We start from the raw sequence: 72,089 nt of genomic DNA on the forward strand, positions 1-72,089 counted from the left end.
ATCGGCAATAAAGTTACCCCTTACATTCCCCGTTGGAAAGGGAAAGCCAAGATACCCAAAGACTTGGAGGCCACAAAGAGTGTGCTCCAGACCCCACTCCTGCCTGATGAACTAAGGCTTGATGGACAGCCGCTGGGATGGGTACCGAACATGAAGTTCGAAGACTGGGGCCTCGCAGACAGCGAGAAGTTCCCACAGTTGGCCCCGAAGAAATTACTGCAGCAGAAATGGTTACGCGGTGTGGAGAAGGCTGGGTTACTCCATCTGCGGTGGATACCCCACTACCACCACGCGCCCATCACAATTTTTGTTATCCGACAGTTGTTGTTTCTAGTACACGATGGGTACCTCTGTTTGGAGGAGCCGATTCCCATCAAGCCTGATTTAATTCATTGGATTTCTCGACTAGCCATCAAAGGAAACAACCCCGCAGCCATAACAGGAAAGAGCAGCGACTTGGCCCTCGCAGAAGCTATGAAGGTCAAATATAAGCTGGAGAAGAGGAAGCGAGGGTATGTGATAGCAAGCATTAAGGACCAAGGGGTTCGCGTAGCCACCCAGCTACTGGCTGGAAAGCTCATGTGGAAATGCCGCTCAGGCGAGGTTCCAGCATTTGTAATTGCATTGACAGAGCAGTGTGCAGAGGGGTTCCAATTCAACTGGGTGCAGTTTCTCTGCGATGAGTTTTTGACGAATTATAGGGAGGCCCAAGAGAAGGGTAAGACCTTCCATTGCGCGTGGTTGCTCTTATCTATCCTGTTAGTTGCAAGGGAGCTGTCAGTGGACAGCCAGTTTCCCACCATTGAAAGGAACCTACTCGAAGCCGCAAGGTACACCTCGCTATGGGCAACGAAAGACGCAATGAGGGTTCGCGAGATCAAGGTATTTTGGGTATTCATCGAGGCGAGCATCTGCACATGGATCAACTGGAGGCCATGCTTGTCCCCGACAGTATATAACAGTCTGGAAAGCATGGTAGAATTTAAGGTGGATATGCATAATCTGTATATTCAGGCATGAAAGGATCCTGACCGAACATAGGTGAAGCTTCTGTTTATTGCAACAGACGATGCAATTTTTGATGTAATGGCAGCATGGTCTTCGGAGTGACGTGCTCTAGACTTGGCAGAACTGGAAAAGATCATAGCATAGTAGCGGAAGAAGGAAACTAAGCTACGCATTACAAAGTTGGTGGAGAGGAAGTGCCAGGAATAGGAAGCAGCCATGTAGCAGAAGGCGACTGAGGCAGCAACGATAGCATAGATAGCACAAACCACAACCGCACCCACCGAAGAGACTAAGGAAGACAGGGAAATGTCCATGGAGTGGGACATACAGGGGGAGGCTAAGATAGAGGAACGCATGGACCCTACAACAAAATCGACCCAAATCAAGAGGCCACGTGTCCAAGAGAAGCCAACCACATAGAAAAAGTCAAAGTCAACAAAGACCTCTGAGGGAGCTCGCGATGTCACTAAGGATGCTCTTGAAGCATTAATGACGGAGCAGAAAACTATGTTGGGGGCACTCAGAGCATAGTTGCAAGCATTACAGGTGCGACCCATGGGAATGATGACACCACACCTTGTAGAAGGTGCATCTGAAGCTGAGCAGATGTTGCGCAGCCGAACAACAAACACTTTGGTATTACTAGAAGGCGCGGTCTTAGCAGAAGCCGAAGGTAATGTGAAGGGCTGGGGGTTGAATTTGGCCACCCTTCCCAGGGAAACCATATACCAGCTGCAATATGGGGTAACTACTGAGCTTCGTGCTAGAGAGGGTCGTGCCCTCCAAGTCTTGAGTGAGCAGAAGTTAAATTTGGAATAGCTCAGCCTACAGCGCAACAACCTGGTCACACAAAATGAGGGATTAGAATAAGCCGTGGAGGATTCCTGTAGCAGCATACCAGAACTGGTCGTGCCGGCGGCACTCCCCACCATGGAAAGCATTCACCAATTAGCAGCTGGAGTCCGCAAGACCCAAGAGGAGGCTGTGAAGGTTCATTTGGATCTGAACTTACAGATCGCGGAGCTGCAACTGAAGGCACAACCCTCCACACCCATGGAAGTCAGAGAAAAACGTTGTTGCACCATTTAATTAGGGTTGGAAGCGATAGAGCACATTGTACAGGATTGCATGAGATTGTTGGATCAGTCCCTCTTCACACTCAAATCATAGCAAGAGGACCCAACACTACAGAATTTAAAGAGACAGAAGTGAGAGAGCTGCAACAGGCCTATGATAATGTCTTAGGGACCGCGCAGACAGTCACCCTTACGTAGTAATTGGCCAAGATGAGGGAGGCCCAGGCTTTGAAGGAATAGGTGGACGTTGCCCGCCAGAAAGAAGCAAGGCTCAAAGCACACATCCAGCCTTGGCTTGAGGAAGCGTTCATGGTCACTGCCACGATCGAGGGGAAGCTAGCCCAGATGCAGGATACATATGCACTCAGGCAAGAAGGTGCCTCTGACAATGATGCATCAGAAAGTTGCACACAATTGGTACAGCGGAAAGCGGAGGAATGTGTGGTAGACGTCAGCGAAGTGCAGAAGTTGCTAGATGGACTCCGAGCAAATATCACTACACCAACTAAGTGACTCGGGATGAGTCATATTGATTGTGTTGGGGGCTTGTTGCGAAGCGGAGCCCCCAAAGTGATTTTTTGGGCTTGAAGCCTGAGTTTTGGTCCATGTAGAGTAAATAACCCGCGAAATGTGGGCATGGAGTGGAAGAGTCTAGGGTAGTCCACCCTAGAATATTGTAAATTTAATATAGAGTGTGTTGGCCTACCCATGGTCCACGGACCATGGGATTGTATAAATAGAGCGAGGCTCTAAGGGTAGAAAGTCAATTTTAGTTTTGAAGCCTTATGATAGTTTTGGGATGATGAAACAACTCCGATTCTATAAGTCTGAGTCGTGGGTTGTGGTAGGAAATAAAGGCTCTACAGCTTAGTGCACAAAGGCCTAGTAGAGCCTGCAGTTAAGTGCACAAACCCCTGCAGCTGACTGTGCAGGAAAGAGTTGAGTCTGTACTGATCCAAGCTTTGAAGACATTAATAATAAGGATAAGTTGATGGTGATATTATGCTTCTAATTTATAGATCTGCAATTGAATGTTATGTATTGATACTACTTGTTTCTTTATCTGTGCATACTTATATACGTCTATGAGTAATGATTGTCTTTAATTAACGAATAAACTTTAACTATGGAAGGACTGGGTAATTAATTGGGATGACACTACGGTTAAGGCTGCGCTGATCCACAGAACACTAGAAACTGTTAAGTACACGTAATCTAGTAACTGTGAAGGCTGGATCAGGCCCCGATATTCCACATCAAGACATCCCTAGGGTGCAGAAACCTGGTTCCAGCACCCTCCCATACTACCTCGGGTGAGACCTCAGTCCGCACTCCGCGGACTGTTGCCGAAAGGGCCGGTAGTACCAGGATTTGCTTGGCTAAACACACTGATGAACCTAGGTCAGGCCCCAAGTAGTCAACATCGTTCTAAGAAAAGAAAAATTATAGAATGTGTAAATGACGATGAATTAGTCCTTAGCTCATCTGGAGTGGTGCTAGAGGTTATGAAAGGGGGGAATTCTTTTACAGGATTATGAGGGATCTAGTGGAACAACTGTATAGACGTACTATCCACTTACAATACAAAATCAATCCAATGATTCTAAGAACCAAATTATATCTAAACTATAGGAAGTGTTTCCACATAAATGGTTAATGAGATATGTCAGACTTGCAATAGAGAAAATATACAACAAAAAAAGGAGGGAATATTCCTAATTATATAAAATGATTTTCTAGAATTATATGTATATATTTCTACAATCCATTCATTTATTAATATCATTTTTGTTATATTTAGTTTTCATATATAATTATAAAAATAGTTTATTACCTTTTTGAGGAAGATTATGAAAATCCCAAATGATCAACGCACTGATATGTGAAACATGCCAATAGGAATGTCCAAAAATGCGTATAAGAAGATGGTCAAAGAAATGGGCATAATTGGATCATAGTAGGAGCCATCTCAACAACATGCTTAAAATATATGTAATCATGATTAACTTTGTACATATAAAAAAATAATTTAACATTAAATATTAATTTTCAAGTATTTTCTTGCAAAAAATAAAACAAGATGGAACTCATTCAACACATAAAATAGGATGACAAGGAAGAAAAGGGTTAATTTCAAAGTTTGTGAGTAATTGTTAATATTCCTTATAACAACTCAAGGTTTTGTTTTTGTATATTTTATGTTGTTTTACAACAACCATCCTTGAATGTCTTCAAATAAGAGCTAGTACAAAGAAAAGCCATCGGAAGAATTGATTGACATTGGGTTAAATAAGAGTTGTGAGTATATGCTGGCATATCAAAAATAAATTGTGGAATTTGAAAGTATATATGATGTTTTACTTCTCTGAGTTTATCATTAATAGAACAAAAAGATCCTTTATATTAAATGTATAATTTATAATGGAGTAAAACATGCAGGGAAAAAAGTAAGGAACTACGCCAGTGAAAGACTTGTTGAAACAAGGCATGGGAGCTGGTTTTGAAACCATGTGCACATTTTATGAGTCACTTATTGCTATGGTACATTTCTATTTGATTTACATTGATTTATATTATTTATTTCAATTTTCATCATTCTCACCAATGTAGATACACTCATTACACTTTATTTTAATGGTTGCAAATGGAAAAATATCAAGAAGATGAAAATAATCGATGCAATCAATAAAACATTCCTCCAAATAACCCAATCATGGAAATATTTCTAGAATTGATAGCAGTTGCAGTGAAGAATGATGATCTATTTGGATATGAATGTAATTTCTTGAATTTTTTGAAATAATTGTCTGTGAAAATCAAACATTTCATTTAATGCAATGAACATAATGCCCCAATTGAAAGAGAAGGGGTTACCAATAACAATCTCATTTTGTATGAAAAAGAGCCTCTTATTGATATGTAATAAAATACATTTTAATTTATTCTATTATGTTATCTAATGTCATTGTGAAATGTTACACCACTTATTAAATATATGGATGACAAAATATTATAATGAAGAGATACAAAATATGATAAATAACAAATTAATCCAAACATCATATAAAAAAGAAATAATAAAATTTTAATTTATATGAATATTTTTATAATATATATGTTGATTTTTTGATAAATATCAGATTTACAAAATGAAAATAATTGCACTATCACAGGATGATGTTTCCGAAAAAGAGAAAATTTCATTCAAAAAATGAGTGTGTTTATAACATAAAAACACATTGGTGCATTATTTTATATAAAGGAACCATGACGACATATTTTTGCATGACCGGTGATTTCTGGAAAACGATCGCACCAGGGTTTTTAATTATTCAAGCATCGGTATTGTTTGAGATTAACTCCCCGATGCATTGTAATTCTCACATACCAATTCTTTCATAGAACTAGAATCTTGGTGCTACAAAATATTACCTCCATCCCGGTGCATTATGAAAACAAACAACACCGATAATCTTTTATAACTAACGCACTGGTTGTTTGTACAAATAATACGCATCAACTCTACAAGTTAAAAAAACAATAGGTACAATAATTATTTTTTGTGTGTCCTGGTGTCATTCCTTATAAGAACACGTCGGGAATTTTTGATATACTAGCACCAATGTAGTATATATTATGCATTAGTGTTATTTGCATTCAACGCCTCGATGCTTTTCGTTATGTATTCTGTTTGATTCTTTTATATATGTAGTGCACCTGTGATACTTATTCCATGAAGCACATCACAAAAAAAATCATCTAAAACCTCCAGATACCTAGATTTTTTTAGTTGAGATAAATTTTTGTCAAAACTTTCGCTAAAACATCCTCTATCACAAACATATATTTTAGCAGATGTTTTTTTCACAATTTTTTGCCAATTTTGTAATACTAAAAACATCCATTATAACCTTCACTAGAAGGTATTTTCCTTATAGTTCCTTCACTTGGTGGCATCTCTTGAATAATAAAATACAAAATACAACCTAAAAAATAACAATAAATCCTTCTCTTGAAATATTCCAAGAACTTGGATATATTCTACCTGCAAAAAGGAAGAAGAAAGTGGATTTCTCCCCCTAATTGTTCTCTTCCACATAACTATGTAGTTCCTTAATGCTAAAGGATGTTAATCTGTTATCAAACTAGCTCACAAAATACAAGAAAAGATAGATCAATGACTTCAAAACAACCTCTTCAAGGGGGCAACCTCCTTTACATTACACAAATGAAAAATTTTTGGATGATACAAATGACAAAATCTCCTTTCTAAATATATGAGTCTAAGAGGTCACACTATAATCAATGCTGACATAACAATAATAATATAAGGGAAAAACAATAACAATAGTGGGCTTCTATGGGGCACAATAATAAGAATATGGAGACAATAGGGGCACAACAATAACAATAAGGGCTACAATGACAATAGTAATTGGGGAATCACTAGTATTATAGGGACCTAACATGCCCCTCCCCTTCAAAAAAGTGTTTTCCTTAATGCTTGAGTAGTTTTGGATGCTTCTGTATAAAATTCTCATCCTCCCATGTGGAATCTTCAGTGGGTAAGTTCTTCCACTTGATGAGATACTCCGAAATTGATCGATTTCATAGCTATCGAGTTCTTGTTTCTGTGACTACTTTAGGTTCCAATATGATTTTTCCTTCCTCGTCAAGTTTTGGAAATATTGTTTGAACTGGGAGGTTGTCACCTATAACCTTCTTTAAGAATGAAACATGGAAAACTGGGTGCACTCAGGAAGCTGCAGGAAGGTCCAATTTTTATGCCATAGTACCAATATTTTGTAACACCTTGTATGAACCATAATACTTTGGTGATAATTTATTATCCTTCTTAGCTTTCTTGAGGGAAATTTTTTTATATGGTGGTAGCCGTAGAAATACCTAGTCACCTACATCAAAAATTCTCTCGTTGTGATGTTGATATGCCTGTTGTTTCATTCTATTATGCGCCAAACTGAGGTTATCCTTTAAGAGTTGGAGAACTTGTTGTTGATGCTCGATGTGATCTTCCACTGCTTTAACCTTAGAATTTTCTCTTAAATATGATGTGATGGAAGGCGGATGATATCCATAAAGTGCCATAAATGGGGTCATTTTTGCTGTAGTATGGAAGGAAGTGTTATACCACCATTCGTCTAGAGGCAACCATTTGACCCATTGTATTTGTTTATCATATACAAAGCAACGAAGATATCCTTCAAAACATTTGTTTGCTATCTCAGTTTTCCCATTAGATTGAGGATGATAAGATGAGCTATGAGCTAACTGATTACCAAGACAAGAAGATAATTTTGTCCAAAAATTCCAGTGAAAATGGGATCTATGTCGCTTATAATAATCTTTGGGTTTCCATGTAGCCTTTGAATTGTTTCCATAAATGTAGTAGAAAATGTCCATTTAAATGGATGAGAAAATGCACAAAAGTGTGCATACTTGGTAAGTTTTTCAGCTACCACCATGATGAAACTCTTTCCTTCGAACTTGGGTAAACCTATGATAAAATCCATTGGAACCTCCTCCCAACGTTGTCTTGGAATGGATAAAGGTTGTAATATACATGTGTCTTAATTGTTTCAACTTTATTTTGTTGACAAACCAAACATTCCGCCACAAACTTTTGAATATTAGATTTAAGGCCATCCCAAAAAAATTCCTTCTTAACCTTGTAGTAAGTTTTTAAAAATCCTAAGTTCCCTCCTAAGAGATAGGTGTGCAATTCCATAAGAATATTTTGTTTGAGTTGGGAATCCTTACGTAGGTATAAGCGATCTTTTTACCATGATGAATCATTTTTCCAGCTAAATGTATCAGATGTACTGGGATCTTGTTGTAACTTTTGAATGAGTGCCCACACTTCTTCATCATTATTCCATTCATCCCTTGCTTTGTTTATCCAATCTAGTTGGATAATAGAAATGGCACAAAACAATGCTTCAACATCCTCATCCTTTCTTGAGAGTGCATCTGCCACAACATTTTTCTTCCATTTTTTGTAGATGATTTAAAATTCGAAACCCAACATCTTTGTGACCCATTTTTCCTACTATTCTGAAGATAATCTTTGTTCTAAAAATTATTTAAGACTATCATGATCCGTTTTTACCTTGAAGTGTCTTCCCATTAGGTAGGGTCGCCATTTCTTAAGTGCATGTAGTATTGTCAACATTTAATTCTCATAAATATCTTTGTGTAAATACTTTCCTTTGATTGGATGACTTTCAAAAGCAATGGGTCTTTCTTCTTGCATTAAAACGACACTCATTCCATTTCTTGAGGCATCACGTTCCATAATAAAGGCTTTTGTGAAGTTCAGCATAGCTAAGACCAGTGTTTGGCACATTTCCTCTTTAATATGTTCAAAGGCTTTCGTTGCTTTTGGAGTCCATGAAAATTCATATTTCTTCAATAATGTTGTTAGAGGTGTTTCTATTCTCCCATAATTCTTAACAAACTTTTGATAATACCCTGTCAACCCAAGAAATCCTCGCAAATGCTTTATGGATGTGGGAATTTTCCATTCCTTAATGGATTTAATTATGCTAGGGTCTACCTTAACACCTTCATGAGATATAATATGACCCATATACTCCATCTCTTGTACTCTGTTAGTGTCATTCTTTGCATCCTGTCACCGGTGATCAAATGTGTTTTTACATAGCTATTTTTAGGGTTTCTGGTCAAATTTTTAGTTTCAAACAAGCTTTTTAAATAAAAATTTGATCATCGGTTATGAAAGTCAGTCTCTAATATTATTTTTAGTCTCAAGGTAAAATACATTATCTTCTTCAAGAGATATCATCATTAGTAGAGTCCCATTCTCATTTTTGTTCATAATCTACTAAATAAGTCATCACTAGGTCACCACTAGGTCACTAGGTGTAATTCTAGAAAATTGTTCCTTTTACCATTCAAATTCATGTTAGAAGGAATAGTGGAAGTTATTTTGGTCACTAATATTTGAAATATATGTTTTCATTTCATTTTCTCAAATGAAATATAATCATAAAATCATAAAAAATAAAGTGTCAAGGTCCAAGTGTAAACTGTTGGTGGGTCCACTATTATTCTACAAAGGAAAATCGATTTTATTCATTTATAAAAGCTCACCATTCACTCTTGTCATTCTCAACTTGCTCATTGTTGCATCCAGGTCTCCATATCATTCCATTAAGTTTATTTTCACATGCCAAGAAGGGTTTTTTCTTCATCCAAAGCTGATCTCTGGAAACTGTGCTACGGAAAATACCCAACCTCTTCTACACATTCCCAGGTTGCAGCTCCATCCTTTCTCCAAAGGTGTGGGCCCTCTACAGTTGCTTTCTCCTTCCTGGTGACATTCCTCTACAATTGAAACAGGTTGGTGTTTATATCCTAGGGTTCATACTCCTTTTATTTTCATTACTTAAAGCTCATTTATCCCATCTCTATTTCCTAGGGTTTTGAAAGAAGTTTGTAAGATTTTCACTCTTCTCTTGTCAAATTTGTTATTAAAACTCATACCTATATGCTTCCACAACATCATATACCTTAAATACACTTACCTATGCACCTCCCATCAAGACCACTCCCAAATTTCATCATTTCTACACAAACCCTAGCCAAATTGCATTCTTTTTCACTATAGGATTGTTTTTTCTTGTTTTGGAAGCCTTCCACTCACCCAAATTCAACAATTCTAGTTTTCCTAGCTTCCTAAACTCTCCCTCTACTTCCCCAAATTTTCTCAGAATTTTCTCACATCCCCATCCCCCTCATTTTCCCCAAACTCCCTCATAGCTCTTTAAAATAACTTGTTATGGTCAAACCCTAATTTTCTATCCTAAGAGCTAAGGGCTAAGATGGAGTCTGAAACCTCAGAGAAGAAGAATCATAGAGGCAGACATGTCATTAGACATGAACCTACATCTACCCATGAGGTATTGTCCTCTCCCTTTGTCATGAAATCTTTTGAAGATGTTGGCTAACTTAAATTTTGTTAGAAGGTTGAAGAATTCAAATATCATGACCAATTGACTAATGCCTTTGCCACTAAGCTAAAAAAGGAAAAAGTGACCATAGAATGGTTCCAAATCACTGTGTCAAATCAAATTATCTCCACTGCTACAAGGATTCCATAAATTGGAGAGATTTGGTTCAAAAGGGAAGACCTTGACCTTCAAAGCTACAAAATGTACCTAAAACCACAGTACAAGGCAGCTCCAACTTACATTTTTACATTCAGACATTTGTTGGATAAGTACACTCCACTCATGAAAATTATCATGAGGTATTTCACATGTGAAGGCAAGTTTTCAAGGATTTATAAGTACGACATGAAACTTCTAATGCATTTCACCGGTGAGTAGCAAATCAACTTGTCCTATTACTTGTACACAAGTTTGGTCAAAATGGAAGAGAAGGTACAAAAGCAAGGGGAGAATCACCATTATAGCTTGTTCCATCATGGCCTAGTGAAAGTGCTTGTTTTTCATCAACTTGCACATGCAAATGTGTCTTGGGACCATTTTTCTAGTTTAGCATTTCCTCCATCTTCTCCAACTAGGTCTCATGATAAAACAATACCTACAGGCTCATCCATGCAGCAAGAGATCACTTATTCAATCAAATCAACCAAGAGAAAAGATAGGTCAAAACGGTCTCAGACCTACTCTAGAGGTGATAGGCTTGTGTTTTCTCAAGAGATGGTTGAAGGGGCCAAGTCTACAATAGGTAAAGAAGAAGTTTCCTCATAGAATGAAGAGTCCTCTCATCTGGATACACATGTCAGCTAGAGAGAAAGAACAAGCAGGAAGAATTAAAGATCAAATAATCAAGGTTAAGGAGTCTGAATTCAAGAAGTTGGAAAGAAAATTGATAAAGGAAAATTCTCTAATAGCATGCCTGCAGCAAGAGAATATGAAACTGAAGGTGAACCAGGTGATTCAAGACAAGAAAGCAACAATTTCAAGGAAAGAGGATACAAAGGGCAAAGTAGTGGTTGAAATGGGAGTGTCCAAGGGTAAAGGAAATCCAATTGCATCAGGTAGACCTAGGACTAGAGTAGACAAAAGAACTTTTGAGCTGCAAAGAGAGATTTCTCCACCAAAAGAGTAGATTATGGTAGATGACCTAATCACTAGAAACATCAATGAAGATAGGGTTTATTGGCATGACAAGGTAAATGGACACCTGGATCAGCTCGTTAAGAAGGCAAATAAGAACAACTTGTAAAGTCATATGGCTATGCACTACTACACTAGAAATAAAGTATCTCAAGTCATTATCAAGTAGTTGAAGAGAAAACTCAGGGAAAACCTAATTGGTCAAAAGGATAAGAATAGGCTTGATTTACTTTCTGAGGCCTCAATCATGGCATAAAATATCCTATTTTACCCCTACTCAGCAATTTTGAGGAAATTTGCAGAAAATTTTGTTGTTTTCAAAATTTTTGTCATTTTTTACTATTTAAAAAACACTAAAAATTCTATAAGCGTAGTGCCTTGGTGCTATGCTTTCATTTCAGAGCTCCAAATGATGAAAACTCTATATTCCTAGATAGATTTTTCCTTAAGGATTTTAGAAATCTATTTTTGGAAGCAGGAGAGCAAACTGGTGAAGAGGAAAAGTCAAAAATGGGGTGAAAAACACACATTCTGCCACCATTCTGGAACATGCGCTACACATATAGAGTCACCTCAGGTGAATGGATTTTTGGAGGCCTTCCCGTGCTCCATTTTTAAAAAATCGAGTTAATCTGGAAACTAGATGCAAAATGCCAATCGAATTTTTTCTTACTTTTCAAGTTTAACATCCAAAAGACCTCCAAAACTGCCTTCAAGTCTGCAGCACGCTTATAGCAGAATTGCACTACATTTTTTCCTGTAGCTGACCTTTTCACTGCAAATTTCGCCAGATTTTATTTTAATGATGTTATTTGGATACCTTAATGACTTTATGATGTAATTATGGAGTTAATAGACATGATAGGTTGTTTGTGTTTAATTAAAGCCTTATAAAGATAACAAAACTCAATTTGAAGTCTAAAAGAAGAGTTTGTGTTTGACCTTCTTACTTCTTATGGTTTGTAGAGAGATTCTTGCTAACTGTTCCAACACCTAAGGTTTTGACCCCTGAAGGTGAGGAAATAGTTGTTTTGATTCTATATGTATGTTTTCTCATTCAGTGAGAAGGGTTGGACTTTTGTGGAGAGGCTTGGTACCTTATGTTCTCTTACAGCTAATACTGGTGCAGTTGCAGCTATATTTCAGGAATACCTCTTCAGTGAGTCTATGGTGTTAGTTTCCTTTTAGATCAGCTTCTAATTTATGAAATAATATCTCTTTTCATGCTTTATCTTCTTCCTATAGTTTTCCTTGCAGTTATATAGACATAATTCTTAGATTTAAGCTCTGTTTATGTGGAAATCATGCTTGTGTTTCTTTTCTTCTAAGACTAATGAATTCATGTTTTCACATGCCCATTATGTTCTCTTAAACTTTCAGACATATACTGCATTGACAACACTTTAATTTAACCATAACACATTGATATCTAGCTCCTCTTTATACATGTCACTGCATACTTGAGGCCTTGACCTAATTACCTGCTCTAATCCCTATTCCATCAAACATAAAAAACCCTAAATGATAAAATACTCAAAAAAACTTGTATATCTAGCCTAAAACCTATTTCTTTTCAGTTTTTCATTGACAAATCCTTAGAGAGATCCCTCTCTAGTTTAGTAGGGATAGCTACTGAACTGAAAGTGGTTCGAGGTTACCTTTTTTGATTTCCTCCTTAGCCTCGGAAATTGTAAGGGATAGCATATTCCAAAGAAACATTTCGATATTTTTCATATAATTGTTTCTCCCCCAATAGTTTGAGCACCCTATCAACATGTTGAACATGATCCTTCCATGACTACTTGTAGATTAGTATATCATCAAAAAACACTAAACAAATTTTCTGAAGGGTTTGAAAATGGAATTCAACAAACCTTGAAATGTAGAAGGTGCATTGGTAAGGCCAAAAGGCATGACCAAAAAGTCATAATGACCCTCATGAGTTCTAAATGTTGTTTTCAGAATGTCTTCAATCTTCATTCTGATTTGATGATATCCTGAACAAAGATCCAACTTGGTGAAGTAAATTGATCCATGCAATTCATCTAATAACTCATCAATGACAGGAATGGGAAATTCATCTTTAATAGTGAGCTTGTTGAGCTCCCTATAATCCAAACATATGTGTCATGATCCATCCTTCTTATGCACAAATACTACTGGAGTAGAGAAAGAACTTTGATTAGGTTGAATTATACCAGCCTCTAACATTTCTGCAACCATATGTTCAATTTCACACTTTCATCATAGGGATATCTGTAAGGCCTGATGTTTGGAGGAACACTTCCTGGAATCGAATGAATAGCATGATCATGATTAGGAATAGGTGGGAGGCCTTTGGGAGTCTCAAATACCTTGGAATGATTGTCCAAGACTTTCTGGAGATCTGGAGAAACAGATGATTTCAATGTGGGAAGCCCTAGCCAACATAATTGCGCAATTATGCCTCGTTTTTCTTTCTTTAGAAGCTTTGTCATTCCGTTAGAGCTGATTATATTTCCCGATTTCCCTGTGATACCCCTTAATTCAACTTCCTTTCCTTCCGAAAAAAAATCATGAAAAGTTCTTGAAAATTAAAAGCTACTGTACACGTAGCCATTGGACTCCTAACACAACATCAACACCACCCATTGGAATGGAAATCATTGGGCTATTCAATACATGTTCTCCCATGGATAGTTTAATATTATGGCACTTTCCATAGAAGTTTTTGGTTCCTCCACTTGCAACCATCACTTGATACTCTGGTGCTGGATATAGGAAGCAATTCAATTCCTTGGCTATCTTACAATGAATAAAATTATGGGTACTTCCTGAATCAATCAATACTATTACCTTTTTCTTCTTGATATGTCCTTCTATATTGATGGTTTGAGGACTGGTAATTCCGTCCAATGAATCAAAAAATATGGTCAAATTCATTTCTTCTTTCTCTAAGGTTTGTTCCTAGTGTATATCCTCTTCTTTTGATGTTTCTTGCTCCTTTTCTTCCTCCTCTTCACAATCTATGTAAAATAATTTCTTCTCAGCACTTATGACCTATAGTGTATTTGCTATCACAACTGTAGCAAAGCCCTTTTTCTCTTTTTCCTTCCAATTGTTGTGGTGTCAACCTTGTAGGTAGTGGAAGGCTAGGGGAAACAACACTTCCATATTTATAGTTGTGAGTGGTATGTTTCCTTGTTGGCATAATTTTTCTTTCAGTTTTTCTTGCCAACCTGAATGCCTTCTCCAATGAATCAAGTTCCCAAAGGCGAACATCATTGTTGGATGTTATCCTTTAAAGTCCCTATGAACACATCAATCATGTGCTCCTTTGGAATATCTTTTACCTTATATTCAATTTTTGGAAGTCCTAAATGTGCTCCATCATTGAACCCTTTTGTTTGAGATTTATCAATTGGCTAAAAAAGGTGTTGCTTTTTGTATCCTCCTAATGTGTTATTATTTCTTCTATAAAAATTGCCAAAGTGACAATTTGTTTATGAGATAAAAGGTATCGATACCATACAAACTAATTTGGTTCCAAAAATAAAGTTGCAATGGGTAACTTTTGTGTGTTTTGCACATTATGGAAATCGAAATATTGCTCCATATGTAGTATCCATGCTACAAGATCCTTGCCATCAAACTTCCTCATATCGATCTTTGGAACATGGCAGGTCTTCAATCGAATGTTAGAGTCTATGAAATCATGATTAACATTTATTTTGTTCTCATTATGAGTTTCCTCTACTACCTTTTCACCATTAGGAAGCATTTGTTGTAGCAAATTTGCCAAACCTCCTTTCAAACCTTCCATGTATTTCTTCAAATCTTCAATGTTTACTTCTAAGCCATCCATATTAGCTTCCATGCCTTTCTTTAAACCATCCATCTTAGCTTCCACTACATTCTTTAAACAATCCATGTTATCTTCTGTTACTTTTTGTGAGAGTGAATTTTGTTGCACTTGGTCTCATAATTTTGATATATCATGTTGCATTTCTTCCTCTTCTTCATCAGTCATGCTAGAGATTTCTAGTTGCTTACTAGGTGTTTCCATTTTCTTTCCTCAAGGCATCAATTAATGATAATTATGCTTCACTATTCCCTTTGAATTCCTTCAAACTATTTTTTCAAACCAAACTTATGCAAAATTTTTAAAAAAATCTACACACATTTTTTCACTTTGTAGGAGCTCTTTATTGAATCTATTGTATCTCTGTAATTGCGGATCTCCAAGGTCTTAAATTTCATCCTACGGTATCCCTCTGAGTCCTCTTTCCAACCCCTCAATTATGACCAAGATTTCATTCTCCAAGGAAGAGTTATGCCGAATCTCCCATGATGACTTGATTATAGACTAGTTCAGTAGAGAAAACTTGTACGAAGTGCCACGTGCCATTGTTTCGACCTTAGGTCATGAAACAGATATAAAGGAAACTAAATTTCGTCCTCTTTCTATAACGTGTTATGAAATTTCAATATGATTCTCAGAGAGAAAGTTATGACGATTCTCCCCACGTCACTTATTTGAGATATAATTTAGGAGCCTACAAAAACCATAACTTCTTTGGATCATATATCTGAAATTATAGCGAAAAAAGATCTAAACATTGTATCCAATGTTCATCAAGATTTTGGCTCAAACGGGTTTTAATTTTAGCTTCTGAAACGTTTTAGAAATGAAGTTATAGCAAAAATTCCATGATGACCTGTTTGAAGCAATGAAACCCTAGAATCTGAAGCTCTGATACCAATTGTTATGCAACCAGCTCACAAATAGAAGAAAAGATAGATGAACGACTTCAAAACATCCTCTTTGAGGGGAAATACTCCTTTAAATTACACAAATGAATAGTTCTTGGATGATACAAATGACAAAACCTCCTTTCTATATATAGGAGTATAAGGGGTCACAATATAATCAAAGTCGACATAAAAATAATAATATAACGGCACAACAATAACAATAAGGGCTACAATGACAATAATAATGGGGGAATCACTAGTATTATAGGGACCTAACATAATCATATGATATTCTACACATTAACAATGATAATTATAATTTAATTTAAAATGTGCAATACATGTAGCAAGAAAAGGAAATAGAACAAAAATTGCTCCACCAATGCATAAGAGATTATACAAGGGGTTGTAATGAAAATGAACTCCTTATTTTCAATAAAACTTGTCTCAAATGAACAAAAAGAATTTACAAGTGAGAAGATCCTATCTGTTATAGAAAACAATTTATGTGTACGTAATGGCTAGTTTGGCAATTCTTCAATAAAATATTTACTAGTCATCCACATGTTGGAGACTTACTAAATTAATTGACAAAATATTGCAATATAATTTTTAATTCACCCACTATGGGTTTGACTTGAACAATTTTTCACAATTTAGCTCAATATTCCCTTTTCTCAAGGGCCATTTCTCAACTAATTGGTTCACTAGGTCTCCAAGAACTAGTTAGACCCTCTCCCTAGATGCGGGTGTCTAGCCAAATGGTTAATGTGATGGGACAGGGGTGGGGCGAGGTGGCACGACACCTGCCTGCCCTGTACCACATGGATTATCGCCCGACGCAGAATAAATAGTGGCATTTGGGGATCATTGGGTGCATTTGTTTCACATCAAGCGGATTTGATCCACCCATCGCCTCTGCACACTCTGGGCCTCAACTCTCTTCAATGCAGTAGTTATGGCGGGTGAAATTCAAGGTAGGACGGAGGGTGATAAATATAGGTTTAGCAATGGGTTTTCTTTGAAGCCTTTGGTGCTTTGCTGGTCTGGTTATGGTCTGTTATGGTCTGTCGCTTTGTTGGTCTGGTTATGCTTGGGAAATTCTGCGAAGCTGCCCCTGTCAACTCCCAAGCTTCTTTTGGTGGTCTCCAGCCCTTGCTCGGATGCTCATCTGAATAGCTCGAGCTCTGCGGCTGTGGTTGAACGGTCTTGTCTTCATAGTGTTGCTGCGATCTTTGTTATGCCCTGTCTTCACCATAGAATGAGGAGCCACAGGGGTACTCCTTGGCGTGTGCCCTCCAGCCCATCCTCCACTTCTCCATCCCTCTCTAGTGAACTCTGAGCCAGTCATTACCCTCGCACTCGCAATGGGAGAGGGCGTTTACATCTCCCCAACCACTACCCTCCAGACTCCACATCGTCTCCCTCTTTCGGCTCTGCGATTTTCACCTTCAATTGTTCTCTAAATCGTCCAAGAATTACTGCTCACATCTCAGTGTTCTTTCATGAAGAAGCCCAGGAGATAGGAGAGACTAGCTCTCATCAGGAGGGCCCTGCCTCTGTCTCTACACAGAATCATTTTTCTTTGTAGGTTCCGTAGGTCCCAATTCACAATGCCTTGCACGTGGTGATGGAAATAGCGGCTCCTGGTCCTTCTGAAACTGATGCTGCTTGCGCAAGGGACGAAACTAATGCTACTTGTGCAAGTGCTCTGACTGAGTTCAGTTGGTGCAGAATAGTGGAAGATCCTCTAAATGCGTATTTCTTTCTCTGTTGCCTCTGTTACTTGTCATGCAGCCCATAATAGCGGGCAAATTTTGGTTCATGCTGCAAAGTGAGTTCACATCTGCAAGATACGGTTCAATTTGCATGTTTCTTTGAATTTTTGCAAGCTCAGTAAGAAGGTCAATACTTGTTCCCCTGCGTGGGATTTGAATACTAGTTCTCGGCTAAGTTCTCTGTCATGGGCAGTGTTTCTGATATTCTCTGCCACTCCTACAGGGCAGTTGTTTTTTACTACAGTCTAGATGTAATTTTACCCCTTTAATGTTAATAGAGTAATTTTATTTAGAAAAAAAAAAACTAGTTAGACCCTCTAATGGCTAGTTTCCTTCACCAATGGCTATTTTTGACTTGCATTTCCCTTTAGTAATTTATCATAGCCACATGGAATCTAAATTTCCAATGTCCTTCGCTTTTTAAAAATTTTGACACCTAGGTATGTTGAAACTAGTCTGGCCTTAAATGAGGGAAACTTTTAAGGATACAAATTTATGTTAAACTTTAGAAACCTTGGTGAATATTAATAGTCCCTAATATGAAAATTATAAAAGACTTGACAATACGTTTGTAAGAATATTCATATTTCTAATGATTTTGTATAGTATCAATAAAATTTTGGCTATTTCTAAGGTAAAATATTCTTATACTATAAAATTTGGGGGAATCATATTCTAAAAATTTGGAAATTCACAAATATATTTTTTTTAAAGCGTGGAGCATTAGCCCACTTGCGAATATTAGCCCCTAAAATTTTCCCTAATTTAAACTAGGTATCTCTTAGAATCTTCATATATTTCTTAGCATTGCAACATCATCATCTGCCTATCATGTCATCATGCTCTACTATATATCTAACAACCATGGGAATTTTGAGAAAATGAGACATGGGTCTTGTTATTCTAATATTTTATAACAATTTTGACATATAACATGTTAACTTCTATCAATATTTTCCCTCGTTAAGCCTCCTGGAATTTTTTCCTGCCACATCATCACATAGAAATGGATAATCTATAATGTCGTGAAGGATTTACAAAATTTCAAACATGGGTTTTGTTCCTCTCATTAAGTATACCACTTTTTACATGAATGTCAAAAACAACCCAATGTTACCCATGTTCCATCCCCCTCTAGAAACTCTTATTTTATTATTGACCAAGTTTGATCATGTTGTAACTAGCCACCAAGTGCTCAGATCAAGAAAGTACACTGGCATGTAATCCTCTCATCATGCTCTACAATATGTGAATGGGTTGAACTTTTGACCACCTCAACCATATTTCATTTATAAACGTGAATTTCCTTAGGAAACATGAAAGTTGTCATATGAGATCGTTATGTTGTGAGAGCTATCATGAGGAATATTTTACAAAGTCCAAGGACACATGTAGACATGATAAGACTCTAATAATGTAGAATGACATAGGTGCACATTGATGCATTTTGGATTTACCTATACACTAGTGATCACCCCTACAAATGTAGGCTCCCATAAAACCGTGAATCCTCAAGAGAGTTCAGCCAAAACCCTTCAATTCTGTTAGGGGCAAGAGTTTTTTGTAAAGATTTCAAGGGATGGGGCATGGTCTAACCAAACAAATGAATATAGACTCAAAGACATGACACAGGTCTAGGATACCTAATATATGGCCTCACATAGTTTTTACATGGATTTTGACTTATGACCACTTACAATGATGATAAATGTTATAATGAAAAAAAATTATGTATCGCTATAGATAAAAAAAATTCTTGAAACCATTAAATCCTTTAATTTTGAGAATAGTTCTATATGTGAAGGGTAAAAATCAATGTTTTTTCCAATCGTGTTATTAAACCTACCAATACTATCGATTTTCCATGGCATTGTTAATTTTTCCTAGGCATTACAATCTCTATTTCAACCACTTCCATTAAAAGGCTTTGGAATTACAATCTCTATTTGAACCACTTCCATAAAAAGGCTTATGTTGTATTTTTTCCTTTGAAAATAAAATAATTATTGCAAAATGACAGTTACACCTAGTCTACAAAACCATGGAGAAATGTCCTTAAATTATTATATGTTATTAAGCATTACTTTAATGGCAAGTTGTGTGAATGAGCTTAGTGATCCAAACTTGATTTAGGATATTTTAGAGTGAATTTATTTGTAAAAACATTCAAGTGTGAATGATAAAACATAAACTAGTAATTAACTTCAATTAAGCATGAAATACTTGAAATGAAGCTACAATTTAAAACAAAATGTAAAATATCAAGGCAAGAAGAAAATAGACAAAAAACCAATTGATAACGGAGTTCATCCAATGTGGACCATGTCTCTAGGTGCTGCCTCAAAGGGAGTGGTATCCTTATTATTCTCCCCAAAATTGCAATTACAATAAGCCAAAATGCCTAAAAAAAACCTATAAAAAATATGAGCTCTTTGCTACCAGATTTAGCCTCGAAAACACCATCAAAACCCTCCTTTGGTTGCTGCAAAAATTAAGGTCCAACACGTTTTGTGTACAAAAATAAACACAAGCTTGATATTTTCTCAAAATCCTCTCATCATTATATTCTTTACAACCACTTAAACTGTGGCATAGTGGAATTTCATTTTGTATATAGAGTGGGGGTCGACAACCATGGGGTCGAGCCTGCGGAGGTTGTGGCCCCTCCATTATAACCAACATACATATATGGTATACCATTGGAACTATAATCAGTGACATTTAACAATAGCGTTTTTTGGTGGGCACCTTATGTAACAAACCATATTATATACTGCGTTAAACTTCGACCATGAGTATGTGTCATAACTAATCCATACCCCAACGAGCATATGGCATATATATTAAATGTTTGTTATGAATATATGGTAATGAACCATATAACATGTTGTATGTCTAAGAACTTATAACATTCCATACCATATAATAATATTCCAATCGACGTTCATATTAAATGTAGACTTATCCAAATATCTTGTTCGCTTGAAGTGGCCCAATTTCATGTGACATTGTGTAACAGTTTTTATGGAGTTTTTAAATGGTTTATTAGGCCTTGAAGTCTAAAAGAGATTCCATATTTGTTGGGCTACACCAACCCATTTTCCCCCATGAAAACATAAAAAAATTAAATATCATTTATGCATGACATAAAAACCACAAGCATGGCTTGTTGGTAAGTTGTTGGAGTGGTAGTTTAGAGGTCATGTGTTAAAACCTTATTTGTGTCAAAATTTCTCTTTTACCTAGGTGTGTGGGCTCTTTTTTCTACCACCATGGTGCCCTGTGGCACCATCGCATCGGCCCATGTTTCATGCACACATTCGTCCACCTATGCACTAAATCATCCAGTCGTGTGTTGTCATGTGTTTGTGTGTGTGCCTGTCAACTCAGCATGTAATGCCATGTCATCTGCCATGTGTCATGCTACCATGTCAGCGTTCACTTTTACTTTTTTTCCATTGTCACAAAACTTCAAACTCTGATAACTTTCACATACGAACTTGCTTTAACACATTTCAAATTGTGTTGGAATAATATCATCCATATCTTTGACATGATGATATTTCCATCAAATTTTGGAGACTTTTAAGTTTAGGCATTTTTAGGATCCTCCCAGATGTTATGAAACCAAGTCACAAAAATATAGAAAAGAGAGATAAATGCATTAGAATTCCGCCTCTTCGAGGGGGCAACCTCCTTTACATTACACAAATGAATAATTCTTCGATGATAAAAATGACAAGACCTCCTTTCTATATATAGGAGTCTAAGGGGTCATAATATAATCAGAGCCAACATAACAATAATAATGTAAGGGCACAATAATAACAATAGTGGGCTTCTATGGGGCACAATAATAACAATATGGGGACTACATGGGCACAACAATATAATAAGGGGGTTGTAATAATAACGATCAGGGGTTACACTAGTAGTATAGGGACATAACATGCCCCTCTCCTTCAAAAAGTGTTGTCCTCATTCATTTCTTAATGCTTGATGTGATCTTTCACTTCTTGAGCATTTTTCTTCTTGATATGTCCTTCTATCTTGATAGTATCAGGAGTGGTAATTCTGGACAATGCATTACAAGATATGGTTGGATTCATTACTTCTTTCTCGATGTGATCTTTCACTTCTTGAACCTTTTTCTTGTTGATATGTCCTTATATCTTGAGAGTTTGAGTGGTAATTCTTGCCAATGCTTTACAAGATATGGTCAGATTCATTTCTTCTTTATCTAGGGTTGGGTCCTGATGCATATCCTCTTCTTTTGATGTTTCTTGATCATTTTATTCCTCCTCTTCATACTCTATGTAAAATAATTTCTTCTCAACACACTTATGACCTTTAGTGCATTTGCTATCACAATTGTAACAAAGCCATTTTTTCCTTTTTTCTTCTAATTGTTGTGGTGTAACCCTTGTAGGTTGTGGAAGGCTAGGAGAAACAACACTTCCATTATTATAGTTGTGAGGGGTAGACCTCCTTGTTGCCATAATTTTACCTCTTTCCAATTGTTGTGGTGTTGCTGCTCTTTGTATCCTCATAATGTGCTATCATTTCCTCCATGAAAATTTACCACTTAACAAGTTGTTTACGAGAACAAAGCCCTTTATACCATAAAAATTGATCCGGTTCTAAATATGAAGATGCAATCCATACTTTTTGTAACAGTGGTACACCATGTAGATCCTTGCCATCAAAATATTGCTCCATCTGAAGTATCCAATTTACCGGATCCTTGCCATCAAACTTCCTCATATCACATTTTCTTGATTTTAGGAGCTCGATCTTGAAACGGCTATAACTCTATAATTTCGATTCTTCCAATTCTAAAATTTCGACTTGCAGTAGCCCTCAGCGTCCTCTTTCCAATGCCACCAGTCTGATCTAATTTAGATTCTCCAAGAAAGAGTTATGCACAATCTCCCAAGATGACCTGATTATATACATTTTCAGAAGAGCGAACTTGTATGAAGTGCCACGTGTCACTGTGTTAACCTTAGGATCTAAAAAATATATACAAGAAACTACATTCTGTCTTCTTTCTGTAAATTCTTACGAAATTTCAATTTGATGCTCAAAACAAAAGTTATGACGATTTTCCCCAGGTCACCTGTTTGGAATGTAATTCAAGAGTTTGCAAAAAGGCCAACTTTCTCAGATTATATCTCTGAAATATAGCGCGAAATGCTCTAAAATTCGGACCTGAGCTTCGGAACAATTTCAACCCAATGGGTTTTTTTTTATCATTTGAAATGGCATAAAAAAACGTTATAGCCAAAATTCCATGATGAACTATTTGGAGCAGCAAAACCCTAGAATCGAAAGCTCTGATACCAAATGTTATGAAACCAAGTCACAAAAAGATAGAAAAGAGGGATAAACACCTTAGAATTTAGCCTCTTCGAGGGGGCAACCTCCTTTACTTTACACAAATGAACAATTATTCGATGATACAAATGACAAGACCTCCTTTCTATATATAGGAGTCTAAGGGGTCATAATATAATCAGAGCCGACATAACAATAATAATGTAAGGGCACAATAATAACAATAGTGGGATTCTATGGGGCACAATAATAACAATATGGGGACTACATGCCCACAACAATATAATAAGGGGGTTGTACTAATAACAATAAGGGGTTACACTAGTAGTATAGGGTCCTAACACCAGATCAATCCTCCCCACAGAAAGGAGTTTAGACCTCCAAAAGGTTATTAATCAGAAACTATGGAATCTACCTCCCCACTTGTCTAGTCTTTGTCCACCATGTTCTATGTATTTGTCTCATAACAAAAAGTTGCATAATAATGATGAAAGCTAAAACCATACTCTTAGTCATCTACAATTTCCCACATCTCCTGCTTGTGTCGATTCAACCACTGTCCATGCACAACACATTAGAAAATTAAAAAATACAAAGATGTTAATAAAAATGAACTAATATGTTTGATCCTCTTGACAAGTTCCCATGACAAGTTCCCATGCTCTAGAAAACTTATTTTTCACTCTTGCATATATGATAAGAAGGCCTTGTTCGCATTGACAAGCCTCTTTAACTACCCTATTTTTACCACTAAAAAATCATCCTTCATTTGGTGAGCTTGGACGATATACTCTTTGTTTTCCTTGAAAATGTGATATATGTTTTCCTTCTTGTAGTAGATAACCTTTCTATCGAACAAGCAAGGGTTTCCAAGTACAATTTCACAAATATCAAATGACAACATCTAGTTAAACTTCATCCACAAATCTAGCTGTAATAGAAAATGTAAGCTTAAACTTCTCATTCACCTATAGCTTAGTGTCATTACATACCAATCCAAATAGATAAGGTTTAGGATGCGATGTTACCAAATTAAACTTATTAACAACTACCTTAGCTATCATGTTGGCCTGAGAATGGGTGTCAAACTATATATGTACTTGAACGTTCTTAGTTACCACCCTGATACGAAAGAGTTCATTTCTCTTTCTTACCGAAATCGAACATGAAATAAAAGAACTAGAACCAACATGTGAAGAAGATATACCTTTCAAACACATAGTTGTGATTTGTGCCACATTGCCACAGTCTGATCCTAGATCCTATTAGACTATCACTACCACCTTTTTCTTTCCCTTCCTATCTCAAAACTACTTAGGCCTCAAATTTGGATGTAGCTTCCAACAATTATCATCATCGCGTCCATCTTTCTTGTAATGGGTACAAGAAATTTTCTGATCGCTCTTCCTCATCTAAGTTGTTCTCTTTGGCTTCACCTTTCCTCTTCCTTTGTATTATTTTGATCAAATGTCTTCCATAGAGACTCCACCACCCTTTTTACCTGCTTTACAATATGTTTCTTATACATAGACCTCATCCACGTTAGATGGATTCAATAGAAAAATAATATTGTGAATATAACCATGAAAACTACCAATATATTTCAAAAGAGTCTCTTTCATATTAAGTGGAATATTCAAAGTCAATGACTTTTTCCCAAACTTCTATGTAAATTTTTGCACACTTTTGCCTTTATGCTGCCTCATAGATTTCCATTCTACTATTTCGTTTTGGTCATGTGTGAAAGGATAAAATTGATTTTTCATTTCCGAATTAAGATCAAACCATGGGGAAAAAGCTTTACCTTCTCCACGTGCAGTCTCCCACCATATTAGTGCAGTACCTTCCAACTGAAGTGAGGCCAACTATATTTTTACCTCATCATTGACAATCTACTATACATGACAATATACTTCCTTATGTTGAATCTAGTTGTCAATATTTTCAACATTAAGCTCTCCATCATAGACTGGCAAGTCAAATTTAATATCAAACTTCAACAATAACTTCTTTGACACAAATATTCCATGACAATATGGAGGAGTAGAATGAGGAGGAGAAGAAGAAGGAGAAGGAGGAGCCATCCTTTTCAGGTTGTCTTTATTTCATTCATCTTTAACTTCCTTATTCAATGAGCTTCACTCTCTAAATTTCTTCCATTTTCGATACATTTCGTCAACCATGGCTTTCATTTCCTTGAATGCTCCGTGAAACTCTTTCTTAGATCCAAAAGGATTCTCTTCTCTCTCATGTGATGATATCTCTCTTCTTCGAATGAAACTTCTCAATCCTATTTCTTGATTTCCTTCAATAAGTGTTCATTCAGCTTGCTTGAATTTTCTCCTAGTTATCATGCACACTCACAAACCACCATCAAACTTGCTCTGACACCACTTAATATGAAATTGATTTAGGTTCTTTTAAGGTGACTTGGCTTATAAAAATGTTCAAGTGTTAATGATAAAAAAGAAAAAATAATTAACTTAAATCAAGCATGAAATACTTTAAATGAAGTTGCAATTTAAAACAAGATATAAAAAATCATTATAATAAAAAAATTGACACAAAACCAATTGATAATGGATTTTGTCTAGTGTGGACTGTGTCTCCAAGTCTTTCCTCCAAGCGAATGTCTTGTTATTGTTCTTGTTGGAAACAATGTTAATACTGAGAGGGGGGTGAATTAGTATTAAGGCTAATTTTAACTTCTTTATGCCAATTTACTTTTCTTATTTAACTTGGCATTCATCCATATAACCAGAAATTATATATAATGTGGCAGCAGGATATATTCAACATATAAGAAAACAAACCATAATCATCATACACATTCGACACAAGGTTTTTCACGTGGAAACCCTTTTGGGAAAAACCATAAAGCTTGTTGTTGTTATTGATGTAAATTAAGAGCACCCACTCTATTGAATCAATCTATTTTGTGAGCAGCCACTCATTTGAAGCACCAACTCCCGTTGATTTGTTTGATAGCACCAACTAGCAGGAAGCACCAACTTCGTCTATTTGTAGACACATGTCCATCTTACTAGAAGCACCATATCGAGCACCGATCTCATGGATTTGTTACAAGAACCAATTTGAAGCTCATTGGATTTATGAAAGCACCAACTTGTAGGAGGCACCGACCCCCAAGCCTTCCCAAGATCCACTAGAGTTGGAAGAACAAAATTCTTGCCTATAGGCACCAACCCACATTCAAATAGGAACTGAATGTTCACTCTAGTTTGAAAGAAACTCTGCCTAATAAAAACTTAAATTTTTTCTCACTCTGTTGCACTTTGCAGCCCTTTGCAGCTCTCTTCAACAACCCTGTGATCTGCCCAAGAACAGTCACTCTCAGGCCTTTGCTCTCTGCTCTACCCACGCAACTCTGTCCTCTTCTCTTCATTAGTATACAACATCTCTTGGCGTTCAACACTCCTTAGTGGATAGTCTGCTCTCAGATTTTCTTCACACAACACAGGCTCAACTCTCTGCCTTCTTCTCACAACAGCTCATAAGCACCTTCGACCTTCAACAGAGTACACAAATTTCAACAAAGCGAATAGGCACTTAAGACTTACACATAGGGGACAGGCACTTTAACCTTTCTTACACATCACATAGGCAACTATTTACTTTGACACCAAGTGCAGGCACTTCAGGCCTTACTTAAACACATAGGTAACTATCAACCTTTACACATAGAGTACATAGGCACTTTAGCGTAACACATAGAGTGTTTCTCTTAGGGTCTTCTCCCTTATTATTCTTATGCACTCAGACTTTACACGCAAAACTAGATCTCACTTAGCCTCTCATAGAAGTGCACACGTACATAGCTCTTTCCTATTGGCTCTCACTAGAAACTATGTTTTATTACCCCACATGCTTAATCGAGCTCCTGGGTTTTGTTCCTCTACTATCTCCCTAATTGATGTTGTCACACTGTCCTATGATGACACTGCGTGTTGTACCTCACCATGGCCTTGCATTCTATTTTTTGCGTTGGACTTGGTCTCTACCACTGCATTCACTAAGAATTGGGACCTGACCTGACTGTCTTCTCCATACTGAGAATTAATTCTTATTCCACCTTCTTACTCAAGCTAGGCATAGTCCTCTCTATGGTGTATCTCTCCCATCACTGAGGCTCTCCATGCTGAGAATTTAATCCTAGTCCACCTACACACTCCATTGGGACTCTCCATGGTTCTTCATGGCTTACATTACTTTGGCATGTCTTTTCTGTTTTTCATTTATTTTTATAATGTGTGCACGAGATATCTCCAACGACAAAATCCACTACTTCTACATTTACTCTTCAGCTTCCGACCTATCTAGCCTTCAAAGTCTTATACTGTTCTATTGGAAAATTCACACCACGGTGTTATATCAAAGCTTCCACATTGCAGATTTACAGTGGTGCAATGTTACACATTACTGATTACCGATATTCGATATTCAATCCCCTTTTGATTAACACCTTGATGTATCTCAGCCATAGGACCAGGTATTGTGACCAAGCGCCAACCATATCAGAGCCCCCCTTATCATCGATTTTCATATGTTGCCCATATGTTAGCCACCACACACTCCCGATCATCAATATCTAATTTCCTAACTCCTTTCACTTGTCCCTTACTGTATACTTCTCACCATAGGGCTAAGGGTAGTGACCAGGGGCTTTTCCTTAAGGCGCTAAGTCTTTTAGCACTACATTAGGGGCCTTTCGTTCCCTTATAAAGTGTCATGCCCTTGATTTCTTGTCTTTCCTATAGACCATGCGCTTACCACATCAGAGCCCCTTATCAACAATTTCTACTTTGTGGCAATGTGTTGTCCATCAAAAATCATCGATCGTTGATTTTCGATTGGCACCTCTATTCAGCCTTGGTCCTTGGTTCCCTTAAGCCTTTTTGACCACCTACTATACCGCATTCCAAACCCTGGCGAAATTTAATTGTGGTACATGAGCCAGCCATACCAAACCTCTGATCGCTGATTCCTGAAGTGACATCATCTCATGCCACATGGCATATTCTGACCACTGACACTACTATGGGGTAAAATGCACTGGATGAAAACTACCTCAAAGGCCTTCCCAAGACCTTCGACAGAGTGTAAGATTATCTACAAAAGCTACCAGTTACACACATGTTCATCTATCAAACACAAATTGACAGGGTATGGAAAAAGGATCACCTTCAGTTCCTTCTAGATTTGCTTGGGGATTTCTATGTGGCAAGAAGAACTCCTTCAAGGCCGGCTCCAAGATGATTCCTGCACAAAGGACAAGGAAAACCAATCACATTATATGCTTCTAAAAACTAATGTAAGAATCCATAACAAACATGTATTAATGTATAACTTAATTACTCAACTCGACAAGCATCAAAATGAACAAATAAATTAAAAATATCACCGACACATTGGAGTAGGGAACAAAACTGCAGTTCTATATTCAGAATGGAAGAGTGATTACAACAATCCTTTGTATCAACCTTCCTTACCCCTTCTTCCTCTCTCTCTCTCCTTCTTTCAGCTAACTTCTTCAAGAATATGATAGTTCACAACAACTCTATGGGCTATCCTTCCAAATGCTCTGACCCTTTTGCAATGGCCCACTCGCTGCTTATGTAGCAATCGAATTAGGGCTGCCAAGCTCCATCTAGAGTTCATTAGGGCAAAAACCATGAACCTGCCCTATTTAAAAGCTTTTTCCCATTTGCCTTCATTCTCAGAATGTAATTTCTCCAAATATCTTAATTTTTGGAGTTTCCTTGCTATTCTTGCACAAATATAGGGATGTAATATCTATATATTTATGAAAAGATTCGTTGGCATGACCTTCTGAACATCCTTTAAGTTCATTAATGCTCCCCCTAGTCTAACAACAAGAGTTAGCAGGGTGACTAATGCTCCTTTATGCTTGGTAACAAGCTTTATAAAGCAGGTTGACAGTGTATAGAGAGAGTTAGTGTGGATTCTGGGACTGCAATTGTGGTCATTGCTTCAGTAATCTTGTCTTTCACCTCTGAGTTGATGAGGAGGTCAATTTGTTTTATAAGAGATGCCCTCTAAAGTATGAGATCAGAGGCAAAGACGATGGCCGAAATACTTTATGAAAAAACACTATAATTTGCTGTCAAAATCTTTGTAGAGAGAGAGAAGTTTCGAGTGGCAATGAAAACCTGATACAACACAGATACATATATATAAACTGCTAAAATCATGTCCTGAGTCGGGCATTCCCATGCTCAGTAGCTATGTCAGAGTAATTTTCTCATCTGAGATATAACAACGTTGGCTGCCAATATGGCACAAGGCGGATCCGGTGTCATAATAGATCATCCTGAAATAGTTGTCTCCAAAGAACAATATCCGTAGCTTGGGAGAGGAAACAAGGCTGAATGATGCAAGCCTCTACCCAAGGTCTTGATTCCCGCTTCACCAAACAACATAGATCAGTACATGTGATAAAATGTGTTGACTTCAAACATGCATGAAATCATCTGATTACCAGCCAATAATGGAGACCATTAATAGAGTGAGGAAGGCCACTGATAATGGTGATGGTCTCCAAGATGCACAGTGAAAACTAGCAAGTGTGAAAATTTTCTTTGTCATCGAACACTCGTAGAATCGCTTAACCAGGAGCTAATAATGAAAACCCATGATCAAACACAAGGTAACCTGCCACTAAAGTCTGCAAGTACCAAGGCATTGAATGTGTTTCTGCGTTATCTTCCTAGATAGAGTGTTGAAGTTGATAGGAAGAAACCTGTCGAAAGGTAGGCAATGACGTGTCCTACATCAGTCGACACGAAACCAAACAAGAATGATTTTGTTTTTTGAGGAATCTTTTGAGAATTTGGGTCTAAACAACAGAGGGCATGATGAAAGGATATGTAGGATTGGTTCATAGAGGAAACAAATGGGGACCCTTGAACAATAGAAGGCATGACAATGATTTTAACTAGATAGCACTAGACTCATGAACACTACAAAGTGTTTAAGATACGGAGATGCAAGTACATCAGGGTATATAGGCTAAAAACTCATAGGTTAGTAGGGTTCATATTGAGAGGCTATCTAAATGAAGGTTTATCTGAGGGAGTGCCATGTTCAAGGGAACGATTGCTGCCAAACCACGCTTTCAAATACAGAATACAGTTGTAATGTCCACTTTCCCCGTATGATTTTTTAATGAGACCAGACGGGTAAACTCATCGAACTTTTCATGTTTAAAGAGTCTGGAAATGATCACAAAAAGAACGACTCTTTTCCCTATCTGATTAGTTTAATGAGTCCAAACAGGCAAACTCATCGATTTTTTCATGTTTTAAGAGTCTAAAAACTATCGTAAAAAGAACGACTCTATATCTTGTGTATGTTTTTAAAGATTCTAGACTAGACAACTTAGTGGTCTTTTCATATTTAGAGAGTCTAAAAAGATCATAAAGAGAGACTCCATGGTGGTCCCTTTGTCATAGTTGTTAATCAGGTGCAACAAAAGGTTAATAGTATACACGGATCAGTTACTTTTCTGTATTTTAATCTATTGAACCCAGATAAAGAGAAACCTTTTTCCAATAGATGTCGACCTCGTTTTGTTACAAGTACGAGGCGACGATCTAAACTCGTGTTTTGTCATGAACTTTTAACGAGCTCAGTAACAAAAACTCGGGATTTTTCAGTTTTTAACGAGCAAGAAAAAGTACCTAAAAGAATGCTCGGGCCATCTTTAGCAAGTTTTAATGAGCAGCAAGACATAGCTCGGGATTTTTTCAGTTTAAAGAGTGAGAAAAAAGTGCCTAAAAAGAATTCTCATTTGGCCTTTTTCAGTTTATGAGCTGGAAAAAGATCGAAAAAGAGTTGCTCAGAGCATCGTTTGCATATATTTAACAAGTGAAAATGATGAAAAACTCAGATATGTTTATTATTTTTTAAAGAGAAATAAAATATCACAAAATGTGCTATGACCATCGTTGCATATATTTAATGAGTGCAATGATGAAAAATCGGGGACGTTTATATTTTTTTAAGAGTGATAAAATATCCCTAAAAGTGCTCTATTGATTGTGGTATATATTTTTAACGAGTCCTACTACAAAAAACTTGAAGATGTTTATATTTTTTAAAGAGCAATAAAATATCTCCAAAAGTGCTCTAACTAGCCTTCATTGTAGTAGTTTAACGAGCCCAAAGAAGGAGACTTGAGGCTTTTCGGATTAACGTGCAAGAAAAATACCATAAAAGGAATGCTCAATCTTTCTCGATCTCATGCTTGACATTAGAAGGGTCTATGCCATGCATTTCCTCATAAGACCAAGGAGAAACATCGCGGAAGTCCCTAAATGGGTAGGTGAAGCTCACAATTTCCTCAAGATTGTGATTGGCTCGACTCTGTATGTTTTCCACAATGCCTGTCACGACAGAAATATTGGGGAGCAATGTTTGTGAAATATTGCCCCTTTTTCCTTCCGAGTCCAAAAGTTGGATAGTCGTATACGGTGAGGAAACGATTTCTTGTGCATCAGGTGATAGGATTTGAAGAGGCATCATGTCCGAATCAGATATCGAAACATGATGGTCTAGATCCTCCAAAGGTCGCTCTTCTAACCTTGTGATCTCTCTAATAGCTTCATCCTTCGGTAGGAATTGATTGAGTGGATCGAAAGAAAGAGCGGTTATGGGAGGGGCAGTGGTACCATTGGCCGAAACCAAAGTGATTGGAGATTTAGATGAAAATTAAATGGTTTGGTAGGCCAATTTGGCTAGTGATAGTGGCATTTGTTCTCCGTATGTGTCAATGTCTGAAGGAGCCGGTAGGATCCATGGATCGGTCTTTTCATGAGGAATTGATGAAAGCATATTGACCATCTGTGAAACCTATGGCGGCTAAAGAGGAAAACAACCCATGAGGGAAGAAGCCTTCAGTACACTGGTACCTAAACTAATATAGGAGTCAGTTCCACCTCCTACTAGGGGTACGTAGCCACTTGGTAATGGTGAATAACCAGGGGTGTAGAAAGATAACTGATCTACTATAACTAACTTTCCATCCAATGGAAATTGGATTATGCGAAAGACAGTAGATATGACGGCCATCATGGCATATGTCCAACTGTGACCCAGCAAGAGATTATAGTCAAGTTTTCTGTCCACGAATTCTATGTCCACCATTACGGTTTTCCCACTCAAAGTGATGGGGAAACCAGCTAAGTATCCTTTTGGTATAAAGGTGTGGCCATCGAAAGCTTTCAGGGAGTTCGATGGTGGGGATAGGGTTGGGGAACCCAGGGCGAGCCAACATGAAGCCAACATGATGCAGGTTGAAGCACCTTTGTCGATGACAGTTCTGTGTATACCTTTACCTTTCGAAGTGATATGCACCTGAAATGCAAGCTAATGGGAAAGGGGAGGTTTACACTTGTCCATGTCGGAAATAACAAGCATGGAATCCATAGGGTCAATACCTCCGATAGCCGAAAGGAAAGCTTATTGTTGGCTGGGGCATGTTTGTAATACTTTGAGTGCTGACATAGCCGACGACGCTTGTGCCAAATCCTCTATGATATTGTAGATGTATCGTGTGTTGTGCGTCGAAGTGCCCCCTTGGGGGGTCGAATTACAAAGTCCTCAACCGACCTTTTGATATGCAGATCATTGGGCAGCGATGGGTTTTGACCTGAGGATGGTTCTACTGCAGGAGCGACAGGAGCTCCATAAGATTTGGCTCTTGTGGCAAGATCTATCGTTCCAAATGTGTAAATGACAGAAGATCATTCTCCAGCCAAAGGATGCTGCAAATCATCATTGACCCTGACATGGGTTGCAGTTGGTTGGCAACGAGATTTTGCCACTTTCGAGTAGGAAAAGGATTTCTAAGGACAGCAGGTGCCTTACCAGAATCTCTTTTGGAAAGGTAATTTGTGCATTCTTGAAGACGCGGACAACGCTAGGTTACACGTCCTTCAAGATAGAGTTTTCACAAATATTTGGTGAATTTATCCTTTTCCTCATCAGTAGGCACAGCAGCCTTCTGTTTCGGGTTGGGCCACTTAGATGACTGCTTTTCAGAAGGAGCGGTCTTGTTCTTACCACCGGATTTCTGTGTAGACTGCAGAGAGTTAATCTCAGTGGCAGGAAGAGTAGTCGCTTTGGTAGAGGGGTCCACTGCCAGCTTGGCAATGGAGCCACTGAGTTGTTTTATAGCGACCCCAGAGGTTACACTGATAATCCCGTCGGCGTTCACTCCAGGGTGCTCAGTGGTGGGAGGATTGGGGTTACCGGGGGCATAGGGGATAATGTCGTAGAGAGTGCCAGACTGTGAATAAATAAAATCTAAGTGTTGGGCACAACGTATGGATTGGTCTTCTGTGACCACACCACCTAGAGCGACATCTCTAGTGATTTGTGGGAGAAAGGACTTATTGAACCAGTCTGTTAAGAGAAAATCAGGGATGGGAGCTTTGACTAACCTCCACCTACGTCTCCATTCATGGATATGATCAAAGATGTGGGTGGCAGTATCCTAATGAAATGAATTAAGGAGCTATATCCCTGTCTCATAGCAAATAGGTAACTGAAAGTGCTTTAGGAACTCCATCGCTAAAGCGTCAAAGGTATTCACTGACACGTGTGGTAACTCAATATACCATTTTGTGGCATTGCCAATGAGGGTGCAGGGAAAAAGACGTAACCGGAAACTATCATCCACCATGGAGTTAGAAACACAACAGAGATGGTAGGTGGTGACATGGGTGCCCGGATCCTCCCCTTGGTTTCCATCAAACTTTGGAATGTCCATCGGTATTTTATGCGGGATCGGCAGCCATTGTAAGTTGTGGTAGATGGGGCCATTTGTCAACTTGTATAAGTCGAGAATATTCAACGTTGCCAAAAAAGGCAAATTGTTGGGTGCCCCCGACTTGGACCATGGTGATGACGGATGACCTGAGGAACTCTGTGCTCCTTCCATCATTTGGTTCCCCATGGTGTACATGGGTTGTGTGGTGTAGCAATTGCTTTGCGGTACAGTGTTGTAGAGTGGATTTCCATGAGGATTTTGATACCGGGGTATGAAGTTGCCCCCAGTATAAGTGGTGCCCCCTTGACTCATCTGATTTTGTGAGTAGGGTGCCCCCATGGATTGGGTGGGAATCCCTTGTGGATTTTCGACCGACATAGAGCTAACCATATGGCTTTGATTGATAGAGGGAACACTCATGTCAATCAGCGACTGTCCATGCATGCCTAAGAATGGCGAGAGAACTGTGGCATTCCCCACTGGCATGTGCATATTGGGAACTGCCCCAGATATCTGAATCTAGGGGTTGGAACTGTACATTGGCGGCCGACCTTGTTGTTGGTAAACGGGAACCGCACCCATAGTGCCACATTGAGTGTTATATGGAGCACTATATGTGGTACTAGTCGAAGGTATTCTTTGTGGCACCATAGGAGTGGAACCTGGTATCTGTTTGGTTCCACTTATAGAGGGTGTTATGTGAGTTGCAGTACCTAGGATAAATGGGATAGCGGGATTCCACATTACTGGTGTTGTGATGACCATCGACTGGGGAAGTAGTAGATGACCAATAGTGTCTCTATAATTCCACAACCCTTGATGCGTCAACTGGATAGATGGGAAAGTTCCACCTATTGAAGAAGGAAGTACAGGTACCATGGAAGCAACGATAGGTTCCGACATATCTATAAGTGGAGTGTTAAAATGAGGAAGAAATCCTTCCATGAAGAAATCCTCCAGCAAACTAGAATCGTCGGTCATCCACACAGATCCCGTGTGTGATTTAGGAGACTGATTCCTCGAAGATGAGGAATCCGAGTCAGTGGAACACGGTGAATACTCCACAATGAGTGGAGGAAGTCCTAACAATCGTCTGGATTGACAATGAGGGCCAGATGTAGCCACAGTGACTGTTAAGTTTTATCAAATAGATTTTAATGTGATATTCTTTAAAGTCTTGAAAATAATAGCACTCAGGTACATAAAAAGAAAAAATACAATAAATATATCAATCAGCAAACAGAGGGAAATTACCTCATCTGATAAGCATCGATTAGTGGAGATGAAACCTAGTCTCTCAATGAATAACAGAGAAGGATGGCCAAATGTATAGTTACGATTACTTTTGAGCTTCGCCCGAACCTTAGATTGAGGGGCCAAGTACTCTCGTGAAGACGAGCACCCTCCCAAAAACTGAAGACAAAGTAGATCCATTTGTTTTAGGTACCAGGATAGCTCGTCCCAGTCACCTTAGGTAAGTACCTAGAAGTTTTGGCCACCAGAGATACCTCAAATCATAGACATTACGAGGGGGGACATAGTCGTAGATAGCACGCTGTGTGGGTAGGATACCTAAGTCCCCGACTCAGTTCCGAAATCCCCGAAGGGACCCCAAATACACAGAATGCCCAAAGGAGTTCTAAGAGAAGGTGGGCTACCTTCAATTACAGTCCGATATTGTCTCGTATTTCGCTCCATTGTTAGTGGAGTGGTCCTAGTAATATGAGTGCAGAAGTATTTTTCACTGGTTAACGACAGTAGTTTTGATTTTCAACCTTGGGCAGTTCACTCACATGCTTATCCCAAGGTCCTAATCTAGCTAATGTTGGTTTGCTCAAAAAGAGTAACTGATTGATTTTAATGTAAATTTTAGTGTACTTGATTATTTGTCTTCGATAGGGGTGTTGATGTATGAATATGGTGAGACTCTCGACTCAATAAACCATGCAGAACAATGCTATGAAAAAAAAATTCAATTTCTTATGCAAACAAGTCTTATTCTGCACATGTATCTTTTCATATATTCATGGATTCGTTAGTGCATCTAAAGTCATTCAATACTTTCATAACCGAAAGATTCTTTTCTCAATATTCCCTAACAACTACTAAAACCAAAATGAAGCAGCTTACAACTATTTCGACAGAAGGAGATATACAATTTATCAGTCTTTCTTTCAAAAAAAATGTCTTTTAAGATAGAAAAAACTAAAACATTTTCTTAAAAATAATTTTTCAAGACACCAAATTTGTTAACATGATAATGTTTCAAATCTTACTTTAGCCCCTAAGACAAGTTCCCCCCATTTTGGTCCACAGAATATTCTAGAAAACATGGAAATGGGAGACTAATGCTCTGTTTCTATGTAAACAGAGAGTTAGTTTGGCCACTAACGCTCCTTGTGCACAGTCAGAGAGCTTTATAAAGCTCTGTGTAGACTAGCAACCTGCGTTAGTGAAGGAAATAGCTCAAACAAAGGGTATTTAGGATCAGTTTTTTAGGAGAATGCAAACTTGTAGGATGTAACAAGATAGATGGTGGATCAGAAAAGGATTTGAAGAAGTGGGAAGCTCTTAGAAGAAAGAGAAGAACTGAGAGGAGTCCAGGTTGACAGGGAACTAGATGTATAGTCCCCAGTGGAGTCACCAATTCTGCTATGGGGTAAAATGCATGGGATGAAAACTACCCTCAAAGAACTTCCTGGGACCTTCGACAGACTGTAAGATTATATGCAAAAGCTACTAGTTGCACACATGTTCATCTATCAAACACAAATTGACAGGGTATGGAAAAAGGATCACCTTCGGTTCCTTCTAGATTCACTTGGGGATCTCTATGCGGCAAGAAGAACTCCTTCAAGGCCGGCTGCAAGACAATTCCTACACAAAGGACAAGGCAAACCAATCACAACATATGCTTCTGAAAACTAATGTAAAAATCCGTAACAAACATGTATTAATGTATAATTTATGTAGGTTTTAACCGTGTACAGAAATTACCTACATACGAATTCTTAAACAAAGAAAATAAACAATGTGAGAGCATAACCCATAAAACACATATGCACAGAGATTTTTCCCTAGATCCCAAAACCGGGACTACCAGCTTGATTTTTCATTATATTCCTTTCAATGTTACAATACATATTTATACATGCCGAAGCATCCAATACCATGGACCGAAAACCATCGCGTCCAATACCATGGACCGAAAAACCATCACGTCCAAAAAACATGTGCGAAAATCATGCACAAAACCATAGGTGGGTCCACCCAACCTAACATATGGTCCAAAACCAAAATTTTCTGGGGCGCTGCCCCAGACCCCATAAAGTGGGGTTACGGGTGTCCTTCAAACCCCCTATTATCTTCGTGGAAAGAATATAACACAACCCAAAAATCTCCCACTTGTTGTTTTCTTTCCACAGAGGGCCACAGGAGAGCTTAGTCATTTTTTCAGCCCTGAGATTCCCATTGCTTCTCTACACCAAGAGAACTTCTCAGAGCTCACAGATTTTGTCAATGCATCTGCAGTATTCTTCAAAGTGTCCACCTTTACCAGCAACACCTTTCTGTCTTCTATCATATCCCTCACAAAGTGATACTGAACATCAATGTGCTTTGTATTTGAATGATAAGCAGGGTTCTTTGCCAAGAAAATTGCACTTTGGCTGTCACAGTCTATTCTTATAGCTCCCTGTACTAACCCCATACTTGAACACAATCTCTACAACCAAACTGCTTCCTTGCTTGCATGAGTGGCTGCCATGTATTCTGCCTCTGTAGTTGATAATGCCACTACAAATTGTTTCTTACTCATCCAACTGACTGCACCTCCAAATAGGTTAAACACATACCCACTTGTAGATCTTCTCTGATCCAGATCTCCAACCCAGTCTGCATCAACAAAGCCATGAATATCCAACACTCTGTCCAATCCTGGTCTTCCTTGGTAGCACAAACCATAATCACTAGTGCCACGCAAATACCTGAAAACCCGCTTCACTGTTGTCCAGTGCTCCTTCCCAGGTTTTGACATAAACCTGCTCAATACTCCCACTGCATGTGCAATGTCTGGTCTAGTACAGACCATTGCATACATCAGACTACCCACTTCACTTGCATATGGAACACGAGACATGTCCTCTTCCTCTTCTTGTGTCTTAGGACACTGTTTAGCAGATAACCTCACACCTACAGGAATAGGAACCTTCACCGGTTTACTATCTTGCATATTAAACCTCTGTAGTATTGTCTCGACATACTTCCTCTGGTTTAACCAAAGCTTCCTCTTTGACCGATCTCTTTTAATTTCCATGGCCAAAATATAGTTTGCAGCACCAAGATCTTTCATGTCAAATTTGGAGGACAATTGGGTCTTCAAATCCTGGATAATTTCTTTGTCATTTCCAACCAGCAACATATCATCCACATACAAGACCAGATAAATAACACGGTCACCAATTAATTTAAAATACACACAATGATCTGCTTTGCTTCTGGTGAAGCCAAGTCCCTGTATAAATGTATCAAATTTCTGATACCACATCCTTGGTGACTGTTTTAACCCATACAAAGACTTCTTTAACTTGCATACCAGTTCTTTCTTACCCTTCACCGCAAAGCCTTCAGGTTGCTTCATGTAGATTTGCTCTTCTAAATCCCCATGAAGAAATGCTGTCTTCACATCCATCTGTTCTACCTCAAAATCAAAAGCAGGAGCAATAGATAAAAGTAATCTAATAGAAGTTACCTTGGCAACAGGAGAAAAAATATCACCAAAATCAATTCCCGACACCTGGGAATAACCTTTTGCTACCAACCAAGCTTTGTATTTCTCCACCTTTCCTTCTGCATTTGTCTTCTTCTTGAACACCCATTTGCTGCCAATGGGTTTCCTTCCAGCCGGAAATTCCACCAGATCCCAAGCCTCATTTTGTGCAAAGATGCCATTTCATCGACCATGGCCTCTTTCCAGAGTTTTCCATCCTCTGAATCCACTGCTTCCTTCACAGTTCTGGGATCATCATCAGTAACAGACAAAGCAAAATTTGAACTGAAAGCAGATGGACTATACCTTTCTGGCTGCCTTCTTTCTCGAACTGATCTTCTCACAGCCAAAGTTTGTGGCTCTTCATCTTCTGATTCCTCCTCTGCTGCAGAGTCTGATTCTTCCTCCTTTGGCTCAAACTCTATCTTCTCAGGTTCCTTTGGTTGGACTTCATGTTGAATAACATCTTTTACCTCTCTGAACAACACATCTCGGTTGTACACAACCTTCCATGTGACTGGGTTCCAAAGCTTATAACCCTTTAAACCATCCTTATACCCAATAAAGATGCACTTTTTAGATTTACTATCCAACTTGGTTCGTTTCTCCTTTGGAACATGTACATATGCATCACATCCAAATACCCTTAGATGTGAAAGAGATGGTTTCTTACCAGTCCATACTTCTTGTGGAGTCTTATCCTCCAACACTGATGAAGGTGATCTGTTGATCAGGTAACATGCAGTATCCACCGCCTCTGCCCAGAATTCCTGTCCTAACCCGGCACCACTGAGCATGCTTCTTGCCCTTTCCATCAACGTCTTGTTCATTCTTTCTGCGACTCCATTTTGCTGAGGTGTATATGGAGTAGTCTTCTACCGTGCTATACCACACTTCTTACAAAATTCTTCAAATTCCTTGCTGCAAAATTCTCCACCATTATCTGTCCTCAACACCTTTATCTTCTTCTCTGTCTGATTTTCCACCAGAGCCTTAAATTCTTTAAACCTGTCAAAGACTTCAAATTTATTCTTAAGGAAATATATCCATGTATTCCTTGAGAAGTCATCTATAAATGATACATAGTACATAGACTTACCCAGTGATGGAACCTTCACAGGTCCAAACACATCACTGTGAACAAGCTCTAATATCTGTTTCGTCCTCTTACCACCAGAGGGGAAACTCACCCGATTTTGCTTCCCATACACACAATTTTCGCAGAAATCAAAATCCAGAGAGCTATCATTCATACCTTCTACCATACCTTTACCATGAAGTATTCAAAGGCCCTTCTCTCCAATATGTCCAAGCCTTTGATGCCACAACATGGTCTTCTCTCCAGAGACCACCAGATTTTCTACTCCATTTTCAGGAACCATAGAACTATTGCACCCGTCAACAATAGTGCTACCTTGCAGCTTGTACAGAGTTCCAATCCGAACTCCCCGCATCAATATCAGTGCTCCTCGAACCATCTTGAAGGTATCTTTCTCGAACACCGTCTTTACACCTGCATCATCCAACTTGCTTACAGAAATCAGATTTCTGGCCAATGCAGGAATATGTAGAACATCCGGAAGTGTTCTAACCCTTCCACCTTGCAACTTCAACTTTACTTTTCCCCGACCAATGATTCTAGCCTTCCTATCATCTCCTAAGAAGACATCACCACCATCATATTTCTCATACTCGCAGAACCACTCTCTATGGGGAGTGAAGTGAAAGGATGCACCTGAGTCAATCAACCATGCCTCATGATCTACATGTGTACTTGAAGAAGCAAAGTACACATCCCCACCTTCATCTGAGGTGGTTTTCGCCTCTGCCGAAGGAGCATCATCAGATCCCTTTCCTTTATTAGGAGCTTTAGATTTACAATCCCTTCTGAAGTGCCCTTCCTTTCTGCATTTCCAGCACACCACCTTTGTAGGTTTTCCTGGAGATTAGATCTCCCTCTAGATTTAGATCTCCCACTCGATGACTTATTTTTGTTTCTGTTCTGGGATCGTCCTCGTACAGACAAGGCATCACCATTCTGGTTGTCCATATTTTTCCGTCTCATCTCCTCCATCAGCAAGGCTGAGACTATTTCATCAAACTGCAAAGCAGTTGCATTGCTACCTATTGCAATAACCAGACTATCCCACGAATCTAGTAGAGAACACAACAGACTGATGCACTTATCTTCATCTGAAATTTTAATATCAACAGATAATAACTGACTTACCACAGTATTAAACGCATTCAGATGCTCTGTCACCGAGTCTCCATCTTTCATCCTCAGGTTATACAACTTTTTCCGCAGGAACAGTTCATTCACCAGAGACTTAGATTGGTACAAAGTCCCTAACTTGACCCACAAAGCCTTTGCTGTAGCTTCCCCTGATACATTCAGCAATACTGAATCTGAGACACACAATCGTATTGTGCTCTTTGCCTTCCGATCCAACTTCTTCCATTCTTCATCGGTCACTCCCGATGGTTTAGTACCTGGATCTACCGCGATCCACTGATCTTTATCCACCAACAGATCCTCCATCTTGAGTTTCCACAACTCAAAATTCTGACCATTGAACTTCTCAATCTCTATCTTTCCACTGCTCGCCATCTTCTTTCACCACCAGAATCGATCTCGCAGATCTCCCACTAAACAGGGTCTACCACAGGCCCAAGCGAAACCCCTCAGCAACAAAGGTGTCCCCTTGAAGCCAAAACAGCTCTGATACCAAATGTAGGTTTTAACCCTGTACAGAAATTACCTGCATACGAATTCTTAAACAAAGAAAATAAACAATGCGAGAGCATAACCCATAAAACACATATGCACAGAGATTTTTCCCTGGATCCCAAAACCGAGACTACCAGCTTGATTTCTCATTATATTCCTTTCAATGTTACAATACATATTTATACATGCCGAAGCATCCAATACCATGGACCGAAAACCATCGCGTCCAAAAAACATGTGCGAAAATCATGCACAAAACCGTAGGTGGGTCTGCCCAACCTAACATATGGTCCAAAACCAAAATTTTCCGTGGCGCTGCCCCGGACCCCATAAAGTGGGGTTACGGGTGTCCTTCAAACCCCCTATTAACTTCGTGGAAAGAATATAACACAACCCAACAATTTAACTACTCAACTTGACAAGCATCAGAATGAACAAATAAATGAACAATATCACCGACACTTTGGAGTAGGGAACACAACTGCAGTTCTATATTCAGAATGGAAGAGTGATTACAACAATCCATTCTATCAGCCTTCCTTACCCCTTCTTCCTCTCTCTCTCTCTCCTTCTTTTAGCTAACTTCTTTAAGAATATGACAGTTCACAATAGCTCTATGGGCTATCCTTACAAATGCTCTGACCCTTTTGCAATGGCCCTCTCGCTACTCATGTAGCAATCAAATTAGGGCTGCCAAGCTCCATCTAGAGTTCATTAGGGAAAAAAACCATGAACCTGCCTTGTTTACAAGCTTTTTCCCATTTGTCTTCATTCTCAGAATAGAATTTCTCCAGATATCTTGATTTTTGGACTTTCCTTGCTTTTCTTGCACAAATATAGGGATTTAATATCTAGACATTTATGAGAAGATATGTTGGCATGACCTTCTGAACATCCTTTAAGTTCACTAACACTCCCCTTGGTCTAACAACAAGAGTTAGCAGGGTGACTAAGGCTCCTTTATGCTTGGTAACAAGCTTTATAAAGCAGGTTGAACAGTGTATAAAGAGCGTTAGTGTGGATTCTGGGCCTGCAATTGTGGTCATTGCTTCAGTCATCTTGTCTTTCACCTCTATGTTGATGAGGAGGTCAATTTGTCCTATAATAGACACCTGTCACTTAGATATTTCCCAATAGGCCATCCATAAACACCGAAACAGCTTGCCACGTGTCCCTCCATACTATGATATCATGTTGACATAAGCGACCACGTGTCCCTTATTGGAATCAATCAGATCTTACCACTTGTCCTTGTCAAAGCTCCTCCGAGGCTGTCATATTTCCTGATCCAAGCCAACCAGACACTACCATATGTCCTCATTGGAGCCCATCACTTGCTTCCATGTGTCCTTATTGGACCCAATTGGATGCCACCACGTGCCCTTCTTAGAGGAGAGAGAAATTTCTTTGCCCACTTTAGTTTTGTGATGAATTCCTTTATTGTTTCTCTTTCGTCCTTCTTGATGATTTAACAAAGACTGCACTATCCTAGCCTTTTTAAGCTTAGTCAGCATTCACTAATCAACACTTTCCCATTGTTGTCACTTTGAAAATTTCAATCCTCGGTATGAAATATGGCTTAGACCCGTCCACTGACAATCACCAATTTTTCCTTGTGCCTTTCCTCCAATATTCGGGACCTCCAATCTACGGGACTTCCGATATGTAGGATCTTCGGTCTGCGGGATTCCTCATATGTGGGACTTCTAATCTGCAAGACTTTCGATCTGCGAGACCTCCAATGCTCTGACTTGTGAGACCTCCGATTTCCAATTGCCAATATCGGTGCCCTCTGATTAGTGATTTCCAATTTGGCTTGGCCTTTGATCTCCTATCTCCAATCTATTCATACCTCTGATTTGCGAGACTTGCGATATGCGAGATTCTTCCATGCTTAAGGCTTTAACACCCTAAACTTTAATAGGTCATAATGTTTGACCCACAAGTCCATTTCTGGACTTCTACATATCGTTGGAAAGCTCTTCCAGAGAAATTTCCAATGGAAGGGGTATTATTAGCCATTGAGCCTATATTATACCTCAAAGGATGGATCCAACCTCACTTCCAATATTCTTCTCTTGAACTCTCTAGATAGCTAGGTATCACATCCACTATGTGTCCTTAGCATGAGGCCTACAGCTCCCATGGACTTCCATCCTGGGCCAACACTATAATCATCATTTAATGGCTTTTCCAATAAGCCTCCCACTATGATGATTTTATACATGAAGCCTACAGCTACTAAGAGATTCCTTCTGAGCCATCACTACCAGCATCTGCTACAATCAAGCAACCAAGCTTGTCTAGTTGACATCGATGCCAACACTCCTACCAACTGTTAGGCCTGCCAATTGCCCAAAACATATCCATAGCATGACTATTGAAATAAATGCCAACACACTTGCAGGTTCCTTCTATAGGCCACTGGCCATGCACACAATGCCAACTATCCAACAATTTTCCCCTTTGAAATTTATGGCAACACACCATCCTTATCTCCAAGTGACGGCCAAACCTCAAGTTACTTCCACACATATCATGTCATGAGACACTAATGGCCTTCTTGCCATCACCACTTCTCCACAACTTTTCTCCCCCTTTGACATCAATGGAAAGGATCCAGAAGCCACCTTACTCTCCTCATGAAATCACTGATTGTGAGGAATAGAGTCTAGCTATCGAGATGTGCATTCTGCCTTACAAACCTCTCTTCCAATACTATCAGCGTTGCTACTCCATAAACTGGGAAAATGTGATATGCTCCCCCTAAACATATATTGCCTTTGATTTGTCCTTCTAGTTTTGGAAATCTTATGGTTGCTGGCTAAGCACTCTATCCACCAATGCATCTTTTGTATAAAAAATATCGATACCCTTTAAACTATGCATGGTATTGCTTCTATTGCAAATAAAAGTTATATTGATGCATTTCGGCTCACCCTTCTTCTTTTTTGTTGTTGATTCCGAGACTGCTCTCATTCATGATCATTTCCACTTCTCCCCTTGATATCATTCTCATATATAGGGACTTCTCCATAGCTCATCCCAATTTCATCAATGTAAATGATACAAATGGAACATTATACTAGGAAAACTCTGCTATTTGTTTTCTCAAAAATAAATGTCCATTTGCACACATGGTTTCTCAACATGAGCCTATCACAACCAATTGACATAGCTATAACAATTGAAGGTTAAGGGACATGAAAAGGTTACACCAGTTGTGTTTCATGAACACATGACTTCTATGCATAATTAAACTTACAACTTAAATGAAATAAGAGTATTTCACCAAATATGAAAACCTTTCCTTTTTTTTATCAATCCTCCTTTCTTAGGCTACCCATGTTTCCTACTACTGCTTATCAAAGCATCTCCCCCTGAGCCAATTCTCCTTAATCTCCTATAAATATTCCTTTCCTTTGCATGGGGACTGATCCTTTGGACCTCACATGAATATGAGCTACTTGTCATTCCACACTTCCATTACAACACACCTTCTTCCCACAACAAGAGATATTATTGTGTACTCCTCATGTAGGATGCACTCCACCTTAATCCATCAGATGTGCCATTATGTTCATCTTCTTGGCCTCCTACATATGACTTATTTGGACTCCCTTGTGGCCCTTATATTCCTTTACTGAAGAGAAACAGAGGATCTACTCCCCTTAATCATATCAGACTCTTTCTTCCTTCGAACCTTTAAATGTTGAGTTCTCATAGAAGCATTCCCTTTTTTCTTCTTCTTCACCCCTGTTTGGGTCTTCTCTCGACTACACTTGGGTAGATGAAACATTCCTTTCAACTCCTCTTTCTTAACTCAGATCGAATTGAAGCCTCTCTTCCATTCAGAAGGGACTACTACAAGAGTAAGAGGATCACTCTTTTGACTTATTCCTCCTCTATGCACCTTTCTCTGTTGACATAGAGTGTTGAAGACATATGAGTATCTCTCAAATTTCTTCATTATCCTTATCTTCACATTGTAAGCTACTACATTCGCATGCACATGTTGAGAATAATTTGGTTTCTTCTCATTTCTACAAAAATCTCTCGTGTGCCTGAGACTACCACTGTTGGAGCATTCAACATGGCATAACACCGGGGTAGAGGAGCTACCCTTTTTAACACATCTTTTTTCAAAACTCCTCTCAAAGCCAACATGCCTTATTGTAACCTTATTGTGCATTCTCAGGTTGCCTCTACCCAACACATCTCGTTTCCTTGCAATCCATCTACAATATATGGATGTGTCCAAAATTTTTACAAGAAAAACAAAAATCATGAAAAGGCTTATGTTGACAAAGGTTACCTTTTCTTTTAAGGCTCTATCTTTGAGGAGGAGGGCTTCTCTACTGGCTCTTCATGTTCCTTCTATGACAGTGAGCATAATTGTCATGCATTCTTCCTTGTAGTTGCCTTTCCCTCTTCTGTTGCGCTTGTTGTTGATTCTTCTTGCACTTTTTTTGCTCTAGCTGCTGTTGCTTCTTCTTCTTCTCTTGTTGCTGCTACTTTCCTTACTACTACTGTTGTCCAAAAACCTTTCTTTTTTTTTTATTGAAACCTTCAAGCTTCTGATATTGAGAGAAATCTTTATTTGACTTCTCTAAGTCATGTCTCAATGAGACTACCTCAGCTTGTAGTCTCTCGCAGCAAGCCTACTTTATACTTAGTTGATGGGTTAATGTCCCAGTCATTTTCATAGCCTCCTCTTGTTGAGAAATTAGTTCAACTATTATTTTGCTCAAATTTCCATTCTCAAGCTCATATACTTTCATTTTCTCCTCTTGTTTGAGAATTTCCTCTGATAGGTTCTTAATCTCCTTTAGAGCCCAGGCCAACCTATTTCTTGAAAATATCCCTTCATCTGGATCCTTTTCTTCACCACCAGAGGTGATAGCTTCTTAGCAAAATGATCTCTCTTCTGAGACATCTTCCTCATTAGTAGAAACGTGATGAGAAACAACATTACCTTGTTATGGTTCATTTCTAGAGAAGCAGGGCTCCTCAACCTCTACTTGACCCTCATGGCTATCTCCACTACGTAGACATTGCAGACTTTCTAGCACTTCCATTGCTAACTTACAAAGCCTCACCTTGTCAGCATCCGGCTTAGGCATCCCTCTCATGATGACCTCCGCTTTTACGTTCTGCTCATTCTTATCTCTATACTGAACAGAGTTCCACATGTCAACATTTAAGGCTAGTAAACATTCCATCATTAAAACCTCCCAGACTTCATAATCGAGCCCATGGTAAAATTAATTTAAAGATCAAAATCCTATTGTTGTTAGCTAAACTTCATTAGCCATTGTTTCCCTTTGATCTACCTTCTAACAATTAAGCTCTTTCTGAAGGAACTTGGCTTCGATACCAATTGTTGGAAATAATGTTAATACTGAGAGCGGGGTGAATTAATATTAAGGCTAATTTTATCTTCTTTATGCCAATTTATTTTTCTTATTTAACTTGGTATTCATCCATATAACCAAGATATATATATATATATTATGTGGTAGAAACATATACTCAACATAAAAGAAAACAAACTATTGGGATAAGGTCCCCTGGGGTCAAGTTTTGGTACTTACGTTTTTGTAATAGATCCATATTAACTCTATATTTACTAAATATTTAGAGTAATCAAATTTATCAAGGCACAGAAATAGGTTTTCATCTTGAGATATTTGATCCCTCTCAATACTTGGTAGATCCAAAGTAAAATGAATATATGCCTACTTATAAAATAATTACATCTATATACTATAAAATTGTAACATTAAGATAAATATTAAAGATTAGAATCATTTTAAAGGATGGTAGGAGGGGGAGGGGTATTTTATCACTCTGAGGATGACAAAGTCTTTACGTATGCATGGGATCTTGGTTATATGACAAATAATCAATCAAAGATACTTGGTCTCTACCTAGGACTTTTGTTAGCTAAAGAACATTAGGTCGACACACTTATAGTTATGGGAGATCCTCTCCTAATCTTGTATCAATTAGTCAAATTCTCCCTCCCAAAAGAGAAATCTATGGAAAAAATCATGGAAAGAATCAGGAAATTTGTGGAAAATATCCCATACAAAGCATATTTAGATGTTCTAAGAGACTTCAATATAGAAGAAAAAATGTATGCTAACGAGGGGTATAAATTGAAGATAGTTGAACTACAAATTAATGGTCAAATCCGTTGATCTGAACTTAAACATGAATGCAAAAAATTACAGATATAACCATAAATACAAAGATGCAGTAGAAATAAAACTTCATTTCATTAATATCAAAACACTGAAATATGCTTACAAATAGATAGGAAGTAAACTAGGTCGGGCAATAGTAACTTATCTCTAAGAAGATATGTGGTGGCTACATACCTCTGAATTTTGTTAAAATGAGGATCAAGGGCCTATTTATTATTGAGAAACAAGGGAAAACCATAAACAACCAAAACCCTGACCCTAGGAGATGGAAATCCAAGAGTTTGTGGGCCCTATTGGGGTTAGTTGGGTAGAAAACTTCTTGGGATTGTAACTTGGTCGTATTATCTCTGTTTGGTGCATACGATACATTGTTGGAAAGGTATTCCTGAGTAATACATAATTTGTAGTAGCTTGTTGCCTATGGTTATGGGCTTGTTATGGACCTAAAAAAACATCGTTTAGAGGGTCAAAACTACTCTGGAAGTTCAGGACCCGAAAAACTGCTGAAAATAGTAAATGTTGAAATAAACAAGGAAACAAATGAGATCAACTGGAGGTATAGGTAGAATAGGTGGGTGGCCACCAATGTCCACTTGGATCAGTCCTCCCTCCTTAGGAAGCAATGGTTCCTAGTGCGTGAAAAACCTCCATGAGGTGAGGAAATTTTTGTTAAACCTATTCCTTGGTGAACCACTTTCCCTGGTGAAGGGATGAACCACTTTCCCTGGTGAAGGATTTGGCCTACTTTGGCAACTCGATATAGCTAGATCCTCTATTGGTGAGTGTTTTTGATATGCATTTCCATGAGTTGATTAGTTGTGGCCTATTCCATGCAATCCAGGTTTAGCTTTGTTGGTGTGAGTTGTTCTGCAATGTCAGATGTGTCCAACAATGGTGGAAAGTATGTCGAAGGTGATCTACATTGAACATTGGGTGCAAAACAAGGAATAGTGGGATGTTGAGCTCGAAGGAATTTTCCCCTAAAACCTTGGTGATAGTGTATGACCCATATCGGAACGGGCGAATCTTGGGGTGGGATCCAGAGAGGCACTCCTTCTGCAAATGTAGCCAAACTTTGTCGCCCACCTAGAACTTGTGCAGCACTTGATGTTGATCATGGTGCTGCTTGTACTTAGCATTGGCTATATCCAATATATGATGGACCTGCTGGCAGATGTGTTGAATACACAGTGAATTTGTTAGCCCTGTTAGCTTCAGATTGGTCGTGAGCTGAATCTACCTAAGTAGTTACAAATGGTATGGCCACATCAATGGGACATCATGGATGTAATCCTAGCCCTACCTGAAAGGGGCTATGGCTTATTGAGCTACAAAGAGCTCTGATGTAGATGTGCTAGACATAGGGGAGGATTTCATCCCAAGTGTGCGGATGCTTCAAGTTAAACATTCACAGAATGTGTACAATCATCCTATTGATGACCTCTGTTCCGCCATCAGTTTGGGGGTGGAACATTGTGGACTTAGTAAGTTTGGTATCGAGCATCGACCAGAGACTTGAACAAAATGCACTTAGGAATCCGTTGTCTTGATTTGAGATAACGGATTGTGGGATAAAAAAAATGTACCCACACTCGCTCAAAGAAGAGCTTAGTAGTGGCCTCTATTGTGATACTCTTCTTTTAAGGCAAAATAATGGCCATATTAAAGAATCTGTCAAGGAGCACGAAAACATAGTCGTTGTCGTTCTTAGTAGAAGGAAGACCCAACATGTAATCCATGGAGATTGAATCCCAAGGTCGAATAGGAGTAGGTAGAGGAGTATATAGACCTTTCTTCTTGATGGTTAGCTTGGCAAGGGCGCAAGTGGTGCGATATCTAATGTAGTTCCCAACATCCTGACAAAGTTTCGACGAATAAAAATTCTTCTGCAGTACTGCAAGTATTTTCTCTACTTTGAAATGTCTAGCAAACCGACTGTAGTGAACCTCCCAAATCATGTTGGCACACTCGTTTGAAGGAACACAGATGTGTCCCAAGTGGCATAACAATGCATCTTGGAAGTGAAAATTTGGAATTTTTTTCCCTTCCATGAGTGTCTGGTATGTATTGTCGAATTTTGGATCACTCGTGTAAATATGCAGCCACCCCGAAGTCTTGTGCCCACAGGATTCGAGCACATTGATCAGTGCCATGACTAGTGGTCAGCTGAGGTAGTCTACAACATTATTGGTGCTACCCTTCTTGTACTTAATGTTTAAATGGAACTGTTGCCAGGATGTGGACCATTTTTGATGCTGATCATTCTACAACTTCCCTTATGTCTATATGAACTATAGGGGATGGTGGTCTGTGTGGATGAACATTTCCTTCCCCATAATGTAATGCTTCCATTGAAGACAGGCCTGCAAAATGGAATACATTTCTTTGTCATAAGTGGGATACTTTTATAAAGTGTCTAAAAATGCCTCACTTTGGTAATCCATTGGATGCCCCTACTGAGTAAGAAATGCACCAATAGCATTGTTGAAGGCATATATATCAATCTCAAATGGTTGTTGCAGGTCTAGTAATGTGAGAATTGGTGTAGAGAAGAGGCAATGCTTCAACTCAAAAAATGCCTTTTGTTGGGTTTCAAGCCAAGAAAACTTTTCTTTCACTCTGTGCTTGGTGACTTGACTTAAAGGCCAAGTGATATGAGAGAACCCCAACATGAACCCACGGTAGAAATTAGAAGGATGTGGAAATTTGCAGAGCTCTGTTAGAGTGGTTGGGGATGGACAACCCCGAATGACTTCTATCTTGGCTGGTTCCACATGCACACCCTGCTCATCAAGATGTACCCCAGATATTGAACCTAGGTCATGCCAAAAGTTCATTTCTCCAAATTGGTACACAGGTTGTGTTGTCGAAGGGTTTGAAGTACCTATCGAATATGGTGGAGGTGCTCTTCCCAAATCTAGCTAAAGATCAAGATGTCATCTAAATACACCACCACAAATGCATTGGTGAAGGGTCGCAAGATGTCTTCCATTAATCTCATGAATGTTGCAAGAGAATTCGTCAACACGAAAGGCATGACCAACCATTCGAAAAGGACCTCCATGGATTTGAAGGCAGTCTTTCACACATCAAATTCTTCGATAGGAACCTGGTGATAACTAGACTTCAAGTCAATCTTGCCGAAATATTTTTCCCCCTTGAGCTCGTCCAGAAGTTCATCCATCCATGGGATTGGGTATCTATTCTGGAAAATGATCTTGTTCAACACGCGATAGTCAGTACATAGTCTCCAAGTCTTGTCCTTATTCTATACCAATACAATCGGACTTCCATAGGATGATGAGCTTGGCCTGATGTACCATTTCGGAAACAACTCTTGAATCTACCTCTTGATCTCATCATTCTTCAGAACAGAGTGTCAATAGATTGGTCCATTGGGTAGCGATGCACCTGTGGTCAGATCGATGGAGTGCTTGACTTCACAATGTAGAGGTACCCCTATAGGTGAGGCTAAAATGTCCCTGTACTCCTCCATGACCTTGTCCATATGTTGTTGATGTGCGAAGGAGATGTCCAGGGACTCCATCTCATCCTGGATGTACTTGTGTTGACAGTTTCGGTACTTGAGTACCAAATTCCACTTAGAATCCTTGATACCCAACTTCATGCGGACGATATGGAAAACATTTGTGAACTCTGGCACATCTTGGTCCCATCCCTACCACAATGTGGTTCACTTTATGTATTTATCTTCATAGCTCCTAAGATGGTAATATTGTTCCTTGATGGCATCTTGGAAAGAATCCCAAGTAGGTGGGGATGAAAATAGTGAAGATTCCCTCTCATCCTTTTGTTCACAATAGGTTTCCCACCAGTCTTTGACATGTGGGGTGGATTTAAGAAGTGAAAAAGTAATCTTTTCCCAATTGGAAAATTCATGAACTCAAAAATATTATTCCAACAGATTCAACCATTCATCTATAGTGTTTACATCTATTTGGCCCTCAAATATGGAAATATCAAAGTTAACTTGTACCTTAAAAGGAGTGGTGCCTTCAGAGTGGCTGATGGATGAAGATGTGTCACATGTGGGTAGTCATGGAAGGATCTGGGCAAGTTATCCATCATCGCATTCCTTTGTCGCTCAAGGGATTCCCTGAGCAATATTTTGAAAGGATATCCTACACATTCATCTTTCTTTTCTTCCACCATGGGAGGCTATCGGGTTTTGCAAGGCTGGTCTTGCAAAGGTTCGACCAGTTTGAGCCCTAACTCCTTATACCTTGACCTCATTGGGGACATGCAAAGAATCACAGAGAAAGAGAAGACCGTTCTGATAACACTGATCCAAACTTAAATAGGAATGCAACAAATTATAGATATAACCATAAATACAGAGATGTAGAAGAAATAACACTTCATTTCAATAATATAAAAATATTGAAATATGCTTACAAACATAATGGAAATAAACTAGCTCGGGAAATGGTAGCTTATCTCTGAGAAGATATGTGGTGGAAACGTGCCTCTGAGTTGTGTTACAATGATGTTTAAGTGCCTATTTACTATTGAGCAACAAGGTAAAACCCTAAACAACCAAAACCCTAATCCTAGGAGATGAATTCCAAGGGTTTGTGGGCCACGTTCGGGTTAGCTGGGCAGCCAACTTCCCAGGATCATAACTTGTTCATATTATCTTCGTTTGGCACATATGATACCTTGATGGAAAGGTCTCTCTAATTACTACAAGATTTTTAGTAGGCTTCAAGCTCATTGTGGAGCTCAAAAAAACGCCGTTTAGGGGGTCAAAACTACTCTAGATGTTCAGAACCTGAAAAACTGATAAAAATAGTAAATGTTAAAATAAACAAGGAAATAGGTGAAACCTACTAGAGGTCTAGGTGGAATAGGCGGGTGGCCACCAATATCCACATGGATCATCCACCCTGCTATAATTATCTATGGTGAATGAATTCTATTTAATAAATTCCCTAGTAGCATTATGTCTTGTAAAATTGTGTCTTGTTGGGGCGGTTTTGTAAGGTATTCACCTACAAAACTTCTCTTTTTGTTCCTCAGATATATTCTCCTCAAGAAAATCATGCATTGCTATTGGAAAGGAGAAAAAAATTTCAAAATTTTGATGAATTAGATTTCTATACCCTTATGTATTTTCTACAAACTAAGCACAAAATTATATAATACAAATACTCTTTTTCGTTAAAAAATTAAAATCACTTGAAACATTTTCCACCATTTTTTATGTTATATATTTTTATATAATTTAATAAATCTCATAACCTTAAAAACTAAATGATATGATGAATTCTTTTTATATTCACAACTAATTATATAATGAATTTTTTATATAATTTCACATATTCGACCAAATAATATTAATTAAAAAAATAATATTACTAACATAAAAAAATTATTTACTACAATAATTATATACATCTATATGGGGCTTACATTACATACAATTTTATTCATTATATACCAAAGTTGTTCTATGATGGGTTTCACTAGGAAGATCGAGCCAATCAATGAGGCTATTTTTCATCTTTCTTTGTCCAACAATATTTTACCATATAGCACACAATCCGTTAAGCAACACCCTCGGTAAATCATGTTGAAACCTCCTTCGTTGATCATGTTAGACACTGTGAAATTCCTAGTGGAATCTCTAATCTCTTTGATCCCCGACAGGACGAAAAAATCCAACGATTCATTTGACAACACTCTTAGTAAAGCATGTTGAATCCTCCTTCACTGATCACATTAGACGTCACGAAATTCCCAATGGAATCATTGATCACCAAAAGGATGAAAAAATGCAGTCAAGTTCTCTACTACATCATCTCTTTATTTAAGTTTATGCTTATACATATCTTTTCCAAACCCATTATCTATTTACTACTTTTGGAGCAACCCATTTCAAAATTTATGATTGGATCACAAATTTACATATATACATATACATGACAATATCCATATTCTGCTAAAAACCCAATTCAATGTTTTCTTGTTTGAGTCTCTGAAAATATACATATTGGTTTTTAGTTGTGGATAGATTGATATTTTTAAGAAAACATGTTTCAAGCCCAAAGCCTCATTATTTTGAAGTTATAATGTGAAGGATTAGACCACCTCCTTTCAATTATTCCAATGTCAAAAATCCAACCACAATGAGAGAGTTATTGCTACAACAGATGAAAAAGTGAAGAAATGCAAGAAGAAAAAATGGAAGTGACTTGCCTTTGATATATGTTGTAGCAACTACAACCACCCTCCAAAATTTTTCCTTATCTTTGTTTTGGAGCCTCCCTACCAACCTTTCACAAAAACTTGTCTTGCTTAGTCAAGTACACAAGCTTCAATGTTTTTCTTGCACAAAGGCATCCTGTCGATCATAACTTGATGCATTCCCCTCATAGGCTAATCACCCGGACTTGGTCCAACTACAGGCTGAGCAGCTCCCCCAAGAAATTGCACATTTCTAGAGGGAAACCAACCTTCCCTCTAGAAATTACGCAATCTTGTCTAGAAGCCTGTTGGGCTCCAGAATTGCACAATTCTGCTAGTTAGCACTCCCAGTGAAAATTGTGCAATTTTCCCTAGGAGGGCTGCTCAACCCAGAATTTGTGCAAATCTGGGTAGAAGTGAGCTACTCTGCCCAGAAATTGTGCAAATCTACTAGGCAATCAGCCTAGCTCCCAGCCAGAAATGTGCATTTCCTTCAAGCAAGTGAGCAGCTGCATGCATGAGTATTTGGGTTGACTAGTTCCACTCAGGACAAAGGAAACTTGACTTGCATTCATGGATTGCTTTTCCCCAGAATAGAAAAAGGAATCCCATGATTCAGGGAGATATCTTTAGCAGTTGGAGGTTACATGCAAAGTTGTTTTAGAAACTTTCCTCCAAGTGTCATTTTTTCCTAGATTTGTGGAATTTGCATCATGAGCCCAAACTTATTTATTCGACACATCAGAGCTCATTCTTTCACATCAATATTGGAGCTCTGACATCCAAAAACACATCCAAGACTCTTCGACACATTTGTCTCAGCTATTCATGGATAAGTGGCCTCAACTTGTCTTTTTCAACATTTTTGTCGATTTTCATGTTTTTGCTTGTATGAGTGTTGATTGCTTGATTTCTTTGAATGCTTTCTATCATTTGATGTATTCTAGCTTGTCCTAGATCTATTTCAATTTTTGTTGCTATCTCATTATTGTCAGATGCATGAAACTGTTTTGCATGAATGGTCGTCGATTCGACGAATCGCTTCACCCACATGCATGTTGATCTATTTGCCAAATCTTTCATTCATGTTCGCATGCACTCTCTATCACTTCTACTTTCACTTAGTGTTGCCATGCATTCACTGTTATATTTTCTTTCAATTTCCTATCAGTGAGTCGGGACAAGCTTGGCCCAGACTCTGCCTTCACTGAGACAACATTGCGCAATATGGGAAGGAAGGCTTTGCCTTCCTCTCTAGAAATGTGCATTTCTTCCTAGCACTGTCCTCTAGGACTATTTTGCACATTTCTGAGGGACAGTGACTCCTGGCCGAGAAAATTGCGCAATGAAATCCCTGAGCCTACACTCACTCCCAGCTAGAACTGCGCATTGCAGAATCCTAGCAGCCAGCAGCCAGTTTGGATTTCACATTGCACAAATCCAGTAGCTAGTCTTGCCTCCTAGACAACCCAGATTGGCTTTTTTGTAGTTCTGGTAGCCAATCACCCAGCCTCCCAAAAGAAATTGCGTAATATTTCCTATCAGTTCCCGAAGTATGTGTTGTGTCATTCCCCAAATTTTCTTTAGTTTTCGCTGACAGATTTCTTGCCATGCATGTTTCTTGTCTCTAGATATTTCATGTGTTCATCTGCCTCTTAGTAGTACCAGATCAATGGCTTCCAAGAGAAAAGGATCATAGGACATTGATGGAAATGCAACTGGAGCAATAGTTGAGCGAGTGTCCTCTAGTCTACCGATCTATGAAGATACATAGTTGTACCTAGACAGGGACATCAAACTAAAGTGGCAAGAGGTCAATGAAGCATTTGCAAACACTTTTGAGGAACACCTCTAAGACCGTTAGGTGTACATGAACATTCACAAGTCCGGTTTGTACTGAATTGCATGCAGACACCCCTCGTTCCCATGCACAGACATGATACATTGGATTGTCTCTCACACTAATCTCGAGATGATGACCTTGAGTAGTGTCAATGGGATGAAGCTTTCAACCTTCTGGGCACAAGATTATGATGAGATGTGTCAAATGTCAGAGCTCGTAACTATCATGAAGGCTCCATTCAGCTTACCCAACAGCAGTGTTAACTCCAGATACAATCTGAAAAACTAGATAAAGGAACTAGCTCGATTCAGGTTGACACCCAACTAGATCTAGAAGACGAAGACACTGAGGAAGGCATACCAATACTTGGTCATATTTTCATGTCGACTGTATGGCCAAGAAAGCATAGAAGCCTTCCCACAGTGTTGGGTGATTGCGCTAGACCAACTCGCTAGAGAAGGAAAACCATGTAACTGGTTCGGAATATTGGCTCATCAATTGAAGGAACAAGTAACGAAGGCTCGACATTCACCCGGAGGTATGCATGTAGATATCTACATGTCTGCCTACATCTTAGATGCAGTCTGTGCCCAACAGGATGATGAGCCTCAGTATTGCAACAAGAATGTTGCAACTCCCAAGGCTACTGACTGTAATTATCAACCCGGGGTTCGTACAAACTTAAGACTTATTGACACTATATGTGTAGCATACAATGTGTCCTTCCTTTGCTATCATGATGTAATGGAGTGCATGTACTCAAGTCAAATCCTAAACTAATTGCAGAAAATGAAATGTTCGAAATGGAACCTTAACCTATTGCAAGAAAGAAAGTACAAAGACAGAGACTGAAATCAAATGATAAAACGCATCATTTTCTAAATAACCGATAAGAGTCTTTGCTTCAAACGAATGTTAAGTTAACATGTATTCAATCCTACTATCCTAAGCATGTATATTCAAACCATCAAACCTTCTACTGTTGTGCATGTAAATGAATTAAATAAAGATGTTTTTCTTTTTGTCTTTTTTCATGTGAGAGTGTGGAAGCTAATCTCTTTTGGTGATATGGCAGGTTTCTTGGAGATTATGGTGGATGGTTGGAAGGCTTGGGAGACCCTTAGGTGACCTTGTGTGGCTTCCGAGATTTTTTCCCTCAATTTGGGCTCAAACCTGGCCACTACAGGAAAACCTACAGGATGTACTAGAAACCTACAAGATTCCCTATATTTCTATAGGATACAGTTGAGAGAAAAATGATGGGTGTTGGAGGTGATGGAAGGCTTAGGTAAGGTGTTTTGTGGATGGAATGGAGTGAGAAAATGCCTAGAATCACTCAGAACTCAAAACCAAAGTTGGAAGATGGATGGATTTGCTGAAAACCCTTGGAGAGGTTTCCTTGTGAAATGATGAAATTGGTGAGGGTTTAATGACCAAGAAAATCAAATCCAAACTAGATGGGAAATTTTTTTTTATTAACTAGGATTTCTTAGGTCCCTATTCCAAGTGGAATCACTCAAAATAACCTCTATGAAAAAAAATAAACAACATTGCTAGTCGAAAATCTAGAAATTTGAGAACTAGTGAGATAGCAAATCTAAAAAATGCCTAACCAAATCAAGTGAAAATGCAATGGGGTAATTTTTTTTATGAACTAGAAATTTTTTGTGATCTAATGCAAGTGGAATTAATTCAATTGAATCTCATTAGCATGCTCTAAGAAATATCAGAAATTTATTGTTCTTTGCTTAAAAGGAGGTCCAACAATCTAGATTTGGGAATAAGAAGACTAATCCAAGCAGCTCAATGATTACTATGAACTTCCAAAGCTTTTCCAATGATGAAATAATGCTTGTGATCCTGAAAAAGAACTTACATCAACCATTTAACTCAATCCTACAACAATAAATCATTAATACTAAATGCAGAAATAGAAATAAATAAAAACTAGGATGCATGTGAATAAGCAGTGAAAAGAAGGAAATAAAATGATACAAAAGGGCTCTTATCTTATTGGGATGGCCAAACCCAAGGAAACTCAGAGACCTATGGAGGAGAACAAGATTTAGAAGTTGAACATGACACCAATCTTCATTATTTTCATCCATACAATCACATCCCTGCAAGAAAATACACTTGAACTACAAAAATATGAGTTCTCACCACAAAAACACTAATGAAAATCTATCCCTAAAGGAAAATTCAACTTGGTACTTATAAAAAATGATTAGGAATCATTCCCCATGAATGGAGGAATCTTTCCCCACCAAAATCCCTTGATTAGTGGATCTAGTCCCTTGATCAGTGGATTTGGTCCCTTGATTTGTGGAATGCATTCCAAGGTTTTCTCAATCATTGAAGTTCCACAATATGTGCTATAATTCCATAATATCTTGTTGATTTATTATTTATTATTGATCCTCCTATAGTAGGACACAAGTCCCTAAATTATCTCCTCCTCCAAATCTCCATAATCTACCCAATATTCTCATAATATTCTACAAAAATAAATAATATTAGGCACAAATATCCAATTATTCATAAACCTTCCCAATGAATATATTAAAGTTAAAAATAAATTATCTAATGCAGAAAGAGAGGTTTAATGTGTTGAAGGATGGTCATAGGCCTTAATTTATGTTTTAATTTAGAGGCATGGGCATTAATTTATGTCTAATTTAGAGGCCCATCATACCCCCTACTGAAAGTGTTGCTCATCCTCTGAGCAACTTAGTGACCTCATTGTGCCTCATCCATGACCCTGGTGGCCTCTCTCTTGTGCATTAAGAATCTTGGTTTTAAGTTCTACAAGGACAAGCCCAAAAACATATTTGTGCAAAGAAAAATCATTATTTCTTGAGACCATTAGCTTGCCTTCTTCCCCTTATTCAAGATGGGTTCTTGAATATTTTTCAGTTTGGAAAGATCTCCCACACCCTTATCAACCTTATGCTCCCTTGTTCTGCCATTTGGACACCTCTAACTCCTTCAAAATGCATTTAGATGAGAACTAGGACATCTTGTAGTAATTCTTGTCAAAACTATAGGAAACCCTGTTAAAACTACAGGAAACCAATTTTGAGCATAAATGATAGTCTGAGGTTAGGGTAGGCCCTCAAATTGACTCCCATGCCTTTTTCCCATTTTTAGGCCTTGTACAAAATCTAATTAGATTGGAGTCCTCTTGGATTGAAAATGGAGAGGATGCTCTATTTGTTAGTTTTTTCAAGGATGAAATGGGATGGATGAATGATGAATAGATAGTGAATATGAAGTATATGAAGCGCTTGGAGTGTTGTGGTGACTTGGCCTTTGCAAAAATTTCTTTTTTAACTGTTGTCCTCATTCCTTGAAATCATCACCCTTCATAATTTGACTTTTCAACCTTGCATGAGTGAAGGAGTGAGCTGCAATTAAGTAGTTGAAGGCAACTGAGACTGTTGACCCATCCTTAGCTTATAAAACCTCATCTCTCATGAATTGACAACAAATTTCTAACTATAATATGCTCAAGCGAAGAGGTCAAGAATATTGCATACCTATACCTACCTGATGGTTGTTGGAGAGACATGCATGCAACTGCTGAGTTGATGTTGATGTGCAAGTGTTGGATGGTGAGGTTGATGATCTTGAAGTTGCTACTAAGATCTGGAGAAGCTTCTTTGACCTCTAGATCTCCATGCTGAAGTTGACTGCAAATATTTGGCTACTTCATCATCATATCCCCTCAAATTTTCAAAGAAACCCATCCAATTGTGCCTTGTGAATATATCTAATACAGGAGGGTGTTGAATCCTCACTTTGTTGATGGGTTCCCCCTATCATTTTTCTTTGATGGATGGAGGTTTGTATATGTCTGATACCAAATTTAAAAATTATGTGTATATAATTCCCTTATGCTACAATCACTTTCAACAAACTAGAAGGGTTTTCTATGTTCCTTTCACTTGGAAAAATGTGGGGAAATGTAGAACCTACCTCCTTAACATTTATTGATGAAGCCAACTTCAGTTTTTTCTTTTTAAAACTACTCACTACCAATCTTGTAGGTGTTGTTTTGTGTTCTGTAGGATCTCAGGTAGGATCTTGTAGGTTTACAAGACAACCTTTTGTTTTGTCCATATATCCCAAACGGTAGAGTGGATTGACCTGAAACTTTCTGATTATGTTGTCATCATCATTATGCACCTCCCCATAGAAAAATTTTGGTTAATGGATGCACGGATCTTGAGAAAAAACTAAAAATGGTTGAAGTTGATGGAGGCTGATTACTTGGAAATCGTGCACTAGAATTTGTGGAAATTGCTTGGGCATGTTACCATCATCCAGATGCATCTCCCCATGAAACATATTTTTAAATGGATGCACAGATATTGAGAAAATGAAAAAATGGCCGAAGGTGATGGAGGCCGACTTCTTGGAAACATGCACTAGAATTTGCTGAAGTTGCTTGAGCATGTTACCATAATCCATATGCATCTCCCCCTGAAAAATCTTGGAGAATGGATGCATGGTTTTCAAGTTATGGCAAAAACAAATTTCTACTCTACGTATTTTTGTATCTTGTAAAACAGAGCATCCTGTAGTTTTTTAGGACAACAAGCAAACTGAATGGTAGAAGCTTGAGAATGATGAATGGAATGTGAAAATAGATGAGGGTGAGGGATTGGCATGGCTTTGGCCTTGTTGGAGCATTTGAGCAAAGGAGGAGAAAGTCAAAATTTGACATCTTTTGACTAGGCTTGACCAATTTTTCTTTTGGTACCAACTTATTCTTGTTGCTTGCAGATGTTGGAGAGTCCATGCATTCATCAAAGAGATGCATGGAGCAATGATTTCTTTTTTTTCTCTTTTTTTTTTCTTCTAGGCCTACTAGCCGCCTCAATGAGTTTTTCAACTAGTAGGTTTTCCTCGGCGCCTCAAAGGAGGTTTTCACCTAGGATATTTTCTTTATTCTCTTTTTTTTTTCTTTTTTCCAACCCATTTACCGCCTCATGGAGGTTTTCAATCAATGAGCCAATCTGAGGCGCCTCCAAGGAGGTTTTCACATGATTTGTTTTCTTTTATTTTTCATTTTTTTCCCTACCCTACCCTACTTGAAAAACAAAATCACTTTCAAGTATAAGACATACTTCCAATGGAGCCATGTGCAGATCAAGATGACATATAAAATGACGTGTGGGCTTGAAATGTATCCTTTGACATGTACCTAGATTTCAGATACCAAATGATTTGACTTTGAAAGGATCAAGCATAGTTGAAGAAGAGAGTGATGCTCCATCTTGTTGATTTTTTGGAACCAAACCTCAATATAACTTTGATGTCCTTGGTTTTCTTTCTTATTTGGATCATTCTTCATGTCTTCTTCTACCATGACCTTCAAATATTCTTCTTTTTGCTGATTGTTCTCTTGAATACATGAGGGAGCTCTCTCGGTCTCTGATCTTGATGTCTGCTCTTCATCAAGTGCAACCCATGATTCTGTGGTCTTTTCATTTGAATCTTCTTCTTCTAGATGTGGTCCTTCAATGATATCAAGATAATATTTCTTTTGCAATACTCTTCCTAAGCTATGGTGAATACCATTGAGCTCAAGAGGAGATGTTTGGAAGTGTTGTACCTCAGCATTGTAAGTGGGTTGAGCTACTTCAATGTGTGGGTTTGGAAATGGTGGTACGGTAGTTGAGTGGGAGTGAATATTTGACATGGATGTGGATGGGGTTTTGGTTGTGGAGGAGGTGAATGGTAACGATAACATGGAGTTTTTTATGGAGGATATTGAGAAAAATACTAAGGATATTGTGGATAGCTCCCATAAGTTCCTTGCCAACCTTGTTGCCAAGATTGGTTTTGGGATTTAGATGGCCAATGCTTCCAAGGAAAGGGTGTGTTCCAATTACTTTGAGGTGGATATGCATAACCTTAAAATTTTGAATTAGGCTCTTACATCATATCACGCTTAATAGGCTGTCATGCTCCTCTTGGAGCTACATAACATAGCTGCATTGGCAATTGACTTGTTCCATTGTCCTTTTGGTAAACTTCCTTCAACCTTGGTAAGGATGGACAATGTTTAACAACACGTGATTCTGCAAAACAAATATCAACATTTTCTTTTCCTTCATCTTGCATTCATAACATTTCTACTTTTTTTGTTAGATTGCTAAAAATTTATGTTTTAAAATCATCAAACAAATTTCCAAGTTTAGCTTCACTTACCGATCTTGATGTTGATTTACCTACTCTTGATTTTCCTCTTGATATGTGTTTGCATGTTTCACAAATTTCCTCAAATGGTAATTGATATACATCACCTCTACTCATGAGATTAAGGAGATCAATCCATTCATCCCTAATTGTTCTAAGTAAGAGGGTTTTTAGTGTGCCAGATCCTAAATGATGTAGTTTTTCCCTCTTAACATTATACATGAACCTCTCTATTAGATCCTCTAGACTCTCATCTTCTCTTTGATTCATTCTAAATATTTCTTCTTTAAGATCATGATCTTTATATTTTTCTATAAATATCTTTTTCATATCATTCCATGATCTTATTGAATTAGTCCCTAAACTCATGAACCATTTAAGAGATCTATCCTTCAATGTTGCCAGAAACAATGTCAGTCTTTGAGTTTTTAATAAGTAACCATAGGATCTACAAACAATTTAAAATTCAAAGAGAAAGGTTTCCGGATCCTCTGACCTTAGACCATGAAATTTTGGAAGAAAAGATGGAGGGATGTTCTTCATGTGCACACTACCATCAGTATCTTGAATGGGAAATCTAAGAGGATCGTCTTGATTGTCATCATCTCCATCCATTTCTTCTACATTACTTTCCATCTTCTTCTTCTAACTACAAAAGTGAATGGTGATGTGTCTCTTACTGCACCACGTGATCAAATGGTGGGGGGGGGGGTGGGTTGGTGTTGAAGATTTTTTTGTTTTTTATGATTGAATGAAAACTATGATGCAATGCAATTTTCTACTTTTGAAATTAAATATTCCTAATCCAAATATTTCTTTGCTTTTTGCACAAAGTAAAAAGAAATGAATCAACTAGGGAAGAAAATAATGCATAATTTGACACCTCCCCGACAATGGCGCCAGAAAGTGATGAGCCTCGGTATTGCAACAAGAATGCTGCAACTCCCAAGGATACCGACTTTAATTATCAACCTGAGGTTTGTACAAACTTAATAGGTATCGGAGCTATATGTGCAGCATACAATGTTTCCTTCCTTTGATATCATGATGTAATGGAGTGCATGTACCAAAGTCAAATCCTAAACTAATTGCAGAAAATGAAATGTTCGAAATGGAACCTTAACCTATTGCAAGAAATAAAGTACAAGGAAGGAGACTGAAATAAAATGATAAAACACACCATTTTCTAAATAACTGCTAAGACACTTTGCTTCAAAATAATTCTAAGCTAACATGTATGCAATCCTACTGTCCTAGGCATGCATATTCAAACCATCAAACCTTCTACTGCTATGCATGTAAATGAATAGAATAAATATGTTTTTCTTTTTGTCTTTTTTCATGTGAGCATGTGAAAGCTAATCTCTTTTGGTGATGTGGCAGGTGTCTTGGAGATGATGGTGGATGGTTGGAAGGCTTGGGAGACCCTTAGGTGACTTTGTGTGGCTTCCTGGAGGTTTTCCCTTAATTCGACCTCAAAAAAGGACACTACAAGAAAACCTACAAGATGTACTAAAAACCTACAAGATTCATTGTATTTCTACAGGATACAGTCGAGAGAAAAATGATGGGTGTTGGAGGTGATGGAAGGCTTAGGGAAGGTGGTTGGTTGATGGGATGGAGTGCTAAAATTCCTAGGATCACTCAGAACTGAAAACCAAAGTTGGGAGATGGATGGATTTGCTCAAAACGCTTGCAGAAGTTTCCTTGTGAAATGATGAAATTAGTGAGGGTTTAATGACAAATATAATCAAATCCAAATTGGATGGGAATTTTTTTTTTGTTAACTAGGATGCCTTAGGTCCCTATTCCAAGTGGAATCACTCAAAAAGACCTCTTTTAACCCATGCAAAAAAAATAAACAACATTACTAGTCGAAAATCTAGAAGTTCGAAAACTAGTGAGGTAGTAAATCTAAAAAATGACTAACCAAATCAAGTGAAAATGCAATGGGGTAATTGTTTTTATGAACTATAATGTTTTTTTGATCTAATTCAAGTGGAATTAATTCGACTGAAGCTCATTAGCATGCTCTAAAAATTAGCAGAAATTTATTGTTCTTTGTTAAAAAGGAGGTCCAACAATCTATATTTGTGAATAAGAAGACTAATCCAAGCATCCCGATGATTACTATGAACTTCCAAATCTTTTCCAAGGAAGAAATAATTCTTGTGATCCTACAAAAGAACTTACATCAACCATTTAACTCAATCCTACAACAAAAAATCATTAATACTAAATGCAGAAATAGAAAGAAATAAAAACTAGGATGCATGTGAATAAGCAATGAAAAGAAAGAAAGAAAATGATAGTTCCTGACATGGACAAGACCAAGGAAAATTAGAGACCTATGGAGGAGAACAAGATTTAGAAGTTGAACATAACACCAATCTTCATTATTTTCATCAATACAATTACATCCCAACAAGAAAATACAATGGAACTGCAGAAATACGAGTTCTCTCCACAAGAACACTAATGAAAATGTATCCCTAGAGGAAAATTCGACTTGGTACTTATACAAAATGATTAGGAATCATTCCCCATGAATGGAGGAAGATTTCCCCACAAAACTCCCTTGATTAGTGGATTTGGTCCTTTGATTAGTGGAACACATTCTTAAATTTTCTCAATCATTAGAGTTCCACAATATGTGCCATAATTCCATAATATATTGTTGATTTATTATTTATTATTGATCCTCCTGTAGTAGGGAACAAGTCCCTAAATTATTTCCTCCTCCAAATCTCCATAATCTGCCCAATATTCTCATAATATTCCACAAAAATAAATAATATTAGGCACAAATATCCAATTATTCATAAACCTTCCTAATGAATATATTAAAGTTAAAAATAAATTATCTAATGTAGAAAGAGAGGTTTAATGTGTTGAAGGATGGTCATAAGCCTTAATTTATGTCTTAATTTAGAGGCATGGACCTTAATTTATCTCTGATTTAGAGGCCCATCACAGGAGTTCCCGGGTTTGGAGTGGGCATGGTCAGTGGCGGAGACTGTTCTGAACACATATTTCAAGTTGTTTTCAGAATGCAGCTTCAGAGGAGTAATCACACGGTTGTCTAATCATTTTTTCACTGGAGTGTACAAGATGATATTTGAATAGGATCCACTCTACATGTCAAAGGAAGCAATGGAAGCATTGATAGCCATTGCAGATTGGTATGCCTCACCATCCAGCACTTTCATTCAAATGTTCAGTGCGGAGAAACCTCCACATGTTCTATGAAAGTTTTCCTTGGACGTACTTGTCATGCAAGTAGTATCATATCACATCTCGACAGGATTGAGAACTAGACTACATTGGAAGATGAAGGCACCTTGGCCCGCTCTTCCATTTTGGATTGCATTATATGAGATTTAGAGAATCAAGCAAGTGGATGTCGAAGCAGAACCGATGAAGAAGTACCCATTCAACCTCCAAACTTACAATCTATATTGCCTACATTGCATTATGAAAGATCACTACAAGATAGTATAGTTCAACTGAATCCACGGGGAATTTCGTTGGGCCAAGGAGGATGCATGGAGATATTGCTACATTTTCTCCAAACCCAATGAACAAGTTGGCTTTGTTTTGGAGTGTTTAGCAAAGCAACATGCATCAACATCATGGAGAGCACCAGCAGTAGTAGCAGTTGTGGCAGTAGAGGAAAGCATACCAATGCACAACATAGGTAAGAGGAACATTGTTGATCGCATGGAGGAGGAGGAAAGCTGCAAGTTTCGAGCAGATCCATTGGTAGAGAAAGCAGCGATGGCTATAGAGGAAAAGAGGCACCAGCGTGACATGTGAATTGCGCAAAGGTAGAGGGATAAGAAGAGAATGAAAGAAGTAGAGAAGGAGTTGCATGAGCTAAGGGAGCAACTCCAAAAGGAACAAGAGTTGTGCAAAAAGGAGAGGAAAGTGCAACATCATCAGATACAGTAGGGGGCGCAACATGTGCAAACAAATGAAGCAGCAACTATACAGGTAGTGGACTTATCATATTAGCTGGCATCAGGCGAACAGGGTGAACCATTGCAGGAGAAAGACTTCGCTCATGAGATAGAAAAATCACTTCAACAGTTGGATGCAAACATGGAGTAGCAGGAGTTGGAACAGGACATTGACCTTATGCCTCACCACAAATAGGTCGAATCACCCACTTGAATGCATCCAGATGATGAGCAGGTCTCAAATGACAAATGAGGCACTGAGATCCTTCGTGATCAGCGAGAAGGAGAAATGCACAACATCTCATTTGAAAAATCTCATCATAGAGTTGTGTAGTCTCACAGAGTGTCAACTCTGGAGGATCATACATCTCCTGCGCAAGTTGAGGAACGAGTAATTTTGACTGATGTGTGCAAACATCCAGCTACCTTGGTGGATGCAACCAGAGTGTATGTTAAAGCCACTAGCTCAAGTGTCCACTCTTTTATAGCTGAGAATGAGCGAATGGTGAAGGAACTATAGACGGCTAAGCAAGGAGGAGACTTGGTGACAATTTCTACCTGAGCTGAACTGAAGAAGGCAATACTAGACGAAGTATTGTTCCTTGACACAGTTATGCGAGCATTGTACTCCAAGTTTGGTACCATGCACAAGGCATCGTCCATCTCAATGGATGGCAGTAGTGATGTGCTAGAAGAGCACGTATCTTGATGAACTTGCATGTTGTTGTTGAGGACATGCAAACATGGAAGATGAAGTACAAGGGAGCCCAACTTAACTTGCCTAAGATGATGAGGGCCAATGTGGTCGAGCTGAACGCATGTATCCAGAGTCAGATTCAAAACTATAATGAGCTCCCACAACTCATCACTACCATATAGGCTTCCCATGCACGAGTATTCAAGAGTATGGATGTTGTGGTGCACACACATGTGATCCCATCACTTGGGACTCTCACTCAGGCAAAGAAAAAGAGGCAAGTCTAACTAGATATTGACTCGTACTTTGACGAGTTGATGTGCATTTCCACCAACCCAGACTTGCCAATCAGTGTAAACATCATGCACAAGTATGTTGTTGGTCCAACCACATTCAAGACAATGATGCACATGCTTTTAGATGAGTTGGAGAGAGGAGCCCGAGTAGTGTACCCAGATGCTATGGAGGCAAGAGTCAGTTTTTAGATAGATCTCACCACGGAGCACATGGACACCATCAAGGACTACAGATCTTGGCATCAATATATTACTGTTGATCAGCATGAGGATGTTGAGGAGTTAGACTTCCATGGTTGTCTAATTCAGAGTGATGTCTAGCATGGCTTGCTCAAGCCATTTTGTTCACATGGTTACATGTGCATTGTAATGTTGAGTCATGTCAAGTGTAAATCAAGTGTCAATAATTGGATGTAACAGTCATAGAGTAGGTGAAGAGTCATGAGGGTAGTTGAACTGTCATAAAGGGGAATGTCAAGGGTCACCCCACCCTTTGCTATAAATAGTCCCTCATAACTCATTATATAGGATTTTTGTCAGCCAAGCTTCCAATAAGACTATCGTGGAGAGAGCTTGGATAGTATTGTAATGCACCTTGGTTGTAATGTTCCACTATTAAAGCTAGTGGTTGGACATGGATCTATTGTATGAACAGAACTTACACTTATTTATATAATGAGGGCCAACATGTTTCATGCATATGTTGTATTGTATTCCAACTATCTTTTTTACTCTAAATGGCATATGTATTTTCTTTCTTACGCATGCATGTATGGACTATTCTGTATGAGTATGTATGAATCTTTCTGAAATGTGTTGTTGGTTTAACCATCACTTTGGATTGCCAACTAACTTTCTTTCCAGCTGGTGATTCATCTTCGCTCATGTGTTCCCTTCCCATCAAAGTACTATTACAGGTTGCCAAGGGGCGCACTCATCTCAACCCACATGTGTTAGAACCTCTCATGCACCTTCCTTCACTCACTACAGTGGTCACACCCTTACTACCAGTAGAGTTATTTTACTTGCCTCTATGTGAAACAACAGTCAAGGCATTGCTATACGACCCACTGTTGGGACTCCTACACCAAACAGTCTGAGGTCTAATTGGAACTTCTTACCAGGGAGATCCCTTGAAATGTTGGCGGGTCTAGCACCGTCAACAATATATCAGGTGACCGGTAGGATATTACTTGTGGAAAGGGAATCGTAAACTCTTTGTTTCAACCTCCTATTAGATCAGGTACCCATAATTTTGTTATGAGTTCCTATGAATATGCCAACACTACTAAACGTAGTTAATATTATCAACTTCATTCTATTTCTAGTTTCACAACCTTGATGTGTGTCTTAGGAATAGGTTTAGATGGCTCTATGATATTGTTCATATTCAGTACAATTAATGCATAGTCAATATTTAATGGACTTTTACACATATGTGGATATAAATAATTTGGATTGGGAAAAGAGAATGCAGTTGGCTTAGCTTAGTGTGAACACCACCCACTAGCCAGTCCCATCATATATTTCTTGCGAAAAAAAATGGTGGAGCTAATTGGGTTTGTGAAGCTAAATATGATAATATTAGTAGGTTTGCAATGGACAACACTAAGGATGGTTACTACATTGCTCATTTTTCCATGGGTAAGTTAGTTGTTCACATTTGCAAAGAACCTCATGAGCTTTCCAAAAATTAAGATATTACAAATTGTCACGTCTTTAGGGATTGTTAAGTCCCTTGAATTCATTAAGTTATTGAAACCTAGGGAATATTTAAGGATTTTTTTAGTTTCAAACCCAAACATTTATTAAGGATTTCTAATTGGGGCATCATTAGGGGTTGTTTCCTTTTTCTACGCATGGTACTAGATTTTGTTTGAAGACAGTTGATGGTTTCTCTTGATACTCAAAAACCAAAAACATACACTATTTTCTCCCCAATTCAAAAAAACAAAAGATAATCCTTCATATCTAGTCATTGTCCATGTCATTTAAGAGTTGAGTGCAAATAATGGATTATTCTAACTTGAGTCTACTACTGTTGCATATTTCTTTGGTGCCTTGAGAGAAAGAGCATACAATGATGAGGTAAGAAAGTGGGTAGCAGAGATTGGTGTAGCAAATATTGGCAAGAAGCTAGTGAACTCAAAGGAAGCACCCCCAACCTTCAAAAAGCCTACAATGACATTGGAGAAACTCCAGGAGTATGGAAACATGTTGTTCCAAGAACAAGAGAATGTCAAGTGTGTATAATTGGCAGAGAAGTAGCTCAGGGATGCTAATGAGGATGTTGTCATAAATGGTATGTATTTCCTTCTATAAGAATATCTTCTTAAATATTCCATTCCTTCGATGTACTTTTGCACCTTTAGGGACAATTGCTAGTATATTATGTTGTTAAAGACTAAGTTATTGGTTATAATTTTATATATAATATTATATAGGTGATTATATGTTATGTTGGTAATTAAAATATATAATATTATATAAGTGATTATATGTTATATTGGTGATTAAAATTATATATGTAATTTTATATGTGAAGTAATTAGAGTTGGTTTTATAATTTTATTTATATAGAGTTATAGTTTAGTATGTGATATGGGATATTTTGATATTTTGTTTTTAGTAAATTTACCTTTTCTAGTAAGCTCTATTTTTCATTATTTTGATTTTTTTGGATTCAATAATTTGAGTTGTTTTAAAATTGTAAAACTCTTAAACATCAAATTTTATGGATAACGCTCTCTTTATAAAAGTGAAACTCAAATTTTATATATAATTTTAATAAAACTTAAAACCAAAATTACCCCAAAAAAAACAAAATACTTCAAATATTTTTTTATTTTATTTTATACTTTTACAATTTAAATAATTATTTCTAATTTAATTGATATTATATGAATTTTTTAAGGTGAATAATGTATTAAATAAAAAATATTGAGATTACATCAGTGAAAAAATTGTCCATGTCAATCTTTAATTGAGGTGACCTAAGCAAAACCAAAAAAGAACCCTCTCTAGAGAGGATTGAGAAGCTAGAAAGTAGAAAGAAGGTTCAAAAAACTTAATATAGTTGAAGTTTTACCTTGATATATACTGACCAGAAAGAGTTATAACAGAGAACACACAAATCAAAGACATGAGATAGTTATTCTAAGGGCTCTTAATCATAAACAACAAGCCAAATAGGCACCTTTTCCTCATGGGCAGAGATCCCCATTGGAGGTATGCCAAGGTGTTATTCTATATAATCTAATATGTGATCCATGATGCTTAAGTGGTAGTGGAAGTTCTCTAGAGAATGAAGGACATCATCCCAATGCTCTTGGCTATCCACTAGTATGCACTCCAAGATAACTTCATTTGCTAGTATAAATCTATGACTTGCATACACTGGTTGAAACATCCCCTGGCTTTCCCTGTATTAGGGATCCAGTCAGTCCATTCAACTAACACTTCAATTTCAAAGAGGGGGGATCTATGTGAGGGATATTCACTCTCAACTCTAGCTATTTCTTCTTGAATAAGATCACGTGTAATCTCTCGGTAGCATCCTATGAAGTCCTACAAATGCTAGTTCATATGAGAATTTCCCCTTTGTCCCTATCTTCATATTTTGTTTCCCCCCTTTGTACCCAATCTCACCGACATGAAATTTTCGCTAATGAGAGCTATTCCAAAAGATGAAGACCCATAGACAGATAATTGTTTAGTTCAAGCTTCCTATGTTACGACCACCCCACATATTCACTCGAAGGGTGCCCTTTTCATAAAATAACTTCCAACCAAGCTACAAAAAAAGGAGGAGAGGTGTATATTCTTTCAAAATTCTTAATTTTCATGATAAAAAGCTTTGAAGATACACCCTTCTAGTGAGAGCACCTTGAGATCTAAGAGTGCACTACAATGCCTGTGAGCAAATAAATCTTGAAGACAATTGATATAACATGTGAGGATAAGATGTTACTGTACACCCACAAAATTTGGGTTAGGTCACCTTGATGGAGAAAAGAGTAAATAGAGGGAAGCCTTAATTCCCCCACAACCCAAGATCCAATAATTATCACCACAATGCCCCTCCCAATACTAGAAAAACTAGCAAGGTAACAAATTCTAGAGAAGGGTAGTTTCCAATTAAAGAGTGAATACTCTGGCACAAAGGGAGGATAAATGTACAAAAATGATTCAAGATATATATATTTCTTATAATCGGTCAAAAAAAAGAACATACAATGAATTCCCACAATGTGATATGTAGATTCTAACTAGGCCAGAAATAATAATAAGCCATGAAAGTACGAGTTGACCGGGATCAGATTGAAACAATGAGAGTGAGAGTTCAATCCTCCTAGGGAAACAAAGACTTCAATGAAAATGTCTAGAAAATAAACCAAAGACCTGAACCTTCTCAATCCTTTAGATAAAAATAACAAAAAAAAGTACATGCACAGAGGGCGCATTGACAAGATTTCCAATATAAGACCAATGTATATCATAGACCTCAACAAGAGACAAAGGATAATTGCCTACATGAAGCTTATTTTGTTGATGGTGAAAAATGACCTCATCAACATGTAAGGGAGACCACCCAGTCAGAGCCCTAATTAAGCTCTTATATGTTTAATGTAGTGGTTCCATTTGGTTTAATTCGGTCTAGTTACCCCCTCTCCTTCTCTATTGACTTATAGTATGTCTATTACTTTCCAATAGAAAAAGAGAAATCAAATCTCCCCTCTTATAGAGCTCTTGTAAGAAAGCGATCCTTAAGTTGACTCTATGGCTAAGCCAAATCAGAACTAAGTTCTGGCCCTGCTTAAGGGGACTTCTAAAATGCATATTCTAATCTGAATGTAGATCTACTCTATTATGGAAGTAATAGAAAATAAATCCTAAATATATCTTGATTGAAAGAAGGATTAGTCCATCTCTCAACTAAGATCAAGGTAAAAGGGGATTTGGACCAACTTTGAATTTGGAATAAAAATGAAGTCAATAATCCAAGGAAATAGTTCTAAGGCTTATTACTAGTTCAAACAAGTATATGTATTCAACTATCTGATGAATAGTCATTGGATCTTTGGTGCATATACATCCAAATTCAAATAAAATGAACTCAAACTAAAACATATATGATTGCATTAAGGAAATAGTTCTCATAAAACAACCATTATTAAAACCAAGATAAAGTTGATATGAATTTGTTAAATAGTTAACAAGTATGTTGTGTTTATCTATTCGAATTCATTATTTAACTTGATAGAAATTATATCCAACATTAAAAGATAGTTTCCAAATGTT

The sequence above is a fragment of the Pinus tabuliformis genome, chromosome 8 (genome assembly GCF_031772625.1).
Source record: "Pinus tabuliformis cultivar Carrire ecotype Pingquan chromosome 8, CPIR1, whole genome shotgun sequence".
NCBI classification, from domain to species: Eukaryota; Viridiplantae; Streptophyta; class Pinopsida; order Pinales; family Pinaceae; genus Pinus; species Pinus tabuliformis.